This window comes from Microtus pennsylvanicus, chromosome 3 (genome assembly GCF_037038515.1).
Source record: "Microtus pennsylvanicus isolate mMicPen1 chromosome 3, mMicPen1.hap1, whole genome shotgun sequence".
NCBI lineage: Eukaryota > Metazoa > Chordata > Mammalia > Rodentia > Cricetidae > Microtus > Microtus pennsylvanicus.
In genome coordinates this window covers 89,570,585-89,642,673 of record NC_134581.1, presented here as the reverse complement: position 1 = coordinate 89,642,673, position 72,089 = coordinate 89,570,585, and the positions used below count along the sequence as shown (strand labels likewise).

The 72,089-nt window shown below is 43.2% G+C and overlaps 1 pseudogene; it reads left to right on the top strand.

The window, feature by feature from the left end:
- The first annotated feature begins 16,342 nt into the window (after window positions 1-16,342).
- LOC142846811 (sorcin-like) lies at window positions 16,343-40,040 on the top strand (annotated as a pseudogene).
- The last annotated feature ends 32,049 nt before the right edge of the window (window positions 40,041-72,089 follow it).

Sequence of the window (72,089 nt, the reverse complement as noted above, 5' to 3'; positions counted from 1 at the left end):
TTGCCTCTCCACATTCACACAGAACACACTGCGAGACTGTGGTGTCTAGAACATGGGGCATGAAGCATTTACTATTTTCTTGCCTTTGCTGTCTCCAAACACCACGAATATAGATGATTACTGTGTGCCATTTCAGTTATAACTTCAACTTGTAATTTTGTTAAAACTGTAAATCTACCAAATAAAGCCCTATTTTTAAAAGCAATTTTCACACCTGGGCACATTTCAGAAACACCGGAGGAGTCTCTAAAAGCTGCCAACTTTTAGATTCTACTGTATGCAGACCACAAAAGAATTTCTCTAGGTGGGGGGTGTGTTAATTAGATGTCTCAATGCTGCTGCAAAATATCTGACAGAAGCAACTTAAGGGAGCAGGGGTCTATCTACTGCAGCAGATTCTGCCATCCACTACAGCGGGAAGGTCGGGGCTCACTCATCCACAATCAAGAGGCAGAGAGCCATGACTGACTGTGGTGATCACTTTCTCCCTCTTACGCATCGTGAGAACTCAGGCCATAAAGCAGATTCCTTTAAAGTAGGACTTCATTCCTCACAAACACACTCAGGGATTTGTTCCCAGGGTGACTCTCCACCCCAGCAAGCTGACAGTCCAGCTTAATCATCATGACATGAATTTCACCTGGTGAGCCCAGTGTATAGCCAGGACTGAGGTCATGTACTCTTACGAAGGCCTTAGAGTCTCTTTTTTTCTTGTTACTCTCAACAGTTCAGCTTTAAGTTTTTAAAATAACAGGAAACAGAAAGCACTATCCATAAAAGGAAACCAATTAGATCTTTTCACAGAAAACAAAATTCCTGCCTTTTGAAAACCAGCGCTAACAAAATAAAAACTCAGGCGACAGAATTTTGCAAGGCCAGGTATGCACTTATATTTATCAAAAATATATATAACAAAGGATATGAACTTAGAATATATAAAGAATACTTCATTCAATAATAAAAGGGAAAGTAATTCAGTTTTAAAATGAAGAATGTGTTTGGAAAAAAAACCAAACTCCACCATCATAGTATATACAGAGCAAATAAATACACAAAAATTTACTTGACACCATTAGGCATCAGAAAAAGGCAAATTAACACCTCTTTGAGGTAGCATACACACTTAGTAGATTGGCAAATCTGTGGAGAAACTAGTATATCTACAGAAAGAAGTTAAGGTATATCTAGACAAAGTAAAATAACTCAATGAACTGTTGGCACGTATAATTATATAGATGAATCTGAAACACTCTGTGCCAAGTAAAAGTAAGTTAGACACAAAGGCTTACATAGTGGGTAATTCTAATTACATGAAAGTGTAAAACAGACAAAACTACCTATAGTTGAATAAATTCAGAGGTTATGGGGCCATGAGGAGTGAAGGGTAATTGACAAAAAAACATAAAGGAACTTTCTTGGAAGAAAGGATTGAAAACGTTCTACATGGTGATTATAATAGTGCTCTCAGAGGCCTATACTTCTGTCAAAACATATTGAAATACATATACATATATATATATATACACATACACACACACATATATATATTCCTCACAAACACACACATATATATACGTGTGTGTGTGTGTGTGTGTGTGTGTGTGTGTGTAGTATAGAGCCTAACTCTCATACCTGCTAGGTAGGTGCTTTCCCACTGAGCTATATCCCCAATCCCCCTTTTGAAAATTTATTATTATTTTGAGGCAAGCTCTCACTAATGGATCCATGCTAGCCTTGAACACACTGTTGCAATCCTGCTAAGTGGGATTACAGTCCTGTGCCAACAGGCGGACGTCACTGAACTGTCCTCCACAGATGCAGCCTTGCTTGCTTGAAAAACCCTCAAGCTGTCTGAGACTCACTGTCTTCCCTGCCTAGAGGTCTGGAGAGCAAGGTCTGCCATTTTCGTTCATTCCCTTACTGTCAAGGGCCTGAAGGCAGGAGACAGGAGACAGAATCAGGCATCACCGGGACACTGCTCTAAGAAATAGACAGGTGGGTTATCTAGCATTTATTGTTGCTGCTCCTTTTTAAAAGATTGGCTTTGTTCTTGTTCTGTTTTGTTGTTGTCTTCAGTTCTGTTTGTTTGCCAAATGAATGAGTTTTCTTGTTACCTCAAGAAAAGAGATACTATAGTTAGTGAAGTTTAGATACTTGGGTTGTATTCTGGTTCTGGAATCCTGCCCAAGAGTTAACTGTTTGAACTCCACATTTTTTTAAAAAAAATAAATAATAATAATAATTTTTTGTGTGATGGCGTCCAAGATCCTAATTGAAAACTTATGACATTCTGTTTGAACACTTGGTGCAAATAATATCTCTGAAAGTAATTCTGTTTCCACATCTCTACATCCTTTCTTTTAATACGCTGAGATGCTAAACGCCCCCTGCCGTCTCCCATCACCTGCAATGCAAACTTCCTTATCTTATGCCTCCTTTTCTCAGCTAAGCAAGAGGAAAGAATCCAGCCACTGACTAGGGGCTACCTAACAAACCACCCAAAACGTGATGGCCTAATCATAGCAATACTTGCTTTCCTCAGGACTTAGCAGGGCAGCCATCTCTGCCCCGCTTCTGCTGAAAATCCATGAGACTGAAGTAACTTGAAGACTGGAACCATCTCAAAGCCCCTCCCTCACCTGCTTGTGGGTGGGCCAGAGGCTCCAGGAGCTGAGAGCTCCAAGAGCAGACCCCTCAAGCCTCCTTTTCCTTGTTTCCTATAAGACCTTTCCTGGATGGCCCCAGAGTAACTGACTTCCTTCCATTTTCCTCATGGCTCCAGCATTTTGCATGATTGAGAGTGAGAGAGAGCTCTCGGAGCGGAAGTCTTGTTGTGTTTCCCACCCTAGTCTGAAAAGTCACACGCGGCCAAGCCTAATTATGTTTGTGAAAAGGGACACACGGTAAAGAAAAACGCAATGCTCCTGTTGGATAGGAAAAGTGTTAGAGTTTAAGGTCATATTTTAAATCACGGCTGAGTAACCTGGTAGGTATTTACGAAGGGCTTATAAGGGGGGTTCACCCTGGTCTCTCACAGTACTGGCCCTCAAGATCCACTGCTCTTCTTTCCCAACAGACTGCGCTTTAAACACCGCGCCAGCGTATGGTGGGCAAACCCCTAAATCGCAATGCAAATTCTTCTCAGTGCAGCCCTCAGAAGCCAGCAGGAAAGAGCAGGCTCTGCTGGAGGCAGGCGCATCCAGGCTGCTGACTGTGTTTGGCCTTGGTTGAGTTCAGGGGAACACATCTTTCATGCAAACCCATCCACCGAAGGTGTACAATGAACAGATCAGCATTTCTGAGGGCAGTACCTCATGCAGAGTGAAAAAAAACTTCTCTCACAGACTAAAGCTAAACAAATAGAGCAGCTGTCTGGGCAAACACAGCACTCTGGTGGCACTGACCCAGTGGTGGCTGCAGACCTGACACAATGCCCACAGTCTCAGATGTCCACTTGCCAGACTTCTGTCTGAATACTGGAGGAATGGAAGACATCTTCCCTCTGCATCTTAGTTGTCTCTTGTCTCAGGACAGGCTGCCTTTATTCTCATCTATAATATTAAACATTCACGTGGCACTTGTATTCTGTCTATGCCATAACGTCTCCAAGCTTAGTAGAAAGCGACTGTTATTACACTAAAGTCGCTTAGGTTAAACGTTGCACGGGAAAACATTGGACCATGTCTATGCTGGTTGCTTCCTAGCCCGTGTTGAGCTCCTTCTTGAGCTTTGTAACCCCCGCTTAAGTGGGGAACATAAATTCTTCCTGAAAATAGAACTTTAGACTTTGACAATGTCCTGTTTATATTTACCAATTTCACGCTCATTATATAAATTGTCAGCTCTTACCATTTCCTTTGTATTTCCCCAAGATAAACATCAAATGGTACATCCAAGTTTAAGGGTATTAGAAGTTACCTCAAGACCCAAAGGAACTATCCAGTGTGACTCATGTGAATACTTTCTGTTTTCACTTGATGGTCATGCTTTACAAAACTCTATTTAGGTTATATTTACTTTAACGCATGTATGTATGTATGCATGTATGTGTTATCAGCCCCTGACAGAGACAGAACTGATATTAACACAGACCAATTTTTCCCGCTGGCTTCTGAAGAATACACTAAGGAGAATTTTCATATTATATATACATACATACATACATATGTTACAACCATATGTAACATATATATGCATCTACGTCCACATACACACACACACAATATGTCTGGGAGAAAGGGGTTTTGAGTAAGAGTTTCATGTCGCCCAGCCTGGCTTTGAACTTGAAGAAATAATGGTTCATACCACGAGAAGGCCATAACTAGAAACAAAACCAGACATGACAAGATTTAAAGAAATTCTTCAAAAGAAGAACTTTAAAACAACTACCCAAATCTGCTTAATGTGGGAAAACAGAAACACGAAGAAAAGGAAGGCAGATTGGACAGAGAGAGGCTGAAATGCAACTCTAAAGATGTAACAACAGAAAGGAATTATAATTAAATGGGGTGAAAAAAGACCGACAAAAACAAAAGTAATATCCAATCCTGTGGAATAACACACCTTAAGACAGTTTTGAAAAGGAGAATAGAGATGCTTGAAGAAGCAATAGCTACAATATTCAAATTTAATGAGACTGCTAAACCCAGATGTTAAAAAAGTTCAATGAGACCCAAGCAGAACAAATATCAAGCAACATATTCACATTGCTGAGAAGCAGAAATAAAAGTAAAAGTCTTAAAAGTAGGGAGCCACAGGCAAGGCTGGAGAGATGGCTCGGCGGGGGGGTAAAGCATTTGCTGTGCCAGCATGGACACCTGAGTTTGTCTTCCCATCACCCACATGAAAGCCAAGTATGGCAGCACGCGCCAGTAATCCCAGCACGAGGGATCCCTGGGGTTCTGGCCAGCTAAACTAACTAAACTGTGAGTTCAAGGTTCAGCAAGAGACCTTGTCTCAAAAACCTAGTAACAGAGGAAGATATCTGACACTAACATCTGGCTTCCACATGCATGAATACACATGTACACACACACACACAGATGACAGACACATAGACGTAGACTCAGAGATCTTACCTACAAAGTAAGAAATATAAGCAAAATAGCAGACTTCTGGGGGAAAAATATGGGCAAATCAAAAGAAAAACTAGACAAATACTTTAAAATACTGACAGTGGCCATTGTCATCATATAATCATATAACTGTGTTCCCAGAAAAACTGTCTTTCAAAAATGGAGGGCAATAGAAAATAGATTCATAAATTCAAGATAAAAATAAATAGTTCCCATCAAGTGCAGACCTGAACTATTTAAGGAGATTCTTTACATGTTAATTAAAAACTACATTGCCATGTGGGATCTTAGCTGAAAGTAAAATTGTTTTGTCTACAAGGAAGATAATGGATTTTTTAAAATTAATGAAAAAGAATTAATACCTGCAATTAATTAAATGATACATTTTTTTAAAAAAGCTGCAATCAATACCAAGGAAGACTTCAGAACAAATAATATTTTCCAGAATAAAGAAAGAAATTTTATAATGATAAGAAATCAACTCTTTGGAGACAAAATGTCCTTAACTATAACCGCATCTGCTGCCGGAAGTATACTTAATGTAACTACAGCCCGACATGAAAGCAAACACAAAATGCTAGAGCCTCCCGAAGGACATAGATTCAATTTCAATCTCTCTTCCTCAGTAATTGATATACAAGTGACCAGAAAAGTATGGAACATTGCTACAAACCTATCAATTAACTATTACAGAATACTTTCCCATAAGAATTGAATATAAGTTCTTCTTAATATACACAACAGCACTCACCAAGATCATAAATCATACAAAGTATGTTTCTTTGATCACAAAAATAATTAAAATGGACAACAATAGAAAGATTTCTGAAAAAAAATTTCAGAAGTGACCATAACACATGAGCCCAAACCCAATCCAAGAGAAATGAAAAAAAAAAATAAATTGAACCAATGGAAGGGAAAAATGTAACTCAACAAAGAAAATATTCTGCCACTCATATAGCGCTTAGAGGGAAATTCATAACTTTACATTGTTTTGTTAGAAGAATATGTCCTCAAATCAATGATTTATTTCCTCTTTAAGGAACTGGAAGAGAAATGACAAAGGTGATGGGTAAAATATACCTGAACAAGTCTGATGCAAGTTTTGTATAGGCCAGAGAGCTGGCTCAGTGGCCAAGTGCATGCATTGCTCTTAAAGAGAACCCCAGTTCAGCTCCCAGCACTTGCACCAGGCTGTCACAGCTGCCCGTAACTCCAGCTCCAGGGGTCCCGACAGCCTCTTCTGACCTGTGTGGGCACCTACCCTCACATGCATGTGCCAATACATAGCTATAGACATGTGTGTAATTTAAAAAATAATAATAATTTTTGCTCATTTTGAACTGATAGTCTTAAATTGTTCTTGGTGCTGTTTTCCTGCCTTCATACCCTCAGTTCTGGAACACACGCTGTTTCACATGCTGCCAGCCTGCGCTCATATGTTATTTCACTTAATACCAACACTGCAGAGAAACTTTAGGGGATTTTGATGGTGTAATTTATGACTACAAGAAGCTGCCTTTAAACATCCACCTCCTAGAGAATTGCTGGATTTGGTTTATTTTCTCTGTGATGTGTGAATATTTATCATGCGAGAAAACGTCATGAAAAGGCTTCTTGGGCCATATGAGATCAACTTGCCTTAATGAGTTATGAGATCAAGCAGAACAGGGTTGGAAAACCTCAAACAAACACATCCAGACATACAGCAGGGATGGAACTTGGGGCTGTCTGGTCCTCTCCACAAAGCTCAAACCAGCCACCAAAGACCATCCCTCGTAGGAGGAGGAAGGGGACAGTGAGAACAGCTAAAGAAAGAGACTACTGGCCCCCTGTAGTGAGGAACTCCTCTTCCCTCAGTCCTAACAAAAGCATCTCCTTGCTTCATGCTCATTTCGTTTCTCCTGTGATAAAGACTTCCTTACTGAGAAACCCAGCATTCTTTGCTTTCATTCTGTTTGGGGCCTTGTAGCTTGGCCCCTTTACAGAGCAGACTGGGGGCCCATGCACACAGCAATACATCAGATTAACACAGAGATGCCTTTTGCACTGATGGACTGATCAAAAGATGTTACAGTTTGCCCCTGTCACTCAATTAAAGCTAGCTTGAAAGTTGATTTTTTTAAACGGTCTACTCTGAATTATGGGGTTTTAATTCCATCTTGAAGGCTATTTGTGGGTCACGCTTCACTTCCCATAGTTTATGGCTTCAACCCAGGCCCTCGGTGGAACTATAACCCCGAAGTCACGGAGATATTGTTTAGCATCTGTTTATTTTACAACCAAGAATCAAGTATATTTTGACTTCGGGCTCACAAAGAACACAAGAAAGAAAAGAAGATGAAGGAGGAGGAGATGGGGTACCTTGTGTCCATCCAGCTCTAAAAACTGAATGGAGGACAACAGACCAGACATACTGTCTCCATGACAGAAAGCGTCTGGAAGCATATTCCATTTGCAATAAAGTCTCAGAGGTATGTTTTGTATCTTTCTGGAGCTGGTGCCACTGCAGCAGAACCTGGATTGAGGGGATGGAAGAGACACCATCCCAGCCGTCCTTCCGTTCTTCTATCCTTCTGTCTGCTCAGTGCTGATAAGAGGCTCTTTGGTGGGAGGTTCCTACAGCTGGCCTAGAGATCAGGCCAGGTCACCACATGCTCAGTCAGGACACACGGTTTCATTCCGCTGGCCCCTGCAGTAACTGGGTGGGACACCCCTTGATCTCTCCATGTTGTCACTGGGCTCTGCTGTACAGTTGGCGCTTTGCCTTTGCAAACATTCTAATTTGATGCATAATTAATATAACAACGACTAGAGGCATAGAGGCTTCTGGGACTAATTAGTGACCTGAATCTCCATGGTAGCCTGCGTTCCATTCTTATCAGCGCTGGGAAGAGCTGCAGTCTTCGAAATCATCGGTCTCCCACTTATTACTGTGACCCAGCCAAGAGGCAAAGATCATCTTTCTATCCCATGTGCAAAAATTCCATGAGTGTGTAATCACTTCCCTCGGGGTCTGCACTTCCCCTGGACGGGTCTCATTGAATTAGTCCCTTATGAACATTTACATTTCCATATGGGCCCACGGAGATCTTAATGCAGGTGAAGAAATAAAGACAGCCAGCAAGAGCTCACAGGGCACCCGCAGGATAGACAACATTGTTCCAAGGGTTTAGAGCTGATCTGAGGGAAAATACAAGCCCCAACTTTCTTTTCAAATAACTTGCACTGTGATGATGAAATGTATGGAAATAAGCATGAATGGCTGGTATACGGCCACTCCTTATGTGGCTTCTCTATGTCTCTGCTGATACAAAACTTCTCGTGGCCTTGCCACCTAACAGAGAACTTGTTCGAAGTTCAGATGAGTTTACCCCAGTAACACACAACGTGACATTTTAGCAGGACTATCTCATTGTCTTCTTTTCAGCTTCCTTTTGCTCTTAAGGTCTCTCAACAACCACCTAATTTCCAGGCTTCTTGCTCAGACCCAACATAATCCAGACAAAGATCAGTGAGCTATGGAGTATGGTCCCAGTCCTGCCTAGACAGCTCATTCAATTCAGATCCCGTCCTGTCTGTTGATGTTTCCAATAGCCGAGCTGAATAATTCTCACTGAGGATGGCCCATAAGTTCTAAAGTACCATTTATCTCTTTGCAGAAAGACTTTCTCAGCCCTAGCCTAGACCACTAAAGCCAACGCCACCTGAGCATTCTCTGGAGGAGCGGCCCATTGCCCACCCCATGAGTAATCCTTTCAGCCACTCCCAGTCACTGCTCCTCGGTCCCCGGGGCTGAGTGTCTTATTATCAGTTTTCATGAAGGCACCTTCATAGTTCTCAACTTTTGTTTATTTGATAAACACATGGTACCTTCTATATACCAGGTACTACTTTAAATAGTATATGCTCAGTCATAACACTGCAAATTGAAAATGCTATAAGCCAAAAAGTCCAAAATGCACTTAAAGAGGTGGGATATAACTCAGTAGCAAAATGTTTGCCTAGGATTTGCCTACTATTTCAATCCTCATTAATGCAAAGAAAATGATATTTGTAGTGGCATTTCATTCTTATTTTAATAAATAAGGCTTGCCTGAGGATCAGAAAAGTAAAACAGTCACACTGGCTGCCTTGCAGACCGGACAACAATGACACACACCTTTAATCCCAGTAGCCATACTACCTTGTCATAGAAACCAGGCGGTAGTGGTGCATGCCCTTAATCCCAGAACTAAAGAGGATTACAAAACAGGAGGAGACAGCTCTCAGTCTTGGTCTCATTCTGAGATTCCTGGAGGCAGGATCGCCATTTCTGATTAAGGTCGAGGTTAGAGCCAGTGGCCAGCTGCTTTGCTTTTCTGGTCTTCAGCAGCAACCACTACTTCTCGGGCTCTGCCATCCACAACGCACACAGCTTGTCTCACAGGCTCTGGCCAGCTCCATTCTCTGTCTGTAGCTGTTTATGGCAGTCATCCCACAGTACTGACAATGCCAAAATTTTGGGGTCTCCTGCTTCAACTGGGCTACACTTTCGCCAGTAGCTTCTCCTGGGCTCTCTTCAGGAACTCTGATCATGCCATATTGTACCAAGCTTTAACTTCTGTCCACGGCCTCTCCAGTCCTGGGGTTTTTACTGAAACTGAGGCTGCACATTCACCAGTGGTCTTGCTCAGTGTCAAGACTCAGCTGCTTCCCATGACCCCTTGATGTCAGCATCACCCAGAAAACCCTCACAATTTACCGAGTCTAGATGCCTGCCTGAGAGACAGCCTCGGTCCCTCTGGACCACAGCTTCTGTGTGCTGACCCTGACTAAATCCTCCCAGATTTAGTCCTCAATAAGGCTTGTCTTTTCTTAATCACCACTAATGTCTCAACTCCATCTAACCAGTATCAATTATCCCAGTGATGCAAAGGTCTCTCTCCAGCAGAGCTGGTCTCTTGTTAACCACAATTGACCAGAACCACAGATTTTTAATTCAAAATATCACATAAATCACTCTGTTGGAGTTTTTAAGAGGCTCTGATCTTCACAAACCAGGTCCCCACTGCCTTCTCTGCTCCCAGGTTTATCTTCTTAGTTCCTCCAAGAACTCTGAGCTCTTTAAGCTCTGAGAACTCAGCAATTTTTCCAGACCTGTGTTTAAAGGTCACCCAAATCCTCCCCAAAACATAGTCATGTCTAGTACAACAATACTCTAGGAACTGGTACCAATTTCTGTCTTAATTAGGCTTTCTACTGCTATGATAAATTACCATGACTAAAGGAAACCTGGAGGGTAAAAGGTTTATTTCATCTTGTTATCCATCATCCAGGGAAGTCAAGTTAGGAACTCAAGTCAGGAACCTGAAAGCAGGAACTGAAGCAGAGGCCATGAAAGCATGCTTCTTATTGGCTTGCTCTTCCTGGCTTGCACAGCCTTGTTTTCTTGTACAACCCAGGACCATCTGCCCAGGGATGGCACTGCCTACAGTGAGCTGGACTCTACCACATCGGTCATCAGTCAAGAAACTGCCCACAGGCCAATATGCTCAGGCTATTTTCTCACTTGAGTTCCTGTCTTCCCAAGGACTCTAGTTTGTGTCATGTTGACATGAAACTAGCCAATGTAACCACTGAATCCTCTCCCCAGACTTATTATTAAATACATCTAACTATGATCCTCACAACTTAGCCTAGATTCCATTAAAAGTGCTCAGAATATGCAAATTAGCCTACAGTTGGGTAAAATCACCTAATACAACCATACTTTGTGATAAAGTACTAGAAATATCACTCGCATACAAAGAGGGACATTCCATAGCCATGATGGCATGTAAAAACACAAAACGTAGTATCTGAAAAGGTTAGTGACACCACACACTCTACTGTCTTTGCAATTTTACCTCATAATTCTCTCACTGACTTGGTTCTACATAGCTGACTTCAGCACTGCAAATGAGCGCCGCACTCCAAATTGCTATGCTGGGAAAAAAAAATCAAAATTCAAAATTGTGCTCTTCATTGGCAACATGCCTTCTGTACAAATACAAGGGCCCGAATTTGCATTCCCCGGTAGCCATATGAAGGCTGAATGAGGTGATGTGTATGTAATATCAGTTCTAGGGGTGTAGCATGGGGACAGAAAGATCTAGAGCTTGCTGGACAGTTGGTCTAGATGAAATGCCAAGCCTGAGGTTTGATAAGAGAGACCTTATTTCAAAAATAATGTGAAGAGTGCTATCCACCTCTGCCCTTCACACGAATGTTTACATGCACAAGGTATAAACATGACTCTCCCTCTCTCTCTCTGTCTCTCTCTCTCACACACACTCATATATACATACACACTCACACACATACACACCCACACACATACACTTTTTTAACTCAAAAATTTGGAGTGTTTTCTATTGCTTTCACACCATTATAAAGTTTAAAAAAAATTTAAGTCATGCCACTGTAAATTGGGGAGTGTTTAATTACACATTTTTGTCTTACTGTCACTCTGTGGGATATTGTTATTCTTATCTTTGTTGTAAAGAAGAGAAAACCATGATACAGGAGGTTAAATAAGTGACCAGGATTCCATAACCAGTAAGTGGTGGAGTATGATTGGAGCTCAGGCACCATGGCTCTTCGTCTTTGTTCTTTCTTCAATGTGTCAACCTAAACTTCTCTGTACCATATCCCTCAGTTGTATAGTGGTATCAGCTATCATCATCTGGAAATTCTATCAGAGATTCTGAGTTCAAACACATGCAAATGGAACTGGAGAGATGGTTGAGCAGTTAAAACATTTTCTCTGTATGCTAGATGACCAGAGTTCCTATCCTAGAACCCACACAACTTCTGGGTGGTCATGGCAGCCCACATATATAATTCCAGCCTCAGGACATAGAAGCAGAGGATCCCCGGGGCAAGCTAGCTAGGGAGAGAAGCCCTATAGATGAGCTCGAGGTTTAAGACCTTGTCTCAAAGAATAAGGTGGAAAAGCAATAAGGAAGATTCCCAATCTCAACTTCAGACCTGCACACACGTATACACACATGTGGAGACACAAACTCAATGCACACCATACGCATACAAATGAAAAGAAAAATGTGAATATTATATCCAGCTGCCTAAAATATACTATTTTGTTGCAAACATTACAAATTTGTTATTGTTAACAATGTACTATATACCTTACATCTTCTAGTAACCCTAGGGACACTCCTACTTAAAGAAGCATAAGTCTAGTTTATTTTTGCAATTGAAAAAAATGTTACTTCATTCAAATTTGACACATTCATTTATCTGAATAAGCATAATGGTATGTTTCAAAGATGGTAAGCAGTGGATTTGTGTGTATCCGCATGAATATACATGCATATGTGTCTATGTTCAAATATGTGTATAAATGGTAATTTGGAGGCCAAGTGACAACTTCGGCCGTCATTCCTCAGGCATCGTTCATATTTTTTGAAACAGAATCCCTTACCGGTCTGGGGCTAAACCTCATTAAATAGAATAGACTGGATGGTCAGCAATCTCTAGGGGTCTGCCTGTCTCTGCCTTCTAGACATAAGGATTACAAATGAATGGACTTCTCCATGCCTGGTATTTTAAAAAATAAATATTTCTTTTACTTTTTGAACTGATAATATAACTCTACAATTTCCCCCTTCTCTCTCCTCCGTCTGAACTCTAGAGTAGAACCCTCCTGTGCTCTTTCAAATTAATAGCCTCTTTTTTTATTAATTGTTGTACATATACAATAAAATATATAATATATTCCTAAATATATAACTACAAACTTCTCAGTATTTATAATGTTTGTCTGTGTATATTTTCAGGGCTGACTGATGTGGGATTCCCTGCTGCATGCTATGAATATGTTTATTAGCATGGGTTATTATAGAAGCTGTTTCAGCCAATGGCTTAATAGAGTAAACCCAGGCAGGAAATGCAAACCGAGATATAGAGAAAAAGTAGGCGAAGTCAAAGAGATGCCACTAGCTGACCATTTGGCATTGGCGTGTTCTTCCCTGGGTAAGACTATTTCTCCTGCTCTCAGCATTCTTTAGTTGCCTCTAGTTCTTTGCGTAAGCTTGAGGCCACTTGGGCTCTTCCTACCCTCTATACGTTATAATGTCTATTGTTGGTGTGTCTTTGTTCAGTTCATGTTTAAGCAGTCATGTTGATGAGATTTCATGAGCGTAGCTTTTGACGTCATTAGGAGACTCAATTTCACAGCAAACTCCTCAATTCTCTGGCTCTCACAATCTTCCCATCACCACTTCCACAATGATCCCTGAGCCTTAGGTATAGGAGTTGCGTTGTGGATGTAGCAGTTGGGACTGAGCCCCAGAACTCTGCAGTTTGATTGGCTGTGGTTTTCTGTTAAAAGTCTCCCTTCATTGCAAAGAGAAATTTCCTTGGTGAGGGATGAGGACTCATTTTTTTGTGGGGACAAGGACAAATATCTAGAACGTAGTTAGGGATTATACGGGTTTAGTAAAATGACAGCTGTAGTTTCTCCTCCGAGACCCATGGCTTCGCTAGCCCTGGGCAGTTGCCTAGGTTTCCAGCACCAGGCATGGTTTCCCTCTTGTTAAGTAGGTCTTCAGTCCAATTAGATAGTTGTTGGTTACCAATATGCAGAGCCTAGAAACCAGAGACATATAAGAATGGGATCTTCTTTTCAAAAGGGCACCTGTGGTTAGTAATTGGTGAAATACTATACATTTGGAAATTTGCTAAAAGATTGAGTGTCAAGTATTTTCATCTCTCTCTCTCTCTCTCTCTCTCTCTCTCTCTCTCTCTCTCTCTCTCTCACACACACACACACACACACACACACACACTGAGTAAGAATTACAATAATTAGCTAGAATGTAGCTAACATTGTATAATTCATACATATATCAAACTACCCCCAAGAGTACCATGAATATAAAAGATTCATTTGTTGTTTATTTTCCAATAACAATGAAAGGCAGGGGCAAAGTTGTCTGCCAAGGAAGCTGAGTTTCAGGTTGAAACACTTGACGCCCTTGAAACCTCTGTGGAACAGCTAAGGACAAAACATTTTTTCCTACATGATAGCCCTTCAAATGTGCTGGGACAGCAACCAAGCCTTCTCTTACATCTCTTCTCCAGGAAAAATGAAGCAAGCTTCTATGATCCATGCCCTTGGATGAACTTTCACATCCTCCTACATAACTCGACTTCCAGAGGTGCCCAGACTGTACTGCATCTCAGGTTTGGGGCTGTCTACAGGGACTTTAGTGGGCAGCATTCCCTTCTTGATATGGGTCCTCAAAGAGGGGAAGTGTAGCAGATTGTGTCTTCCAAAGACACATGAAATGATATCATCCATCTGCCCTTTGAGGTTCTTGCTGTGCTCCCATGAAATGACCGAGTTCAATTCTCCCTCCCTTGGGACTAGCAGGGCTTGTGCCTCTCTTGTAGTTGACAGAATATAAGGAGTACATATTATTTTAGAAGGCTAGGTACTAGGAGGGATGTGCTTGATTGCAGGAGTGCTAAGCCATCAAACAAAGTGTCTGCTGCCTTGGGGCCACCGTGCAGAAAGTAAGAAGCTCTGAGGCCACGTGCAAAGACAAAGATGTGTTTGGCCAGTTCCACTCAGTTCTGCCAGTCCTCTGTTCCATTATTAACCACTGTCCAGTTAGATGAAGATCTCAAGCCCAAATCACCTAGCCAGCCACTCCTCAACCTCCAAGTCCCAGAAACCATGACAGGTAATATTCTGATTGTTGCTAATGAAGTGATTGTTGTTTGCAGCCACTAATGATTGGCAGTTTGTGAGTCATCCGTCAACCAAGTGGGTCTTAGCATTAATACTTAGTCTAAGGGGGATAAGGCTGCTAGATCTCTGAAAGAGAATTCTAGCATTGCTTATCTCTTTCTACTTGGAGAGTACAGTTAGCATCCATCTTTTTCAGAGTTATTGATAGAAACAGGACTAGTGGTCAGAGAGAGACAAATCAAAGCAAGAAACTGAAAACCAACCCAATGTTTTAAACTTAAATCTTTCGGTGTTATTCCGTATGCTTTCCATAAAGCAGCATAGCAGAAAGAGAGATTTGCATGGGTTGAACCGCGTTTCCCTCACAATTCATGGTGAAGCCTTGATTAAGAATGAGACTATAGTGATGAGACCTTTAGGAGGTAATTGGGGTTAATGGGGTCGTAAGGATGAAGTAGCGTCTAGCAGTATTGTAGCCTTGTGAAAAGAGAAAGACTCTTTCCCCATCCGCTCTCTGTGTGTTTCGTTATGACACAGTGGAGTCACCATGTCAGGACACGAGAGAGCAGAGCCTTCCCCAACCAGGGGTGACACCCTGATAATGGATGACCAGCCTCCAAAATATACAAAATGCATTTATGTAGTTAAAGTGTACAAAATGCACTTATGTAGTTAAATTTAAGTGGTTTATATATATAAATATATATATTTATATGTGTAGAAATAAAATATATACATGTATAATAATGTGCATCTTAAGATGAATGAACTTTAAGCAGGACCATGTTAGAGTCTAAAATCCTTAACGACAAAAGATTAAATTAGCATCTCTCATGTGAACTTATCCATACTTTTCCTATGCATTTACAATACTGTTTGTAAGAAGTAATTGTTTTATCATACAATCAATCAGGATAGAACTGGCTGTATAATTAAAATTAATTATAAATATAATCACAGAATCTTAGGCAAGGCTTTAAAGTTCATCCAGCTAAGATTAACAGATCGAGGCCTGTTTTATAACCTTGTCCAAGTTGGTATGGCAACATGGCCAGCCTGCCTCCCCACAGATGACCCCAATTTGAAACGCTCGATATATTGTGTCACTGGAGACTGGTAAGGGTGCAGTGAAGTAGACGGGGGGTGCACTTTTTCACAGGCTTGTAAACTGATACAACCTTTGTGGAAGGAGATTTTATTTCATTGCTCAGGGTACCACCAAGGTTTATGTCCCTCAATCGACGCACAACAACTCAACATAATAACAACTGTGCTCTGATGCTGCTTGCAACAATATTCACCATATGGGAAAATGTGCAACGGTGGGTAAGAGTAATGGGATATGTGTTATTCACACACTGCTAGTCTATAAGGCATCACTGTGTAGATTATAACATAGGGATAGAAAGAAAATATATACGTCTCTTCAAAGATCCAAACAGCAATAACAGACTGTGGCATGTTCTTTTATCCACGGGTACCATACTTCTACTTGACAAAAGAATAACCCAAAATCAGTTGGGAAAATATGGCCACTGGAGGAGAGTCAGATGGTCGTGAAGTCATGAAACTCCATTACACAGCCCCAGTTGCTACAGAAACCTGCCTGCTGGTAACCTCCATCTACTCTGCACCAGGTCTGGAAAGTGAGGTAATCAGAACAAAAACTCCTGAAACTATGTTACATGTGCAAAATATTATGATCTTAGTAGTTCTCAAATAATAAAGTGCAGCCATCATGGCCCCTCACCGTCATGCTTAATATCCCACATATATCAAATGATTCTGAAAACGGTCCCCACTCCAGCCCTCTGGGTGAAAGGTTCTCATTTGCTCTTCTTCATCTGGAATACAGCTTTGTGGTTTAGCCCTGGAAACACTGTCCAGTGCTTCTCACTACTTGAGTCTAAAATTGCCCCATAATTGAAGGCAAATGACTCTTTTCTCTCTTTTCTTGCCGTTTTTTTTTTCTTTCTGGATTTTGTTTTTCACTGTGGACTGATATTTTTTCCTTGAGTTATAACAGGTGGAAGCCAAATGCACATATTGCCAAGTCAAATGCGGTCAGAACCAGCCAGGGTGGGAGGTGGGAAAAGCTTGATCTTTGGGATGACAACTATGTCATAGGATATTATCAGAATGATTCACATATATTTTGTATGGAAGCTGGAGCTGGAGGCAGTCAGCAGGGGAGCAGAGCGAGGCTGCTTGTTCAGCCCTCCGCTTCCTGGGGACTGCGGGCTTAGTTCATGTTTGAAGGTCCTGATGCTTTGGACCATGACTCAACATGGGTGTAAACTTTGGGTCCTGGAGCTTTCAGTTCTGGCCCTGCATCTATTTCAAAGCTATCTGTTAATAGATTTCTGATCATTCATTACGGTGAGTCTAAACTGTTAGCGTAACAGCACACATTTGAGGTAGCATATGCCATCAAATATGAGCCTTGTCAGTGGGACCAGGGTTTATCCCTAGTGCTTGAACTAGCTTTTTGGAGCCTATTCCCTATGGAGGGATACCCTGTTTAGCCTAAATATAGTGGGGGAGGACTTTGGTCCTGCCTCAAAATGATGTGCCAGACTTTTTTGGCTCCCCATGGGATGGTAGGGGGAGCAGGAGCAGGGTAAGTAAAATGAAAAAAGATTGTTTTGAAAAATAAATAAAAAGGGAAAAAACGTATGAGCCTTGTTTTAGCAATTGCTTGTATCTAGAAACCCTAAAGGTGTTCATTAGCTAAACCTTAAGAGAGATTTCTGTGGTCTATTCTTTCACATCTCATTAAATTACACAAATATAAAAGAAATTACACAAATGTATGGATTTGTCAAAATTTAGCACATATACAATTGACTGAAATTTCATTTTTACAACAAAAAATATACTCCAAACAGTGAATTCTAGTCAACATGCACGCTGGATCTCTCAAAGAGAATTGTGCATACACTTTAAATTTATATTGAAATATATCAAAAAATAAGATGAACTAGTCACAGGTAGAATACTGAATAAACACGTGACCCAACATTTACAGTAAAGTAGTCCGGTAGAATCTAAGTCGTAGTTGAATGAGGTGTGTGTCTGAGCCTGCTCACATAGGCTCCCAGGAGCTGATTTGGCATGGATCTTTCCTAAGTCATGTTGGAAGTTTGTAATTATTGACGGTGGGAACACGCATACCAAAGGAATCAGTGAACACAAGTGAGAGAGTTATGTTTTTGTCCACGCTGCTGAGCACAGCTGGGTGGGTGGGCAATTTGCCATAAACCTCTTTTCACTTTCCTGTATGTTTGCAAATTTTTATAATAAAATATTAGCAAAAATATTATTCTGGGTTTTTCCTTGCTGATGATTAAAAAAAATAGAGTTCCCTTCAGATTTTAGAGTTTGACTCTAACTGAGATTTAGTATGCCCTCCCCCCCCACACAGCAGCAGCAGCTGGAGGGAAAATATTTGTCACAATATCATGTTTTCAAAGAATCATAGAGGCAAAGAGGCTAGCAGAATGGGCGGTCCACTGGGGCAAAAACAGGCAGTGGGTGAGGTACCAGAAGTCCCCCTCCAAGGGGGAACTGAGGCTGTGTCTGAGAAGTAGCCTACAGTGTGTGGAAGACAAGGAAACACCAAGGAGCATGGCCCAACTCTGCAGGCTAGCTTCAGAATGACGTCTAGATGGGTCCCTGGTGTGTTGCTGGTTTTCTCCTGAGGATGGTTTTGGCTTGGCATCCTGAAAGCGTAAAGCATTGACGACTTACACCTTCTGTAGCCTCAAGGTTCACAGGAGCCAATCCCAGTAGAAGACGGGACTTAAAAATCACAGCAGCAGAATGATAGGATTGGCTTCTCCCCTAGGACTAGATAGCCTATCTAGTCACAAGTTCTTGGACTCTATAATAGAGCCAAGTATGGTCTCTATCTCATAGGAACCCATGTTAACTGCAGTCAGCCAAAGACTCAGTGCAGGGGAGAAGGTGCACACAAAATCCTACCACTAACCTAGGAGCTACTGGCATTCAATTGCTGCTGCCGAGGAAGAGTAAATTTTCTTCGGTTGTTGTGGGAGGTCCTCCCACTCCTCCAGCCTATCACCGCTGAGATACCAGCCCACTGGGGCGTGGTCTCTCTCCCTTTAAAAAAGCGGCCACTTCCCTCTCCTCTCTCTTCACTTCCTGCTCCGCTGGCGACTAGACTCCTGGTTGCGTTGCATAGAGGGCTGTTGCCTGGGACACTGATCTGTAAGTTTTTTCCCCTTTAAATAAATATCACCCTATTAATCATAATCCCAAATTGGTGTGGCATTGTTTGTGACTTACGCCTTCATTCGGTGATATTTATTGGTTAAGCATGACCCGGGAAAGTCTTTTATCTTCTCTAGTATTCATTTATCCTGTTCTGTAAAAGAAAAGTAGTAAGGTTCATACTTTGGAATTTTCATAAACATCTATATATGATAAAATCATATAGAATGCACCTTGAAATTATTATAATTATCCTCATCACTATTGTTTGACTGGTTGCTCTAGTCTACTACAGTAAGGCAGTATGAAATCTCCATATCTAGGATGCACCAGAATAAATTATTAATTTGCAAAAATAAAAATTAGATTTCACTTGGGTTGCATGTTTGCTTCTTTCTCAAAGTTTTCTATTTGTATTGTGTGGTTCTTCCAGTTTCTGCAATGCACCATATCTATTCCAGAAATCACCGAAAGAACTGAACTAAAAGCACGAATGTTTTCCCTTCTGAGATGATTTCCTGGGACTTGATTTTCCACTCTTGATACAAGAGACAAGAGTGGGAAATGATCCCCTAAATTGAGTGAGGGAAAGCTGAATGCATTTAAACTCTTTCATCCTTTGACTAGGTGAAAGTCCAGAACTAGATAGGGAAGGGTGATTGTGAGCACATTTGTATATTTAGAGGTGTTGACCGAAGTTTCTGTCCCGCCCAGTCTCTCAATCATTCAGTCCCAAAGAAATACACAGAGGTCTACATTAATAATAAACTGGTTAGCCTAGGAGCTCAGGCTTCTTATTAATTAATTCTTACATCTTATATTAACACATTATTCTTGTCTATGTTAGCCACATGGCTTGGTACCTTCTTCACTGAGGCAGTCAGATCTTGCTTGCTCTGGTCTGGGTGATGGCTGCAGACTGAAACTTCCCTCTTCCCTGAATTCTCATTGCCCTGCACTAAAAACATTCGTGCTTTTAGTTCAGTTCTTTCTCATTGCCCTGCTACTGGCCAATCAGTGTTTATTTAAAATACAAGTGACAGGGTACAGACCGTTGTCCCACAGCATAGAGGCTGGTGTATTTTAGAACCTTTAATGGAACACAAGTAAGGGAACCATGATTTCCAAAGGAAGACCTGTTTCCATGGAAATCAAATATGCCAGGTTGCTGCTTCTGTACTATCCAATAAGATATTACACCTCTGTGTTTACGCTGTTGTTATTTTTATTTTTTCCAGTTAGTGGAAAATGAAGATTGTATAAATGGGAATGAGGATGGGAGGACGGGTAAAGTGACCTGTCTTTCCTTGCTTCGGAAGTTTGGGGTACCAGTCTCCGCTTTGTCAGTTTCAGCAGATGGAGCAAGAAAGTTGTTGAGTTTTTCTTCTCATTGCTTTTCTGATGATATGTTTTCTGTTCTTCCTTAACATTCTACCTTAAAAAGAAGTTGAGAGTTCTTGTTACTCTGAGTTTGTCTCCAAAGTCAAGCTCTCTGATGTTGTATGACCCAGTTGCTGAGGGGATGTATATACAGTCCACCTGCAATAGGACATCTGACCCCCTCTAAAACATACCCCTCCATTTTCTGTTAATTCATCGAAAATAACCCTTCATTCAAGTCAGTTCAGCAAATGATTTTTCTGTGTGAAGCCATGGATTTGGGAATGAAAACTCTGAGTCCCAGGGAACTAAGTCTGGTGGTAAAGACACAAAAATGCTCAACAAGACAGACAGAAGAAACACAAGGATGTTTGCTAGGGAAAGCTTAAAGGTGAGATCTAGTCTTTCTGGTTGGAAGAATTGTAGTTGCCATGGAGAACTGATGTGGGATTCCCCTCTGTATGCTGTGGATATGTTTTATTGTCATTGGTTAATAAAGAAGCTGCTTTGGCATGTGGCAGGGCAGAATATAGCAAGGTGGGAAATCCAAGCAGAGATAGAGGAGGAAAGAAGGTAGACTCAGAGAGACACCATGTAGCTGCTAAAGGAGAAAGATGCAGAAAGGTGTAAATTTAAGATATACGAGCTAGGTAGGAATATGCCTAAGCTGTTGGCCAAGCAATTCTGTGTGATTATTCCAGTCTAGAGGCGGGAAACCAAAGTGCATTCTCCATTTACAGAGACCTAATTTTTGGGTAGGACCCTGAGTAAAGAATAAAAACTTGGGGAGTGAAGTGTGGAAAGGAGGAGACAGAAAATGGAAGCAAGTGGTTCCCCTAAGATGAAAAGCATGAGCCCAGTCTTTGAAGCATAGATATATTATACTTTTCAGATGCATCTGCCATCACTGGCCCTGGGAATTCTCAGGCTCTTAGCTAGAGCATGTCACCTGGTGAGCTATTAGCATAGAGACAGCTGGCCCCATACCGCAGATCCTGATTCAGGAAGTCAAGATTAAGACCCAAGAATCTGTATTTCTTACATATTCTATGGACCATGTTTTCAAGACAAATGAGCTGAAAATGGTATATAGAACTCAAACAATGGAGGCTGCTATTTCATATGCTTAGAAATCTGAAGAGTAAATTGTAACTTGGAGGGGCAAGTGGTGTGGCAGGAGGGGGGTTTTTCTGAATTTGTTTCAACTATGGAACTGAGAATTGCACATCTCTCTGGGATCTTCTCCTTGGTCTACAGAGGAAATTAAAGACAGAGGTGACCTCACAGAAGCACAATTAATTTCCATTTGTGACAAGTTGAGAATAAAAGGATACTTTAGTTTCTTCTTAAGAAACTGTGGAATTTGAGCAAGAAAAGTCAGAGGGGTGCAGTAACACATACCTACAATCCTAGTACTAGTAAGCATGAGGCAAAAAGACCACAACCTAGGCTAGTGAGATCCTAGGAGGGAGAGTGGGAGAAGGAGAGAATGAGAGACCCACTGATGTCACATGACACAGTGACGGGTTCTATGCTGTGTATTAGGAAATGGACTTAGAGACTATACTCATTGCTGTATGAGAGATAGATAGATAGATAGATAGATAGATAGATAGATAGATAGATGATAGATGAGAACATGCCATATAATATCCAAAATAAATTTTAAGTTTTTTATTACCCACGATGTATTTATTATATCAACAGTCTTAAAAAAGAAACTGTGGTATTTGAGACTCTCTAGGAAAAAAAAATGTTTAAAAAGAATGGAGGGAAGCATGACTCTGGCCATTGAGACAAACTTCAGGTACCCAGGGAACAAATGTATAGAAATAACCAATTGGTCCCTGGACACACTGGCTCAAACTCTGTGCAGGGGCTGAAGGTAAAATTTGGTGTACAAAGAAAGTACGGCTAAGAACAGAACCTAAGGAGAAGCAAGAAGGTAAAGTAGACTGTTGACGTGGACTACAGGAAGGCAGAGGTGAGGTAGGGTTCCGTCCGAGTGAAGTCTGGGAAGCCAGAACGGACTTCAGAGAGGAGTGTGATCCTCCAGAGGATGCAGACCAATAACTTAGACAAATGGAGCACCTACTATCTTTGGCAAATCACTGTCGCTACAATAAAGCACCCGAGAAGAAATAGTTCATCATGTTTATTTTACTCACAGTTCTATAAGTGCAAGGGCATAGTACGGACCTCAGGCGATGACCTTTGACCTTCATCATGTCATAAGTAGGGTGCCATACGATGAGACGTCCAGTGTCCCAGCTCAGTGCTCTCTTCCTCTTCTTACGAAGCCACAAAGGCCATGTGGAAGCCCTAGTCTCACAACCTGATTTCATCCTAATTATCATCCAAAGACCCCAACTCTAAATACCATTAACATGTGAATTTATGGAATGAGTTTCTAACACAGGGCTTTTGGGGGAACGTATTCACACTGTAGTTTCCATTTTTCTCTATGTTGAAGGAAGAGCCGTAATTAAAAGAGAAATGGAACCATGGAGCTGGCAGGTGGCCTAGAGTTTGGTGTGGCTTAGGAAAATGCCTAGTATATGTTATTACGTCTATAAAGAAAAAGACAAGGGTATTATGGAGGGAATGCTAGGCAAGATGCCCAGTCTCTATGGAAGTAACACTTGACTGGGACCTGAATGACAAGGTAGACCGAAGAAAGCAGAGACAGGTATTTGCGCCATGGTTCCACCAGGAGACATGATTGGGCGAGAGCTTGGGAAGCGTGATTAAGACTGGAAAGGCTGGCCAGGGCTCTTACTCAAAACCTTGTTAAAAATCCCTCTAGCTAGGCCTAGTGGCACAGATGTGTAATCCTAGCTACTCAGGAAATTGAGACAAAAATATTACAAGTTCAAGGCCAACTTGGGTAACTTAGCAAGACCCTGTCCTCAAATAAAAAGTTGAAAAAAGATGAGGAGAAGGTGCTGGGAATATATATCTGAGCAGCAGAGAATTTGCGCAACTGCTTAAGGCCCTAGGTTCACTTCCTATTATAGAAAAAACATAAAAAAATAAAATCCTCATAGAATGGTCTGCTTTGTGGAGTCACAAACTATGCAAATCCCTCAGCCGTTTTTCTCCTCATCAGTGCCAACTTGTTGTTGAAGAAAACCAAAGAGTTAGAGTTGGCAATTTACCTCCTCTACCAAATGCTATGGTTGGAATTCGATGTCATTCCAGCATACCCTGAAAGGACTGAGGCCTGCCATGATCAAGGATAGACATTGTATGTATATGCTTCTGTGCCTGGAGTTCAGAAAGCAATTTTCAGGGAGGATTTCGAAAGCTGTTTTGAGCATTATGTAGCCCCTTGAGATGATGGATTCATTCCAAACACATAACAGAATTTCCTAAGGGAAGCTCACAGCCGCAATACCTTCATTGTCCCCCATATCTGTCACTTCTGGGGTCTTCGGGGCACATAAAGGTGTGTAAGGTCTGAGATTCTGCTCTCATTTAGTCTACTGCAAAATTGATCCTGCTGGAGGGAAACACTTGGCAGTTTCTCTTTTGTGTTATTAAAGCATTTCCATACACCCAGGCTCACAGCTTTACCTGGCCGCAAGTGTTTGGGAGTCAAACAGACCAGAATCCAAGTCCTACCCCTTTCCCTTGCCATCTATGTGACCTTAGGCTAATAGTTTAACCTCCCTGGGGCTCTTTTCTGTGGTGACAATGGTAACATCTACGTAGCTATGGAGACGACACGAGTTATACATACAAAGCACTTTTATCGCCATCCCAACTGTTCAAACTGGGGTCCCTGCAAAACACAACAGAAGGTCAGCAAATCTTGAGGAACTAGTTAAACCCTCCTGGTTCGGCTCCTGAATGCGGCTGCTACACCTTCCAAACTGCCAGTCACCTCTACTGCTTACAGAACCCTCTCGTGTGTGGGGTTACTCCCATCTCCCCTGTGATCACCCACCTTGCAGACGCTGACATGCAGTGCTATTTTACAAGCAGTCTGTGCAGCTGCAGGCTGCCCAAGGCCAGAAAATCGCCCTAGGCTCGCCCCTTTCCTGAGTGGCAGATTGCTACACCTTCACCTCAGCTCAGCTATCCCTTCAGACCTTTTCACACTCCAGGCGTGTCAGGGTTTAAGGTCAGATCTCAGTGCCTCAAGAACCACCTTTGTTTGCCTTCCATTCCATCTGGCAGCTCCGCAAGGCTCCAAGGGCTAATGTTTCAGGAAAGCCCTGAGGATACAGCTCTAGATTCCCAGGACTGCATTAAAGACTTGAACAAAGGTGCCAAGCTGGTTGGACAACTGCAGCCCAGTCAGGGGTGGAAAGAAGCGGAGTTGCGCTCGCTGTACAAGTATTTCCATTCAGCCTGGGTCTCTGGCTCAGAAGCTGACAACTCTGGCCTCTGGAACAACCTGGCAAATGGAAAACTGAAGGGATTTTTTAGGTCCCATGCTTGTATCCATACTTTAAATACCACCTGCTTGCCCATGAACAGAGGGGACTCCCAGTTGTCCCAGAATCTGACTGCAGGGCAAGAGGAAACCCTTTCTCTGCCGAGCTGGGAAGCCGGCTGGGGCTGACTTACTGAGTCCCGGGAAAGAGGCGCCTGGTAAGGGAAAGAGACGGTACAGTCTCAGAGAGAGGGAGGCCCAAGGTCATTTTCAAAGAGGTCAAATCTTGTACGCGCCATACAGCTAGGAGTCTGGGAACAGTGGGGCCGTTTGCTCTGAGCCTCATCTGTGACTTCATTATTGTACAAACATTAGAGAGTATAGCGGATCTAAATGGTAGCGCCTGGTACATACCTCGGCTTTCTAGTATGTTCCACCATATAGTTAATCCATTATTGATTGAAAAGCCACTACGCAAAACATAACTTTTAGAGGAGAACCCACGTCATCGATTTTATCTGATGCATAAACGAGAGAAACATTAAAATGTTAGAGTTGCTTCTGAAGAAAATTCGAAAGTTTGATTATCATCAGTAGCTCAATCAAAAGAAGGTAGGACAAGATCACAGATCAAAATCTAAACTGACTAATGTCGTCCAGGGTCATATACCATTAACTTTGAGGCTTCTTTTCCCACAAGACAAAAATTATTTATATCTCTACAGGACAAGGAAATCTACAAGCTGTCCCCTACCCCTCACATAACTGTAAACTAGGCAAGGCAGCAGAAAACCCACCAAAGGAGCAAGCAGGCACCAACTTAAAGAACACCCAGGTCTCACATGCCCAGGGCCAACGCTGAGTAATTTTTCTCCAGCCTGCTCCAACCCCTGGCTGGCTGGTTCGGGTCCTTCTTTGTCTCTTTGGCCTGCTGAGACAATTCAAGGACCTCTTTAGCCTGTTTCTCTCTCGTAATCTGTAGTCCAGATCACATTAATAGCTAACTTGGGAACCCTTCATGGCCACCTTGCCTTCATCCCATGGGATGCAGGTATGGAAATCTAAGAATGCTCTGTTGGCTTGTGAATCACAATGTTGCACTGATGCTAAGCAGCAGAAACTTCAAAGGCTGTACCATGGGCTGGTCCTCTTCTGCAGATTGTGTAGTCTGGGATTTGGGCAAAGCGGGGAAACAGTTTGAAAACTGTAAAGCCAGAGCAGGACAAAACTGGCCACTGAAAGTCACAGCGAAACGCACGCCACAGAACACTTATGTGTCTTTGCTTTTGAAAACTTGGTCTTAATATGGAAACAGCAGCACTGACTGGCAGTCTCATTAACTTGTGTGTCACGGTTCCCTGTGCATCTCTTCTGAACCTCTGCTCCCAAATGGCATACAGGCACATACAATGTGCGCAAGGGCACATACAATGTGTGTAACTCCCATCCTTCTGAAGCTTGTCTAGAAAATGGCTGACCCTCCCTTCCATATTTCATACTTTTCAAACTTCTCATGGAAGGCACTCTCAGTTCTTAAAACTTTAGGTGCTCTCCAAGAGCCCATGCAGCCTTGGGGCTCTAGCACCTGCCATTCCAGCCTGCGTGACTCTGTAGCCTCCTAAGTGCTATCCACCCCCTCCCCATGTCTATTCTCTTCTATACACCAGAGGCATTTTAAAATCATAAATCAGATCATCTCCCCACGGTTTAAGCAACCCCCCCCCCCACTGCACTTTCCTTGGATTCCTGAGCCTGAACCAAATTTCTTCCTGACTTAGGGCCTTACATGTGCTATTTCATGCCCCATTTCTCTCAAGATGTTCCTTTATCCCTCAATTGTCACTTCAAATGTGTCATCTACCACTTCCAAATCACAATGTTTCTCTCACGGCCCCAATCAGGAAATTAAACACACAGAATCATTTTGTGGGACTCCTAATAGTGGAAGTGGAGGTATCTCTGGGTTTTTTGTCTGCTCTTGGGTTCCTTTTCCTCCTACTGGGTTGTCTTGTTCAGCCTTGATTGACTCAAGGTTTTATGCCGAGTCTTGTTGCATCTTGTTATGCTGTGTTTGGTGGATATCCCTGGGAGGCCTGCTCTTTTCTTAAAGGAAATGGAGGAGGAGTAGATCTGGTGTGTGACTAGGAGGAGTGGAGGGAAGGAGGCTGTGGTCAGGATATAGTGTATGGGAGAACAATTTTTTTTAATTTTTTTTTATTGAGAGAAGGAAAAAAAGTTTCCGCCTCCTCCCAGCCTCCCATTTCCCTCCCCCTCTTTCTACCCTTCTCCCCTCCCCCCACTCCTCTCCTGCTCCCTCTCCAGTCCAAAGAGCAGTCAGGGTTCCCTGCCCTGTGGAAAGTCCAAGGTCCTCCCCCCTCCGTCCATGTCTAGGAAGGTGAACATCCAAACTGGTTAGGCTCCCACAAAGCCAGAACATAAAGTAGGATCAAAACCCCATGCCATTGTCCTTGGCTTCTCATCAGCCCTCATTGTTCGCCATGTTCAGAGAGTCTGGTTTTATCCCATGCTTTTTCAGTCATAGTCCAGCTGGCCTTGATGAGCTCCCAATAGATCAGCCCCACTGTCTCAGTGGGTGGGTGCACCCCTCATGGTCCTGACTTCCTTGCTCATCTTCTCCCTCCTTCCGCTCCTCACTGGGACCTTGGGAGCTCAGTCCAGTGCTCCAGTGTGGGTCTCTGTCTCTATCTCCATCCATCACCAGATGAAGGTTCTATGGTGATATGCAAGATATTCGTCAGTATTGCTATAGGATAGGGTCATTTCAGTTTCCCTATCCTCAGCTGCCCAAGGGACTAACTGGGGACATTGCCTTGGGATCCTGGGAGCCACTCTAGGTTCAAGTCTCTTGCCAACCCTAAGGTGGCTCCCTTATTTAAGAATTGTGCTTCCGTGCTCCCCTATCCAACCTTCCTTTATCCCAATCATCCTGTTTCCCCAAGTTCCCCCCATCCTCCCCTTCTCACTTTTCTCTCCCCATCTCCACTTACTCCCATCCCACCCCACCCCCAAGATCCCAATTTTCTCCCCGGCAATTTTGTCTACTTCCCATAGGCAAGAGGATTAACTATATGTTTATCCTTGGGTTCACTTTCTTATTTAGCTTCTTTAGGTTCACCAATTATAGACTCCGTGACCTTTATTTATGGCTAGAAACCAATTATGAGTGAGTACATCCCACGTTTATCTTTTTGGGTCTGGGTTACCTCACTCAGGATAGTGTTTTCTATTTTCATCCATTTGCATGCAAAATTCAAGAAGTCATTGTTTTTTACCGCAGCATAGTACTCTAATGTGTATATATTCCACACTTTCTTCATCCATTCTTCCATTGAAGGACATCTAGGTTGTTTCCAGGTTCTGGCTATTACAAATAATACTGCTATGAACATAGTTGAACAAATGTTCTTGTCATATGATAGGGCATCTCTTGGGTATATTCCCAAGAGTTGTATTGCTGGGTCCAGGGGTACGTTGATCCCGAATTTCCTGAGAAACCGCCACACTGATTTCCAAAGTGGTTGCACAAGATTGCATTCCCACCAGCAATGGATGAGGGTACCCTTTCCTCTACAGCCTCTCCAGCAAAGGCTATCATTGGTGTTTTTGATTTTAGCCATTCTGACAGGTGTAAGATGATATCTTAAAGTTGTTTGATTTGCATTTCCCTGATCGCTAAGGAGGTTGAGCATGACCTTAAGTGTCTTTTGGCCATTTGAACTTCTTCTGTTGAGAATTCTCTGTTCAGTTCAGTGCCCCATCATTTTTTAATTGGGTTAGTTAGCATTTTAAAGTCTAGTTTCTTGAGTTCTTTTTTTTTTTTTTTTTTTGAGATCAGACCTTTGTCTGTAGCGGGGTTGGTGAAGATCTTCTCCCAGTCAGTAGGTTGCCTTTTTGTCTTAGTGACAGTGTTCTTTGCTTTACAGAAGCTATGAGAGAACAATTTTAAAAAGTGCAGAAGTAAACTTACTAAGTTTAGAAGTTTCGAGTAATCTTTGGGGCAGCCACTCCCATCTCTCTTGCTAGTGATATCTCCCAGAGTCTAGAATGGTACTGGCCCTAAAGGCTTATGGGCTAAATCCCACTACATGCAAATTAGGGGCCAGGATGTTTCTGGGTGGAGAGGCTAGAAGCATCCTGCTGAGATGTGGCAGCTGAGATGAGGCAAACTCTCCTTGAAGGTGGTTGGGGTGGTGGTGGTGGTGGTGATGGGGTAGGGCAGACATGCAAATCTTGCCTGGCAGATTCCCTGTCTCTGGAAAGATACTCAGGAAACCTGAGCTTACTTCTGCCTGCTCTACCCCGGTTTAGGAGAAAGTGACTTTGCTCCTGCTCCACGAAGATCCTTCCAGGTGAACTCAGGAATTTATCATCCTTGCATTTTTCTGTCTGTTTCTACCCTTTAATTCCATATATATAATGAGAGTTCTGGAATAGATCTCTGAATTCCCTTCAGGGCCCGTATTTGATGGTTTTAAGTGGAAATGGGTTCCACCTGGAATCAAGGCATGCTCGGGTCAAGCCTTTAAAAACAACCTACTCAAGCTTAGCTGGGCCATCACCAGGAGGCTACAGGGGCTCCTTCCCAGTGGGCGGCCCAGGTAATGAGGCTCTCGCTCACCTGCCTGATGAGTAAGAAACAGCAAGAGGATTATGAAGCCCATATCCAGTCTCCTCCAGGCCAAGCCCTGGAGGGTCCCTGGTGTGGAGTTCTCTCTCTGGAATGTCTCCGCTATGATCAATGAGACTATTAAAGGGCGTTTTAAAACTGGGCAAAGAGAAATGTTCTCCGCACGAGTTTTTAAAGCGCATGCTTGAGACGATGGGTTGTTAAGCACACTCACCTGGGGAGCCTGTTCAAAGTGTCACCTCTGGCTCTCTTCCAGACCTCTGCCTTGGGAATCTGGGCAGCCCCTGAGAATCCATCTTGACAGGCTTCCAGTGATCCTGGTGCAGATCGGAGGTGAGAAGCAACACGTGCTGGCGTGAAGGAGCCTGCACTCTGCAGGGACAGGGCTTAGCCGGACGCCAGAGCCTTCCCTTCACCAGCTTCTTGAGGCCGTGAGAGACATTGGAGAATCTGCACAGGCTCTTCACCTGTTGGCCTCCAGCCTCTGAGATCAACATGCAGCCAGTCATTGGAAGGGCCCGACGACAACATGCCAAACAGCTGTGTACAACTCAGACGGGATGCATAGACACAACTTCCAGGAGAAGGAAACCTTGGACTTTAAATCAGTGAGCATGTGAATGCATTGGCTCAGGCTGTCCATCTTCCAGAAAGTGAAAGGTAAGTTTGACTGTTCCCTGCTCCCCTATTGGGTTGTGCAAAGAATTTAAGGAACAGCAAGTTTAATTCCGCGTAGAAGCGTGCGTTCTTCTGATCTGCTGAGAATTCCCTGCCGTGCCTCTCCCAAGGCCTAGGGGGCATGGCAGGAATCTCAAAGTTTTTTAAGTCACAAACCATCAAAACCAAAACTTTGCGGTGCATTTCTCTTTGATGTTGGCCAGTTTGACACACACATAGAGATTCTTCGAAGTCACGTGTTCCGAGAGCATCCCACTTCTTCTCACTGTCCACAGGACCACCAACCTCCTGAGAAACTTACCCTAGAGGAAGAGGGTAGAGGAATGGGACAGAATTCACACACAGCAATATGGATCCAGGAGATTGATCTACCTGCAGTGCAACTCTCTTACCACACAGGGATCCCATGCTCTAGGGCTCACTCACCTGTGGAGACCCATCTATGGCAGATAGGGAGTGTCCACACAACACCTGTAAGGTCACGTTTCCACCGAGGACCTGTGAAGCAGAGAATGGGGTCTTTGAGATTCTGTCCTCGTGCTATGCCTCCTCTCTGTATTGCAGTTGTGAGTAAAGTGAACTAAGCGTGAAAGGTGGAGATGAAAGAGAGTAACGAGAGGAAGGGAAGGAAGCCGCTCATCCTTCCCATCGTGGCCCTTATACACAGCAGGACCTTGGGAAGCAGCCAGCAGCATGTGTCCAGCATCTTTATTAACTCACAAAGCACAGTTCCTGGGCACTAGGCCCAGGCAGCTCTGGAGACTGAAAACTGCAAGAGTCCAATAGAAAGGTACCAATAGTATTAAATCACGTGGATGTCAGCACCCCGGGGCATGGGATGCACCTATCCAAGCTTCAAGGACAAGGTCGTGAGAATCTATCTTACACTTCAGGGGGGGAGCAAGAAAGACAGCTACTGAGATGACTCGTGGTCGTTGAGAAGGAAGGACTCTTCTAGAGTCAGCACGTTCTGGTCCCCAGGGAAACTGTTGAGAGCAATAAAGACAATGACTCTGTTGAAGTCAAGAAGAGGTGAGCAGATTCTCTTCACTTGGGCTGTAGACATGTTGTTGAAAAGGCAATCCTGGAAGCCACTCACTGAGTCCCAGAAGCCCTTGCTACACATACGTGAGCCAAAATAACTAGAATTCTAGAGTCAGAAGAAACCTAAGTGTGGAAACCCAAGAGTATGGTGCAAAGGAAAGAGGACTTGGTTATGCTAGACTGGGGAGGCAGAGCCCATAAATGCCACCAGCTCTGGTTAGTCCCATCGCTGTTAACCATGCTTGGACTCCAGGCCAAGTTTGCCCAAGATAATGACTTTTCAATATAAGTCTGAAATTGGGAGTTTTATGAGAAATTTAACTATTCTTAGAGATTGGTAACTATCTCAGTATTATTTAAACACTGTTTAGGCAGACAAAACCCTTCTAGGGGAGAGAAAGATCACACCTATGAGCATGCACCTCGTGGATTCTGATATCTCAGTTTTTTCATAACCAATCACACCTTAATTAATATTAACTAATTGCTGCCCTTATTTGCCTGCATAGCTGATGAAGCCATGTTTATAGGTAATTCTTCCAATCCTGCATAGCTCTACAACTGAGCAAGCAAAGATCCAAATACAGGTCTCCCTGCTGCCAGATGCTTTGAGACCTTCAGTTGCAGAAGCACACGACTGATGACCTCAAGCATGTCCTTTGCAGGGGGTGACCCGATGGCAGTGACAACAGTGTTTCAACTGCTTAGTGTTTGTAGGAAGATGAGCTCTGGAGCAAGAGCCTTACAAAGCAGAAATTACTGTCTTGCCCAAGGACAATAGCAGGAGATTAATAATAGAAATATTCTTCCATTCTACACAGTGTAAAGAAAAATCCCTTAGCACTCAAAGGTGGTTTGTGGATCCATAGCATTAGCAACATCTAGGGGCACACTAGAAAGGCAGGGGCTTGGAGCTGGGAAAGTCGCTTATGGGGTAAGAGTTCTTGCACAAGCATGAGGACCCGAGTTCAATACCCGGTACCTACATAAAAAGCTAAGAATGCCCACAAATAACCCACGGTGGGGCAGAGGCATGAGAATGACTAGGATTTGCCAGTCACCCTTGTAATTGAAACAGCATGATCAATCTCCTGGCAGGGCCTCTTCCCCTTTACTCTTTAATCCCTTACTGGGCATGGCATACAGTTATCTGAGCCCTGTCAACCCAATTTATAAGAACAAATAGGACCCTCTCCTAAAACGTTTATGTTATATAGTAGCCTGGGGCCTCCAGGCCTGTGGCACACCCTTGGGACTGTGTGAAAAGTCAGAACAGCCACAGCAAGCTTCCCAGACATGCTTATGATGTGCGGATAAAAGTGATGCTTCCACTTGCAAAGTATATTCATAAGACAGGCAGAAAACAGTGGGTGTGGGTGCGTTGATTCTAAACCTTATTTGCCTGCAATGAGAGGGCAGGGTTCTCAGTCGGGAGGACCTCAGGACAGAAACCTTCAGCCAACACTGTGACATCGACCTGAGCCCAGGTGCTGGCCTTGTTCTCCTGCTCTGACTGTGGCTGGACTATCAGGCAGGATTTCTAGACTTCCGCATTGCAGCTCTTCCACCCGCAACTCTCACGCTTATTAATTTCTTGTCACTTTGTCTTTGGTTTTGCATCTGTCAGGATATATCTTTTTTGTTGCCTTTTGACTCTTCTTCGTTGTAGAAGCACAGGAAAGATCATCACTATTTCCGCCATTTTACCCCAGAAGCCCTTCCTGAGACTGTTTCATGGCACATAAGTCTTACAGAAAATGGGACAAACTCATCTTTCATTCTTCTGCCATCTTTGGGTACCAGGAGGAGAAAGACCACAGTATTGCCCCATCAATATATGCACATGATTGCCACCCAACATCCCTTCCCATCTATCTTGCTTATGGGGTAGCTCTGCCTGCCCCAAAGATAGCCACATTCCTTAAGCACATAGGTCACCTTCGAGTCCCTCCCCCAGCGTCACCTGCTTCTTGGAGACCCCAATCAGTCAAGGAAAAATTAAGTCAAACTTCCCAGTGCCTTCTCCTCCCAAAGCCCCTCACCGCACACACGTGCAGCCAGAAAGCCCATTCTGGCTCTAACCCATCACAGACCTTTCCATTCCAGGGAAACTGTGATGTTGCCATGGAAACAACCGGTGAGGTGTTTCTCTGGCTCAGTCCCAGACTGAGGACCCACAGCCCACACTGCAAAATATTCACTGCTTGGTATGCAAGGAGCCCCCTAATATCCCTCTCCAACCCAGGGCTGCCTCCCTGCCTCAGTGGGACTGTTAGAGACAGAGTGTATGTTTGTGTATGCATACATATATGCGTGTTTGTGTGTGAGAGACAGGTCTGAATTTTTTCTCTTTAGCCCAACCCCTCCCGGCACACAAAAGACACATTCTTGAAAAGGAAAAAAAAAATGTATTTTCCCCCCTGCATTCCAGCTGCCTGAGCTAAGCGGAGGAATGAATGGTTTGGGGAAAGTCTCACACAGGAATAAATTTACAAGGGACAGCTGAGTGGATAAATTCGGTCTCCTGAGAGTGGCATTACGAGGCCTTTGGCAGGAGGCTGGTCCCTTATGCGGAACAGTCTAAAAAGGAAAGCAGAGTAAGGGGGAGCTCTCAAAAGCATCCAAAATACCACTTTTGGGGTTCCTTGGAGTTCTCTTTGGCTGCTAGCGTGTAAAGACAGGAGGAGGCCCATTAACAAAAACAAATAAACCTTTTCTAGATGGCTGCCCACACCCCACCCGGGGTTTGCCTAGGTGCCTTGGTCATTACGATGGGTGCTCTAAGATTACCCTTGTTTCCTAACGTCACCTGATGCCCACATACTCCAGAACAAAAGCGGTCTCGACCCAGTGGCGATTTGGCAAACAGATGGTGCTGTCTTTGTCGGTGTCTCCTTCAGATGAAGAGTAAAGTGGCCAAGACACATCGGACAGCGTAAGGTTGGGCACAGAACCAAGCGCCACTGCTTGGGGACACACTGCAGAAAGAGGAGACAGCGCTGCCCAGGAAGTGCTACCAGGGCTGGAAGATTCTGGCTCAGGGCATGCGGGATCGGTTTCTCTTGGTTCCCATGGATTTTTCTTGCAGTGGTTGAGAGCACGGTTAAGACAGTGCACTTTGGGGCCACTGTCCCCCCCTCCACTCCAGTATTCCACTCTCGTTCCTCCCTCCTGCCTCTTCCTCACTCATGGCAGAGCCACCAGTAGCTGGAATTAGAAGAATCCTTTTGCTTATTTGAAGTTCTGAAACTCATTGACCCGTATCCTCGTTATTTCTCTAGAAACCAAATTTTAGTACTTCTGCAGCTGGTTAAGACCCTGTTGGTCCTCATGACAGCTTTTCCCAGGCTCTTTAACCCCAGCCTGGGACTTGAAGTCCAGCCAGACAGGCTCCTCTGGGAGAAGTGAGCTGTCATTTGTGGGCCACCAAACATGTCCACATCTCAGGCTATGTGCTGTGCTGAGTTAGTTACACTGACCCTTTGCTACCCATGTTCATACTTCTGAAGTCATCATGGATAACTGAGTAGCAAGGCTTTTCAATTCCATCCCATGTGGAGACGAAGACACCGGTGAGGAGACCGCTTCCTGCTGCCGAGAGGTTCAAGATTTCTAGTTACCAGGTACTCACTGCATTCCCGGCTTTACTATTTTTACCAAGTAATTCCCTGTGCTGGGCACGTACTCGCATTTTATATGGTAATCAAGCACAGGGGAAGAACCAAATGATTTGCCCAAAGGAAAATATTCGATCTACTAATACTCAGCCATGCTTTGGGGACATTGGCCTCTCAGAGCCTCGGTTTCCTCATTTTGAAAGCAGATAATATGTGGCCTTCAAATTGCTGTGAAGATTCAGTGAAATGGGATTTGCGAAGTTCTCAACTCAAAACCCAGCCTAACCTGCCAATCACGAGCTGTGGGACTGTTCTACTTGAAGGGGCAGAAGAGAGCCTCTCTCTGTAGCCCATCCTCATCAGCAAGCCACAAGAGCAGCTTCCCACCCTTCGGCCTTGCTCAGAACAGGGCTTGCAAGAAAGCAAGTGACTGAGACAGTTGTTCGTGTCCTCCAGACCCACCCCTAGGCTGTCCCTCCAGGAGCCATTCAGCCCTCTAGACACTGAGACTGTCCCTTCAGGAACCACTCAGCTGTAATCCTGACACATTTTCTTCCAGGTGGCAGGGTGTTCCAGATCTGTTCCTCATCTCTCATCTACTTAGCATCCTTAAAAGCCAAAAAGTTACAATGGATTCAAGAAAGAAAGGAAAAAAAGGACATGAAATCCAAGTTTGCCTGTTTAAAATTTACCTCCTTGAGCTTCTGTCCTTGAAAGGCCACTTTCTCGGCCTCCGTTTATTCTCCTATAAAACAGACAGATCATAGTTCCAGCAATGCTGGGTGAGAAACGAAGGAAAAACTAGGACGTATGTAATTCCTAAAATACTCACTGTTGTTGATATTATCTCCCTATGGATACAAGCAAGTGTGTCATGATTACCGAACTGCATAAGTGTAAAAGCGTGACAAGGTGGCCTCCCATTTTATCAGACATCACACGCACTACTTCTGCCACTGTGCAGAAACGCACAGAGTTTGGCCCAACTTAAACTTGGCAATATTTACAACCCATGACCAGAGTCCACAACCTGCAGGAGAATGTGATCCCAATTGCCTGCAATGCTTCGGTTTTAAAGTCACAGGCTGGGGTACCTGATAGACAGACTAGCGTTAGGCATCCTCCCTCCCTCAGGCAAATAGCAGTTCTGACAATCCTTTTGGAGTGGTACCAGCATGAGTCATTAGGTGGAAGAGAAAGTGATTAAGGGCTAGCTGCTCTTGGCACTCCCTGGCTGTACCATGCCCTACCAACATGCGTTTCATAAGTACTTACTAGTGAATGGACAATAACTATTTCAGCGAGCCTAAATTAAATGTGTATTCGAGAGAATTAAGCAATCCTGCAAAGAGAATGCAGTAATATTTTCTATTGTGTGTGTTATTTCTTTAGAAACATCAGGGCTCCTTTCCATCCAGGAAATTTTGGCTTTCAGAAGTACTCAAAATTGAAGGAAGAGATTAATCCAAGGAGAAAATGATGACCTTTCTGAAGGGCGTGGGTAATGCCCACAGAATAATGATGGCTAGAAATCCCATTTCAAAGTGAGCCAAAGGAAAAGGACGTCATTGGGAGGCTCTGATCCAGCCAGCAGAGTGATCACTGGCATGTCTAGGAGCCCACAACTGCGCAAGGGGACCTCTCTTTTGCTTCTATGGACAATTGTCTGAGGCAGTTATTGTTTTTATTACTTACAGAAGGGGAAACTGGTGTGCGTTCAGAGAGACTAAACAATGTGCCCAGCGTTGCACAGCTAGCCTCTGGCGAGATTAAGATGCCAAGCAGGTTGGAGTGGCTCGCTCAAGCCTCAAGATAAAGCTGCCCCGAGCTACTTTAATAACATAAGTCTATAGTGTCTATCCTTGTTTTCCGGGTGTGGTAGGAAGTGGTGTGTGCCCTCCCATACTTCTCCCAAGCACCATTTCTCCTTTCATTACACACAAAAGTTAGCTGGTCATGTTTCACTCGGAATAAGGACACACTTTCCAGTTCCTCTGTGGCTGCCTGTAGCCAGATACCCAAATATTGGTTCATGGGATATGCACTGAAGCAAAGTGTTCAATTTCTAGGAAATGTTCTAAAAGAGAAAACTTGTTTCTTTCTTCCTTCCTCTCTTTTTCTAGTTGGCTGGAATGTATATTTGACCACACACGCACACACACACACACACACACACACACACACACACGAGTCACCTTTATGAACTACAAGAAGGAGATATTGAGGATGACAGAGGTGTCCTATAGAAATGTACTCACTGATGGGTTGTGATGCCATCATCACAACCTTGGTCTCCTTCTCCAACACTTTACATGACAGACAAATAAACCTTTACTTAAACACTGTTATCTGAGGGCTTCTGTTGCTCCTCTGGATAGAATTCTACTGCCCAAGGCACCCCTACTCTTTGTCCTCATTTCTCCTACTTTCGTGCATTTTCAACTTTCTCTCACATCCAAATGGATTCAGTTTGCACATGTATCAGATTAATGACAGATCTCCAAACATCAGGAGGACCATCCACAACCTCAGAGAAGGCAAGTGCGGGCTGAAGTTGGAACCATCATTCGAGAGTCAATGTTCTCAGACCCAACTTCCAGAGAGGGTGCAGCTCAACCCCAGTTCCCCCTGCCCAGTCCTCCTCCCTGTCCATCTATGAAGCAAGACCTAAGTCTTGCCAACAATATCGCCTTTCCAAGAAAGAAAGTCCAAGCCACCCTGCTCCCCTGGCTCCTCTCCTGCCATCCTTCTCATAAGGTCTGATGTACGTGATGTGGCGCTCAGGGAACATCCAGTCCCACCCAAAAGTGCGAGATTCCAGGAAGGGCCAAGCCAGACTGCACTGGACTCTCCCCTCCTGTGTGTCATCGTTGCTTATCTTCCAGGACAAGTCCGATTGAGCCTGGCTGCAAAGAGAAGTGACTCTTGTTCTTCCCATGGAAATGTTTTAGTGAATCCCACAGTAGATGGAACCTAAGAGTCCCTTGATCATTGCATCCTGGAGCTGGAGAAAGCAGAGGTCAGAGTGTCAAAAAAGAAAAAAGAAAAAGAAAAAAATAATGGTGATGATCTTAAAACTGAAGGAAGCCAGCCAACCAAGGCCAAGCAGATTACTATTAAATGACAAAGACAACTGGAAACCACAACAGCACAGTTAGGCAGCTCTTCTGACATGCCCAGCACTGGCAAAGTCACGTGCATTAGGTTATTGCATTCCCCATCACTTGTGAGATAGTCTCAAAGACACAGTTCTGCTTGCTTCGCAAGCTGCTGTGTGCTGATTCAGGGTTCAAGTCCAAGGTTATTTGTTGCTTGAACCCGGACTGTGCTCATTTATAGGACTGTGTTACCAACTCACTACTTGCCAAAGCAAGACAGTGTCAGGTTTCTCTCTCACACAACTAAGACAATCTTGGCCCTTTGGAACCCCAGACAGGTCATCGGTCTCATTCACATGGCACTGTCCTAGAAGCTCCCGGGGGGCCTTGATACTTGCAGGATGGGAATCTAACATCTGAATCTAGAAGAAAACTGAGCATCACTTTTATCCACAGGAACCAAACTGAGCAACCACTTCCAAGGCTCCCACTAAGGCTCAGTGTGTAGTCCCTCTCTGGTTTACTCAGTCACTCAAGTGTTTATTGAATCAAATAAAAGTATACCTAGTTCAGAGATAAAATATTAAGAAGAATTTCAAACTGGGCTTCATGGAGGACATGTGTAATGCCAACTAAGCCCGAAGAACTTGTTATTGAGAGGTTGAGACAGGAGAATTACCATAAATATAAAGCCAGTCTGGGCTAAACAATAAGCATCTGTTTCTTAAAAGAGCGAGAGAAGAAATGGAAAGGGAGAATAGGAGGATGATTTTAATAGGAGAGAAATAATATGCAAATTATTTCACAAATATTTTTTGGTAAAAAGTATGTTAGGTGCCACAAAGGTAAAGTACCCAGTACCATAGTAGGGGATCAAGGAGGCTTGTCCAGAGAGGACATGAAATGAGAGGGGTTTCCAAGATGCTAGGAAGCTTTGGAAATTCAAGAAATTAAAGAAAGAAATCAGAAGACTGATGAAATGAGTACGGATTGGATTGTTCAGACCTGGTAGACTGGACTCGATCCTAAGAATAAGGAGACATCACTGAGAAATTTTACATGATGTGATTTGTGATGATAAGTAGACACTTTCGATGCTAAAGGCAGATGCCATCACAGTGCAGGCAGAGGCCCCAAGGAGACTTTCCCTGTTGCCCCATGAAGAGCCACTAGAAGGCTGAGAAGAAAGAAACGTGAGTAGAATTCAGGGGATGGGGAGAAGAGACATGAACTGCATGTGTGAACACAGAGCTCAAACGTGCTCTTTTGTGGAAAATTACCAAAAGTTTGGCTTATCTAGACTCATCTGGAGACATGAGTTTGACCACTGGCACGCCCTTTGCTCAGCTTCCTAATTAGCTACAGATGTCAACAAGAACCCATCACCACAGTGGTGAGTATTGTGTTGCCATGGATCCCCAGCCAGGACACTGTGAACAACAACAAACCCTTGCTCCCCAAGCTTGCTTCTTGTTAGGTGTTTAGTCACAAGAAAAGAAACTAGTGCAAGTTTCGTGATCAAAGACTATGTCAAGGGGTGCAAGGCGGAGGCGCAGTCTGCACCGTGGCATAGCTCGGGCATCCCCGTTCTGGCAGCAGGTACTACCCGGGCAGGCATGGTGGACGGCCTGTGTTCCGTGGACAAACCAGGATTCACTGTGAAGTTACGTAGCTGCTGTGACTGAACAGAATGGACCAATTGATGCTGACAGGTTGCAGAAGTCTAGCGCACTCTGGCATTGTGGGAAGATATAAACTTTTTCATCTGGAGACTCGTTACCTTACGATTTCAATGTTGAACAAAGAGATGTCTGTCACAATGGGAGTCAGCGAACGTAAAGAGCTCTGGGCTCTGCTGAGCAGCTGGTGACAACACTTCATCAGTTTCCATGGCGATAGGAGGGAAACAGTGGGCCCCCAGAAACTGCAGAAGAGCTTCTGACAATAGGATTCAGGTTGAGCCCCTAAACTGTGAATTTCATTACAAAGCAACACAGCGCCAGTGGTAAGATCACCTTTGAGGACTGCCTGGCCTTCTGTTCAAACCGAGGACTCTCACAGAGAGCATTCAAAGTTAGGATCCTGGTTATCAAGGAAGGGTGCATTTCTCATATGATGATTTCATTCAGTGTTTTATAACCATCTAAGTCAAAGCGAGCTGTCTGAATAAACTCAACATTCCAACTGGAGCTGGCCCTTGCTTCCTCCCTGCCTTCAGTGCTGTGTGTGGAGTTCCACCAACACTCCACAACAACTATTGAACAGGAGCATGACTTTATATACAACTGAAGCTTCATTTTTAATTTTGACAACAAATTCTTAAAGCTTAATAATGTAAGAAGAAATCTGTTGTACCACTCAGAATCTCCTTGAGCCATTGTCAACCAGGCCTTATTTTCCTGCCAACTCTCTTATATATAAACTTAAGTATGCATAATTTTTAAAGCATATTAGATATTTTCTCATGACATATGGAATCTTTTCATCAGACTTAGCTGTAATCCTTTCTTTCCTTGAGGAATGTGCCTAAAAGTTTTGTGTGGGGTGTTCTTATGTAAGTGACGTCAATCCACAAGGGTGCAAAACAAACCAATGCCCACGGTAATCCACTTACTAGAAAGAAAGTATAAGCTTTAGAACTGGGAACAGACATTTTGAATGGCTGTTGTCTGACTCTTTAAAAACTTATGGATAATTTGAGTGGCAAAAATACTATCACCACATCCGTCTTTGTCACCTATCCAAACTTTTGTTAATTATGCTTTAAAGTCTTGTATATTATAATCTTTAAATTATCAGAAAAAGACTGGAGGTAGATAAAAATAAATAAACTTTATTTTGACTAGTGGGGTTCTAGATGTCTTCACTTTTATATATCCCCATATCTCACAAATTTTTGTAATATGCATGCTTCCATTTTAAAACCAGATGCCAGGGGTGGAGAGACAGCCTAGCAATAAGAGCACATACTACTCTTTACAGAGGATCCAAGTTCCCAGGAGGGTGGCTTAACTGCTACCTCTGACATCCACAGTCACACGCACTCAGATGCACATATCCCAACACAAATGTTTATGCACACATACAACTAAAAACTAATAAAAAGAAGTAAAACAATAAAAAAGAGGATGTCAAGTATAATGTGGCTACATTTAGCCAAAGTGGGAAGTACTGCTCAAAGAACTTCACCTGTCAGTGTGGAAGACAAGCTCTAGGTGTGTGGTACAACATTGGTTTATGGTTGCCAATACTGCATGGCACAAGTAAAACTTTGTCAGGAGAGTAAATCTCATGTCAAGTGGTTATCTTCAATAAGTATGTTAATCATAGTATCACAAGTCTATGATCCCAACTTAGCAGGCAATGGCAGGAAGCCTGGGGTTCCAGGCCAACTTGAGATAATAGGGATGCCTTGTTTCAAAAATTAAATTGTATCTAACTTTTTTTCATTTTAATGCCTTCTAGAGATTCTAGTCTTCCTGAAGATGAGCTAATGGGTAAGACCACTTCCTTTTTGATTTCAGTCTATTTTTCCCTCTGGGCATTGACTGCAGAAGATTAGAAGAATTTGATGTTCTCTGCTGCGTCTAGATAGATATGTTTGCATTATAATAATGTCTTAGTTAAGGTTTCTATTGCTGTGCTGAAACATTATCACCAAGAAATAACTTGCGAGAGAAATGGTCTTTTTCACTCACACTTGCAGGTAGCAGTTCATCACCCAGAGAAGTCAGGGCAGGAACTCATGCAGGGCTGGAACCTGGAGGCCGGAACTGGCGCAAAGGCCGTGGAGGAGAGCTGTTTCCTGCCTTAGGCTCCTGGCTTACTCAGCATGCTTTGTTATCGCAGCTAGAACTGCCTGCCCAGGATTAAGACCACCCCCAGTGAGCTGAGCCCTCCATATCATTCATCAATCGAGAAAATGTACCACAGGATTGCCCACTGGCCAATCTGGTGAGGGTGTTTTCTCAACTGAGGTGCCAGCTTCCCAAATGACTCCAGCTTGTGTCATCTTGACACGAAATTACTCAGAACAAATACAGTGACTCAGGCTGTGCAGTGTCCATGGATAGAACAACGTACGATGGGCTTCGGTAAAAGCCACTTCAGTAAGTTAGTGAGAATGGGAGTCAGACGAGAGGGAAACGGCACACACCGGGTCTAGAGTCAGCATCTCTACTTCCCCTTTCATTTTTATACTTATCTATCTCGATATACATTTATCTCACAATCCACTCACCTTAATTCCCATCTCAGTTCCACCAGAGGAAGTGTCGGAAACATGAAACCAAAATGCCTTGCTTCAATCTAGTCCCAAGACTAAAATAATGCGCAAAGACGTAGCTCCACGAGGATGAAGCTACTAGGAATCGGGTCAATATTTAAGAAAAAACCGTTGTGGTATTATTTTATTTTTTTTGTATGTAACCTTGGAGAATGATACTCTTCCAATAATCTACAACTTGACTTCAGGGTCATAAAAATAGATATTTTGATGCCAAGAGAGCCGGGCAAGGCAAGGGGAAGCAAGATAGCCAATTTAAAAAGTGGTGGAACAAAAATTAAACAGTCAAGACAAGAGACCGATGAGCAGGAGGGCCAGTGACATGTGACTCAAGGCAAGCTTGTTTGCAGTCCGGAGCATGAGAAACCCACAGGAATTCTCGTGCTGCATAAGAGAAGTCGCTGTGGCTCCAGAGCCTGGGTTTTAACAGTTTGGATATCAGCCTTGGTATTTTTTACATTCCATCGATGAAACATCATTCTTTATCATAGTTTATCCTAGATTAGAGTGTGACTCTGTAATATATGTGCCCAACCAACTTCACACCTGATGAGGTATGACAAGTTATCACTTTGGGATAGAGATATGTGTTCTTCAGGAGAGAAGGCACATTCTGCCTCATCCGATCGCCTATATCAGTGAGGTTGGGCAATCCACATCCAGTCATTGAGTCACTCAGCTTTGCCCAGCCCCTAATCTAACAGAAAATGCTCCTTCTGAGCTCCCTAGCTGCAAATGTTCTTCTTGTTTCTTTGATTCCATCCTTCACAGGAGTCCAGAGCCACAGCCACTCCCAGAAGCAGTTCTTTAATGCCTAATTCTTCCTAACTGTTTGGTCTGACTGATGTCCCATTTAAACCTTCCCATTTATGACAAAGTGTGTCAATGCAGAAGGACCAAGAATGAGGGCAGGCATTCTTTGTATTAGCTGCATAACATCTCTGAACCAAGCTCTGTCCTCATTCACTGATCTAATCACCAAGAATGGCTAATGGGCTCTGACATGCCGCCTCCAACCCTGATTTAACATAGAATAGGACATCAAACCAAACTGCCTCTGCATCTGGATCCAGTCCACATATCAGTGTGCATTCATGTGGATCTTTGTGCAGTAAAAAAAAAAAGGAATTATAGATTTTATGACTAATTATTTTTATCCCATCATATCTGACCATTCTAGGTACATGTTGGCGCTTGAGAAAGCGGCTAGGCGGGATACAAACAAAACAATCCCCTAGAGTGTCAGGCAACAAGAAACGTGATGTTTGGGGACCAGTTCAGTCTGTTTGTGTCTTCATCTCAACTAAAGTTCTTCCGTTCCCACATGCCCCGAGGATGAGGCTGTCCAGCCCCCTGTGGGGCCGGCTTAGCTATTTTCATGGTTGCTAAGCAACGTCAATCGTGCTTCACGCCTGGTGAGCTCATGGTTGTGCTGTGGGTGATCTGGATTAGGTTTATAATAACCAGAACGGAGAGAGGAGGGGGAAAGGTGTGTGCGCAAATAGTGCACATGAGACGTGACAGTGTGATGAAGGATGACGCTAACGGGGGACCTGGAGCCACGAGAAGCGGCAATCATGCCATTTTCAGCATCCTGCCTATGCCAGGTAATAAGGCAGACGCTCTGGCATCTGTGTGCTCATTTAACTCGGAACGACATGCGCTAAGGAGAGGCAGCCACGTGACAGCGGGTGCCTGTCGTCTTGCTCACCGTTGAGTTCACCTCACGCAGGGCCTAGTGCAAAGTGAGGTCTGAGGAACTGTTACTGAAGGCATGAGTCACCATGTTGAAGAGCAAGAAAGAACCACAGTTCTCTCATCTGCACACAAGGCCCACTGGAGGAATTCTTACAGAAAAACCCTCCCACCGATCCCTCATACACATCACTTGTGTTTTAGAAGGGACAGGCTCACCAGGCCCATGCAGAAGAGCTGAACATGGAGGATGGTGGGACTGTTTCAACTCTCCTCTCCCCACTGTGCAGGACACCAATCAAAAAAGAGGTGAGAATCATGTCGGACCGTAGAGATTCACCATTCAAATGTTTCCAAACTTCTATGTGCTAAGACCTCAACAGTGGTCTCAGTAGGATGCTAGGGTTTGCCCTGCATATTTCTCCTCTGGTTTTCATCCCAGATGACTCTGAGAACACAGCAGCACTCCTCTCCATAGCATGATGTTCCTTCTCAGGAAGGAACATCCTTCCCAGCTGTCTCCCAGCTACTAGCTCCTCCCACGGGCTCACCACCACCACCACCACACAAGTTCACCCAGTCTTGGTCTCCAAGTCTTTTCTTTGCCTACTGCTCCTACCAGGCCTTTGCACATTCCTCACACAGTCAAGCAGACTCAACCTTGTCAGGAAAGCATAGAATCTAGAGCCAGGAATGGCAGCACTCACCTATAATCTCAGCACTCAGGAGGATGAGAAAGAAAAACGTTCAATTCTAGGTCATGCTAGGGTACATGAGTTCCAGATTATCTTGGGCTATCCACCAAGGCCCTGTCTCAAACAAACAAAACAAACCTAGAAATCACAGTGGGAAATGCACTAGTCAACTGTGCCCACTCAAGGAACTCTCTGACCCTATGGATTTTAAGAAAAGTGTCTTCTTGAAAGAACTATACTCAACTTCATATGGAAAAACAAAAATCCCAGGATAGCCAAAACAATCCTGTACAATAAAGGAACTTCCAGAGACATCACCATCCCTGACTTCAAGCTCTATTATAGAGCTACAGTAACGAAAACAGCTTGGTATTGGCATAAAAACAGACAGGTTGACTAATAGAATTGAATTGAAGACCCGGATATTAATACACATACCTATAAATACCTGATTTTTGACAAAGAATCTAAAATTATACAATGTAAATAAGAAAGCTTCTTCAACAAATACTGCTGGCATAACTGGATGTCAACCTGTAGAAGAATGCAAATAGATCCATATCTAATCCCAAGCACAAAACTCAAGTTCAAATGGATTAAAGATCTCAATATAAATCCGACCCCATTGAACCTGATAGAAGAGAAAGTGGGAAGTAGCCTCAATGCATGGGCACAGGAGACCACTTCCTAAATGTAACACCAGTAGCACAGATACTGAGAGCAACAATAAATAAATGGGATCTCCTGAAACTGAGAAGCTCTGTAAGCAAAGGACACAGTCAATAAGACAAAAAGGCAGCCTACTGAATGGGAAAAGATCTTCACCAACCCCACATCAGACAGAGGACTGATCTCCAAAATATATAAAGAACTCAAGAAATTTGACATCAAAATTCCAAATAATTCAATTAAGAAAATGAGGTACAGATCTAAACAAAGAATTCTCAACAGAAGAATCTCAAATGGGCAAAAGACACTTAAGGAAATATTCAATATCCTTAGTCATCGGAGAAATGCAAATCCAAACACATCTGAGATTCCATCTTACACTAGTCAGATGACTAAGATCAAAAACACCAATGATAGCTTATGCTGGAGAGGATGCAGAGTAAGGGGAACACTCTCGCATTGTTGATGCGAATGCAGACTTGTTCAATCACTCTGGAAATCAGTATGGCAGTTTCTCAGAAAATTGGGAATCAACCTACCTCAGGATCCAGCAATATCACTCTTGGACATATACCCAAAGGATGCTCAATCATACTATAAGGACATTTGTTCAGCTATGTTCATAGCAGCATTGTTTGTAATAGTCAGAACCTGGAAACAACCGAGATGCCCCTCAACTGAAGAATGGATAAAGAAAATGTGGTAATTTCCACAATGGAATACTACCCAGTGGTAAAAAAAAAAAAAATGATGTCTTGAAATTTTCATGCAAATGGATAGAACTAAAAAAAAAAAAAAACTATCCTGAGTGAGGTAACCCAGACCCAGAAAGACTAACATGGTATGTGCTCACTCATAAGTGGATACTAACTGTAAAACAAAAAATAATAAGCCTATAGTCTGTAACCCTAGAGAAGCTAAGTAACAAGGTGAACCCTAAGAGAAACATATATAGATTCCCCCTGGGTAGGGGAAATAGACAAGATCTCCTGAAAAAATTGGGAGCATAGGGCTGGGGGGAGAAGGGGAGGCAAAGGGGAAAAAAGGAGAGGGTGAAGGAGAACTTGAGGGAATGTGATAGTCTAGATGGGGGAAAGACAGAGACGGAGAGCAAGGAAAGAGATATCTTGATTGAGGGAGCCATTATTGGCCTAGCAAGAAACCTAGCACTAGAGAAATTCCCAGGAATTCACAGGAATCACCCCAGGTAAGACTTTAAGAAATAGTGGAGAGGGTGCCCTAACTGGTCTTGCCCCATAGTCAGATTGATGACTATCTTAAATTTTACCATAGAACCTTTATCCAGCAATGGATGGAAACAGAGGCAGAGACCCACAGTAAAGCACTGGGTTCAGTTGAAGAGTAGGAGGAGTGAGAATATGGTCAAAGAGGTCAAGATCATGATGGAACACCCACTGAAACAGCTTACCTGAGCTAATGGGAGCTCATCAACTCCGGCCAGAAAGGGAAGGAACCATCATAGGACCAAACCAGACCCTATGAATATGGGTGACAGTTGTATGGCTGGGGCAGACTGTGGGCCACTGGCAGTGGCACCAGGATTTATCCCTACTGCTTGTACTGGCTTTTTGGAACCCATACTTTCTGGATGGATACCTTGCTCAGCCTAGATGTAGTAGGGAGGGCCTTGGTCTTTCCTCAAAGCAATGTGCCTTACCCTCTCTGAGGAGTGGATTGGGAGTGGAATGGGGAAAAGGTGGAGGGAATGGGAGGAGGGGAGGGAGTGGGAACTGGGATTGATATGTAAAATAAAAAAGATAGTTTCTTTTTTAAAAAGAATAAAATGAAAAAGAAAGAAAACTGTCTTAACCAAGTCTAATCCAAGAAAACTGACCACTCATGAAGAGGAGCCATGCTGAGAAGTTGCCACTGATTGCCAACCATGCAGAGAAGGGCCATCATACACTTTCTCTAAAAAGAGCATCGTCTTCCTCTCTGCAGACCTTGCAACTCCTCTTTGTACTTTAGAAATACCAGGATGGTGGTCCTGGTCTCACGGTGTGCCCCCCATCACCATCTTAAGTTTTGTTTATCTCCCACCTGAGACCTTTTGGCTTAGAGAGGTATCTCCACCTTTACTGACTGAGACAGTAATGGCGACCTTCATGAAAACTGCTCCAGGAAGTTGAGTTACGAGAGAACTTGTTGACCATGTACATACTATTTATATTCTTCATACGTGCTGAGTTTGCCTCCATTTTCAGATATATGACTTGCTGGGATTCTCTCTCACTGCAAGGCATGGATTTTCTGTGTTGATGACACCCTTGGATGGACAAATATTTTGTTTGGTTGGTTGCAAGTGCTATAACTTTTATCTACAACACCATACCCATGGACAAATGCCTTAAATCTTGATTACATTCTATTTATTTGTTTTCTTGTTGCCTATGCTTTTGGTATCATACTCCCAAGCATCAGTGCCAAGTGTGAAGTCATGAAGTTTTGACTCCTATGTCCTTCTAAGAGTTTATAGTTTTAGCTGGCACATGGAAGTCTTCAATGCATTTTAAGTTATACTTTGTATGTAGTGTGAGGTAAGGGTCTAGTTGCATTCTTTTTATATACGTATCTAGTCTTCCCAGACACACTTGTTGACATGACTGTCCTTTTCCCATTGAGTGGTCTTGGCATCCTTGCTCAAAGTCATTGACCACATCAAATAGTTTCTCTCTGGGCTCTCTCTTCTGCTTCCCTATAGGTGGTGCCTATGCCAGTTGCACACTGTTTTCATTAATGGAGCTTTGTAGTGAGTTTTGGACTAAAGAAGCATGAGCCTTCCAACTCATTCCTTTCCAAGATTATTTTAGTTATTCCAGAATGCTTTACAATTCCATATAAATTTTAAGATGGCTTCTTCAATTTTGCCTAAATAATCATTGGCCTTTTTCTAGCAATTGTATTGGATAAGTAGGTCATTTTAAGTAATTCCTGGAAGTGTTGAGAGCTTTCCCCTAAAACTGTATTGCTATTCAGCTTCCTATAGCTGTGACTAAAATGTGCATGTAAAAGGATGGAAGACTGACTGACCGGCTTATAGCTTCAGCTGTTTTGGTCCATGGCTACGTGGCCCCACCACTGTGGTTCTATGTCAACTCTGCACATACCAGCAAGAAGGGTGTGGCAAAGCAAAGCTGCTCATCTGTGGCAGTCAAGAAGCAGAGAGGGTGAAACAGAGAGTGGTTAGGGAAAAGATATGGTTCCCAAAGTCACGCTGCTAAAGATCTACTCTCTTAAACTGGGACTTCCTGTGTGTCTATCACCTCCCAATAATCCACTGATGAAGGCAGAGCCTTTATGATCCAAACACTCCCAAAAGCCCACCCAGTAGCAACCAAGCCTCTAGCACACAACCTTTGATGACCAGTTTAGATGCAAGCTTCTTTATTTAACTAAATTACACAGTTCTGACCATGAGAACTATGCCTCCCATCTTTTCTATCTCATTAAAGCATTGGAAGGCACTAAAGCAAAAACAAAAAGTGGAATACTTATTTTTCTGACTGTATACATTAATGGGGGGAAATGAGGAATAATCAATCACTATCTAAAAACCTCCCTCCCAGCACTAAAAGTTTCTAGTGCATTGCTGAGAATTGACAGGGAAAACAGAAGAGGTCACTGATCCCTGTCGTGTTGGGAAGGCACAGATACTCTTTTTGGAGAACAGTTTTATCCTGACCATATCCTGACTGCTGGCCTCATCAGAGCAGGCAATACATTTCCTTTCCTGACAACTCCAGCCAGTGCTGTGCTTTATACATGAGTGCTCAGAAGAAGTCAACATAAGGTAGATTGACAGTCCTTGCATGCTTTTTGTTTTGTTTTTTGGTTATGCTTGGTTTTGTTTGTTTTTAATTTTTGTTTATTTGTTGTCTTTTGTGAGATAGCATCTCTCACAATCTTGGATGGCCTGGAACTCACTCTGTAGACTAGGCTGGCCTGGAACTTAGAGAGATCCACCTGCCTCTCCCTCCCAAGTGCAGGGATTAAAAGTGTGCGCCACTATGCCCAGCTCGTTACTTGACATATAAGAGAGAGATTATAATTATTTGTATCTACCATTTACCAAGTGCTTTCTACATGTCCAGTGCCAAGTTGTACACTCGTTTTTTCAATGTTGGGGACAGGTCAGGGCATTCCAGAAAAGAAATGGGTATCTTCTTCAGTTCTGAAGTGAATAGAAGACCTTAGAGAAGCAGCCCCGGTGGGAACCAATGTCCTTCAAATTACAGTGAATAGCACTCTAAGTGCACACAATATGAACACACTTCTGTATTAGAAGGGTGTTACCAATTTACATTTGCTTTGAGTTTAGCTTCTCCATAGTAACAATCTCCAAACCATAACAATGGAGCCTTTCTCATCTGAAGTTGGCAGAACTAAAATCACCCAGGCAGAGGACATGGGTATCTCAGCAAACTCCCCCACCAGAAAAGTCACTGCTGGATCCTGGAGTCAGGACTAGAAACCTTTCTTTGCAGTGGCTCAGACCTTGAGCTAAGCCATCCAAGAAGAGTGGAAATTGCTGGGGGTGGGGGTGCTGACGAGTTAATTATCATCCTACATAGTCTGTGGTGACGGTGGGGTTGCGCACATGAGTTGTGTGATGCCAGGTGTTGCTGTTGCACTGAGTGACCGGGACTGTGCTGAGTTGCTGCCACAGCAACCAACCACTAAGGTTAAACAGTGGTTTCCTTTGAAATGAGTTGGCATCGCACAGGCCGAGTAATTGACTGGCTGACTAAATTTTTACTTCTCCATGAAGTTTTGGTTCCCGTGTGACCTTCCTACTAGGAAGAGGATGAGCACTCTGGACAGTGTGCTCTGGCAAGCCATGAAACCCGAGCTTCTTGAGATTGCTATTAGCCTTTTTTTTTTTTTTTTTTTTAATCAGGTCTCTATTCCATGGGCCACCTGCTCCTGTCTGACTTCCCTATTCCTAGCCAGCACTTTGGGACACAGTCTGCCAGGCCTCTGTTGTGTATCCCTTCAGTCCTGAGAACACTGTGTGTTCCATTCATTTGGTCTGATCCCCGTATAAATCAGATCGCTTGGCTCACATCTGATCATAGACTATCCACAGCCAAGGCCAAGAGGCCAAATATGTGCAAAGAGCACCAGAGTGGCTATCCAGTTCACCACCGCAAAAGACGTTAAAGTGGGTGTGCCAGTCACACGGGTCCCCAGTGTCGTTCTCAATAGCTGAACAAATATTTACATACTACAGGTCTAATTCGAACTGCTTATTTCTCCCAGTGGTGTGCGTCATAATTCTTCAGTGGCTTCTTCCTGCCAAGAGTATGAAGTGTAAACTCCTTCCTTCAGCCATAAAGGACCTCCAGTGTGTTCTCTGCCTGTCCTCACAAGTCCAGCTGGCTGTGTTCCTCACTATCCTTCACGTGTCTCTGTATCTCTGCTTGTTCCACTGACTGATGACCTTACCCCAGCCACATGCCTTACTCCTACCACTTCCCACTATTGTCGTGTTCTAGGCTAGTTCTCTATGGAATCGAAGAAGATTTTTGCCAACCATGCCAACCACTCCAAGTATGAGTAACCAATGCCATATTTTGTATTGTTTCTAAGATTCTTTTTTTCTAAATGATAATTACAGACAGCATGCCCCAAATCTATATGTATACACTTCAATCCTTAATATCCCTAAATATAACTTTATTTGGAAATATATCATTGATGACTTAGTTAAGATGAAGTCACACTGAGTTGCGTGGGTCCCTAATCCAACAAGCTGGAATAACACCATGGCCCCAGTGGCAAGCAAGCCACCTACCTCAGCAGGCTCCTCTCTGCCTTTACCTCTTCAGGTCTGCCTCTCTGCACAGGACATGAACCATTCTCTATGTCTCTGTCTCTGTCTCTCTCTATCTCTCTCTCTCTCTCTCTCTGTCTCTCTCTCCCTCTCTCTCTCTCTCTCTCTCTCTCTCTCTCTCTCTCTCTCTCTCTCTCTGTCTCTCTCTCCCTCTCTCTCTCTCTCTCTCTCTCTCTCTCTCTCCTGTACCCCACCATATGGATGCTCACCATAATCGTGCCCAACTGCCAGTGTTTTCTCTTCAAGGCCCAGGGCAGGCGGTCCAGGGAGACATTTGGGTCTCCTTCTCTCGCTCAATCTTAATGGTGCTGAGCAGGGTCACAGTTTTGGGTTTTTTTTTGGGGGGGGGGTGTTTTTGTTTTGTTTGTTTGTTTGTTTGTTGTCCTTGCCACCTGGGACAAGTTACGATCTTTTGAAGGAGTCATGTCATCCTGTTTTCTCATATTTCTTATGATTCTGTGATATGATTTGCATATCTATTGGTTTGTTTATCTCTTATTTATTTATGGATCTTCCTATTGAGCCTACTCTTCTTTTATTGGCTTCTTTTAAATAGGTTTTCATGCAATATGTTTTGATCATATTCTTTCCCTTCCTCCAATTCCTCCAAGATCTTCTCTACTTTTCTACTTGCCCAACTTCATGCTCTTTATCTCTTTCCATTAAATCCACAAAATCAAAAAGAATAGAGGGAAGAGGAGGAGGAGGAGAAAGAAAGAAAAATAACAGCCTCTCCCACAGAATAATCATAAAGCACACAGAAAGCATGGGATCTTATGTGAGTCATCTGTTTCTCAGCTGGCCCTGCTGCTATTTGCACTGTGGGGCTACCGGGCACAACTGCTTCCCAAGGCTGTCTCTTACTCCAGGGCTGTGGCAGATTAAATTCAGGGTCTCTGTCATGTGTTTATTGAACATCCCTAGTTTCTCAGAGTACCTCGGCTTCAAATAACAGGTTGTCTTTCAAGATGTCCTGTCCCTTCTCTCTAAGCCATAAAGAGTGACACAATTGGATTCCTGTCCACTGATGATCAATCCCTCCACCAAACCAATTCACAAAAACCCACAACTTGTTTTTAGGGTTACTGGGGCTGTGGGCGTCTCATGCAGGTAAGACTCCCAGTGGCTTCCCCCAGGACCACCAGGCTGACTTTTGGGGGGAGTCTTCTACCCTGCCTTCTGTTTTAAGGAGCCATGACTTCCAAGAGTGGTTTGACTTTTTCTCCTTAGTTTTCACTTATCCTTTTATTGTCTTTCTGAATTTCTAACACTCTTCTCCTCTTCTGCTCTTTGGAGTAGAGTCTATATTTTCTTAAGATTCTTTTCTTTTACTGGGTCAAATAGAGGCAGTTTCCCAACTGGCATTTTACTCTTGCATCCATTTTTATGTTTCTGATGTGGGACCATGGTCTATATTCTGTCAATTATATTTTAAATAAGTGCTGATTGGTCAGTAGTCAGGCAGGAAGTATAGGCAGGACAACTAGACAGGAAGTAGAGGTGGGTCAATGAGAATAGGAGAATTCTGGGAAGAAGGAAGCTCTTTCTGCAGTTGTGAGCCCGCCACAAAAGAAGCAAGATGTAACTGCCCCACTGAAAAAGATACCAAGCCATGTGACTAACATATACTAGAATAATGGGCTAATATAAGTTATAAGAGTTAATAAGAAGCCTGGGATAATGGGCCAATCAGTTTATAGTTAATGTAGACCTCTGTGTGATTTCTTTGGGATTTAACAATTGTGGGAACCGGGCAGGACAGAAGCATCAGTCAACATGCTTCCCTTTTCTTTATCTGTATCGTAGAGTATAGAAGAAGGTTGCTAGACAATTGAATTGAACGGTTGGCAGTCATCTCCACTCCAGTGGCTCCACTCTGCCTTGCTACCAGCTTTTTATCCTGAACTATGTCCACCTAGACTTTTGATACTTTTCCTACTTCTCCATTCCCTGGGATTTGAAGAGTTTAGAAACTCAGAGACAATCCTTCCAAGAGGCTCCAAAGACCAGCAGTACCCATAGATAGGAGACTTTCTGCTCTTGGGAATGGGCCAGCATGAAGACACTGAGACACCCCAGCTGTTTTCTTGGGCCCTTTCTATCTCTAGAAACATCTGCTTCTTAAAAATAAGTGTTGAGTTTCACAACCATCTGTTTTTCTCAGCACTCTAAAAGTTGAGCAAACTCTGGTGCCCGCACACGTGGCATGATCTTGCATCTCTCTGAAGAGGGTGAGGGGAGGCAGGAGAGGAACGGTCAAGCAGCTATTATCCATTCACACCAGTTCTGAAACTAAGAAAGTGTCTAAGAAGAGACCTCTGTTGCTGTTGACATTCCCTTAAAGAGAACTTTATGAGAGAAGTTTCGAATAAAGTACACTAACCAGTACTGAATAGGCCGAATAATGATAGTGAGGATGGTGTGCTATCATTTCTTCTACATGCTCACACACATAGCCAAAAATATCAAAGGTACTTCATGCCAACAGCCTCCTTTGGGCTAATATTTCTAGTGTAACGTGGCACAAAGTGTTTATAGTATTTAGCTGAGTGATTCACCTTTCTCTCCCTTCTAAAAGATTTAACCAAATAGTTCAAGGTTTACACCATAAGCCCAGTCATTACACACCCGGGCTCTGAAGCCATCCAGTCTGAGTTTGGACCCTGAGTGGTCTTGACTAAGTTACCTAGATTTTGTGTCTTCTTTTCATCTTGATATATGGGTTAAATTTACATAAACAAAATTTATGTGTCATGTTCTTGTTAGTGCATGCTAATATAATGTATAAAACTAAGGCAGCCACCTGTTCCCAATATAAAGCTTATATTTATTAATTGGTTTCTGATCCAGAGGGAGGAAAACATAGAGGCTAAGTGGTGTCCCAGGCAACATAATGTGACTTTTCAGACACCAAAACCATAAAGAACAAAGATTCCAATTTGGACCCCCAAATGCAGCTCGTGAGAACAGGCATAGAGATTATTTGCCACTGGGGTATTTCTTTTCAGACAGCTCTGAGCAGCATACTCCAGGGTGAACAGTAGCAAGGGTCTTTCCATTTGAATGCTCTTAGTAAGCATGCTAAGAAAGAGAGTCACAAAGAGTATGTGAGAAAACGCTCTGTAAGCTAAAAACTCAAATGTAAAGAAGAATAATGTTGGTCAACCTTGGAGGATAAATGACTTCCTAAGAGAGCTATGCAGGATGTTGTGTAGGAAATGGTGCTGGTCACACAGACAGCAATAGCTGTCCTGGGCATCCAGCTTCTGTTCACAATATAGAAAGCTCCAAAGCTCACACCTTACACTCTACCAGCAAGAAAAAAACCTGGAAAATCAACACAACTCTTTTGGGCACATCTGGAAGGTAAGACAATAAAATAGACCAAGTCCCTAGGGCCCCTCCGCATTGTCGCAGTTGTCACTGCAGCAGAAAGAAAGAGAAGAGCTGGAATACCAGTGACTTCCCCAGCAGCACATCTGGGCTGCTGTAACAATTTAGAAATCACCTTCAATGTGATGAAAATCCCAAAACAATTCTTCACAGAGAGGAAAAGCACAATACCGAAAAAGGCCTCATATGGAAACAAAAAACCAAAGCAATCCTAAAAAATAAAAAACTGTGAAAGATATCAACATTCCCTAAATCAAATTGTACTGAGAGCTATAGTAATAAGAATGGCATACACTGGTGCAAAACCAGACAACTTGATCAATGGAATAGAGTTAAAGATCCATACATAAACCTACATACCTATGGGCACCTGATTTTTGATAAATAAATAAAAAATACACACTAGAAAAAAGATAGCACATTCGGTAAATGCTCACACTCGATGTTGGCATACAGAAGAATGCAAATAAATCCACATTTATCACCCTGCATGAAACTCAACTCTGAAGAGATCACAGTCCTCAATGTGAAACCGGACACACTGAACCTGATGACAGAGAAGAAAGTGGTGAGTAGCATTGAATGCATTAACACAGGAAAGGGCTTTCTGAACACAGCACAGGCACCAAGATCAACAACTAATAAACGGGACCTCATGAAACTGAAAGGCTTGGGATAGCAAAGGACACCATCATTCTGACAAAGTGGCAGCCTAGAGAGTGGGGAAAGTTTGTTTTGTTTGTTTGTTTGTTTGTTTAACAACTCCACATCTAATGAAGGGATAATATTCAAAATCTATGAAGAATTCCAAAAGATAAATATCAAGAAAATATTCTGTTCCAGGGGATACAATATCATCTTCTGGCTTCCCAGTTCACCAAGTACACATGAAGTATACTAACATACATGCAAAAAAAAAAAAATCCATACTCAAGAAATAAAATAAATCTTAATGTGAAAAAAGAAAATAAATAACCCAGTTCGAAATGGGATACAGACCTAAAGAGAGAATTTTCAAAATAGGAAATTTAAATAGCTGAGAAATTAAAAATATTTAACATCCTTACCCATCAGGAAAAGGAAATTAAAATACTTTGAGATTTCATTTTACAACTATCAGAATGGTTAAGTGGTGAGGACCAGACTCAATAAAAGTACTTTTTACCAGGTTAGGGGCATGTTAACTGAAGAAATATAAGTAAAGAATATGAAGATGCATAAAAGTAATAAGACAGAAAACATAGAAAGAATCAGGAGGGCATTCCAGTGACTGAAATCCTGAAATTCACCCGCGTTTGTTTATTTTTCCATAGCTTTTATATTCAGTATAAAGAGGGTGGGGAGAAAGTAACAAAAGACTTTATTAACATGATACAAAAGGATAATTCACACAGTCAATGGCTTTATCACTCTGAGACATCAAATCATTTGCATTCTGACCTCTAGGTAGCAAGGGGCTCTAAGTCACTTACACTTCCCTAGACAATAGAAGAAGCAGAAGTACATTCGCACATCCTGACCACCCTTCAGAATGGCACTGAGCTCTCTTAATTTTTAAAAAAGAGCCAGGCAACCACCTCCCGAGTTAGGAGGAGCGGTTCTGCCTGTCAGTCTCCAAACTCTCTGACTGTCAGACAAGGTGGAAATGGACCTGCAGTTTTCAGCCTCCACAGTGAAGATCAATAACACATCCACATTCAGAAGGCCTACCTCAGCCCTATGCAGGTTCCGCAGCTGTCAGTCCAGAGTCAGTGAACTCCCACTAGCTCAGGTCAGCTATTTTTGTGGGTTTCCCCATCATAGTCTTGACTCCTATGCTCATATTTTCGCTTCTCCCTGTCTTCTACTTGGCTCCAGGAGTTTGGCCCAGTGCTTAGCTGTATGTCTGTGCATCTACTTCCATCAGTTACTGGATGAAGGTTCTATTATGACAATTAAGGTAGACATCAATCTGATTACAGAGAAAGGTTAGTTCAGGCACCCTCTCCACCACCACTTCGAGTCTTAGCTGGGCTCATCCTCTTGGATTCTTGGAGATTTCCCTAGTGTTAGGTTTCTTGCTAATCCCATAATGGTTCCCTCTATCAAGATAATCTCTTGTTCTCCCTCTCTGTCCTTCCTCCACGTTGACCATCCTGTTTTCTCATGCTCTCCTTCTCTCTCCCCTTCCACTCTCACCCCCACCACGTTCCCAATTTACTCAGAATTTTTTTTTCTCTTTCCCCTTCCCAGGGGGGATCCATGTATGTCTCTCTTAGGATACTCCCTGTTACCTAGCTTCTCTGGAATTATGGACTGTAGGCTGATTATCCTTTGCTTTATGTCTAATATCCACTTATAAATGAGTACACACCATGTTTGTCTTTCTGGATCTGGGTTACCTCACTCAGAGCAGGTTTCTCTAGTTCCATCCATTTGCCTGCAAATTTGTGAGGCTTGGGAAGTTTGTGGGGTACTGGCAGTGGGATCAAGATTTATCCCTAGTGCATAAACTGGCTTTTTGGAGCCATTTCCCTATGGAGGAATACAGGGGGCAGGGCCTTGGTCCTGTCTCAGTGTGATGTGCCAGACTTTGTTGACTCCTCATGGGAGACCTTACTGCCTCTGAGGAGTTGATGGGGGGAATGTGGGAAGTGGGAAGAGAGGAGGGAGGCAAAACTGGGATTAGTATGAAAAAGACAAAAACGATTGTTTTAGAAAAAGGAGAAATGGATTTGAAAGGACAATCCAATACACAAAAATTGCCATAATAAAACAAAACAAAAGATCAATAACACCAATGATAGCTCATGCTGGTGAGGATGTAGAGCAAGGGAAACACTCATCCATTGCTAGTTGGAGTGCAAACTTGTACAACCACTGTGGTAATCAGTGTGGTAGTTCCTCAGGAAGAATTGATCTACCCCAAGATCCAGTTACACTACTCTTGGGCATTTACCTAAAGAACCCTTGAGGTAGGGCCATGTTCATTGTTGCTCTATTCATAATAGCCATAATTGGAAACAATCTAGATGCCCCTGAACAAATGAATAAATAAATAAAATGTGGTACATTTACACAATGGGGTATTTTTTCTCAGTTGTTTTTTTAAAAAAAAAATAAAATCATGAAATTTACAGGTAAATGGATAGAACTAGAGAAAATCCTCCTGAGTGAGGTAACCCAGACTTAGAAAAGCAAATGCTGGGTGTTTTCACTTGTATGTGAATAGTAGCCATGTATTCACTTGTATGTGAATAGTAGCCGTGTATTCACTTGTATGTGGATAGTAGCCGTGCATTCACTTGTATGTGGATAGTAGCCGTGCATTCACTTGTATGTGGATAGTAGCCGTGCATTCACTTGTATGTGGATAGTAGCCGTGTATTCACTTCTATGTGGATAGTAGCCGTGTATTCACTTGTATGTGGATAGTAGCCGTGCATTCACTTGTATGTGGATAGTAGCCGTGCATTCACTTGTATGTGGATAGTAGCCGTGCATTCACTTGTATGTGGATAGTAGCCGTGCATTCACTTGTATGTGGATAGTAGCCGTGTATTCAAGTCAACTCTGCTGTACTAAATGACTGTGCCTTCCTCACTCATCATCAGAGCAATTTTCTTCTGCAGCAGATGAGAACGAATAAGGAGGCCGAAAGCCAGACGATACCCGGAGAATGAGAGAACTTGGGCCACTCAGCCCTAAACAGGATGTCTCAGTCAGATCTCTCCCTCGAGGCTCAGGGAACCCTGCAGAGGAAGAGGCAGCTATAGTGTGAGAAACAGGGGGACTGGAGGCCACCAAGGAAGCAAGGCCATCTAAGCACAACAGGACCGAAGTGGCAGAGAAAGGAGGCAGCGTGCACAGGGCCTGCACAAGTCTGCACCGGGTGAGGCCTAGAGCTGAATGGAGAAGTGGACCAAGCCCCCATCCCTAACCCAGAAGTTACTTCCAGTTGATAACCACTTACAAATGAAAATTTTGTTTTTTTCAAAGGAGTCTCACCAGGGAAACAAGCTATTATTAAGGGAAGGCTGTAAGCCCAGCAGTGGACGGCCAACAAAAAACATACTTAATGGCATCTTTGCCAATTCCAACTCAGGGCTTTTTTTTTTTAACATTTTTTTTAATATTTATTTATTTATTTAGTATACAATGTTCTGTCTGTATGCCTACAGGCCAGAAGAGGGCGCCAGACCTAATTACAGATGGTTGTGAGCCACCATGCGGTTGCCGGGAATTGAACTCAGGACCTTTGGAAGAGCAGGCAATGCTCTTAACCACTGAGCCATCTCTCCAGCCCCAGGGCTTTTTTAAAAATAAATTTTCTCTCTCCTTTCTCTCTCACTCTCTCTTTTATCCTACAGATTCATATATTATGGCTCCTGGGTTTTGTGTTTTTATGGGATTCCAAAGAAGTACATGAACAAATGGATCTCTCTATGTATCTGTTTCTTGTGCGTGTTCTTGGGCTCTTTTCCTTTGCTTGTTTGTTTGTTTTGTCCTATTACTGGGTGTGTGCTTTGCTTTATTTTATTAGATTTTATTTTATCCCTCAATAGACTGTTTGTTTTCTAGTAAGATACAGAAAGGGCACAGATCCCAATGAGAAGGAAAGTGGGGAGGAACTGGAAAGAATAGAAGGAGGGAACCATACTCAGAATATAAAATATGAAAAAAGCTATTTTTGATAAAAGAACAAAATAATTTATAAAAAGGAAAAATATTACTCAATCATGTTTTAAAAGAATTCTTGAGAGTTCTCATCCCAGGGAATGTCACAAGTGCTTTGCCACAGCCTCCTCTGGATGATTACAAGGAAGAAGGACTAGGCAAGAAGGCAAGAAACCTAAGCGCCCCATTTGTAGTGCCCAGGCACCATACTGCTGGAGCAGTTTGCCTCGTGTTCTTCTGGGAAGAGGCCAGAAGCCCTCCCCATCCATAAATTCTAGCAAAGAGAAGCTGCTGCAGAGAAAGGAAGAGAAGTAAAGGGGGCAAGTGCCCCCCCTGCATCTGCCATGAGCTTGGTATCCAGTAACAAGCAGCAGCATCTGTCACAGAAGCAGACAGGTCCCCTTCCATCTCTGGCCATAACCCAAGCTACCTGTCACTGAAGGAGCGATGGGAGCAAATACTGTATGCCCTGGAAGGTTCTAAACTGGTCACCAGCAGAGGTCAGCTCCCACTGAGAGTGAGAGAGAGAGAGGTGGGAAACTTAATATCCCAGATTCCTGTCTCCATGTCAGTCTGCTGTGACGGAAGGAAAGGTAGAAGGAAAGCCCATGTCCAAATCCTGGGTGCATTGGTGACCCAAAACTGAGACGAGAGCAGAAGGTCTAAGAACCAACAGTCCCACCACTCCACAGAGAACACAAGCCTGATAAAAGGTGAGGAGCATGCTGCAGGTGTGTAGAGAGGAGCAGCGGGCTGAGTTCCTGCCACCTGGCTCCTGGCCTCCTGGCTAGCTTATGCTCTGAAATAACAACACACAAACTGTATTCTCATAACACTGCCTGGCCCATTAGTTCCAGCCTCTTATTGGCTAATTCTCACATCTTGACTAACCCATATCTAATAATCTGTGTAGCACCACAAAATTGTAGCTTACCAGGAAGGATTCTAGCCTACGTCCATCTTGGGCCGGAGCTTCATCGCATCTGCCCCAGAGAGGAGAGGCGTGGCGATTGCTTCACTTCCTCCCAGCATTCTGTTCTTTCTACTCCACTCACCTAAGGGCTGGCCTATCAAATGGGCCAAGGCAGTTTCTTTATCAACCAATAAAAGTAACTCCTCCATCACAGGTAGAAGACAAATAGAAGCAGGGAGGCTTCCAACAGCACCGGCGTGCAGGACCTGCTGAAAGAACTTCCAAGGGAACTGCAGCTACTGCTGAAGACTGAAGGCTGTGACACACATGTCTTAGAGTTTCTATTGCTATGAAGAGATTCTTCACCTTTCCTGCTCTCCACACCTCTTCGTTCATCCTGATTGCACTGGGAGCTGCGGTATGTCACATAATATACCCTTCCTTCTAGTCAGCTTTACTAGTAAGTGTTCATTGCAAGGAGTCATTGGTCTGGTCCAAGGCCTCTAGTTTCTGGTACTCCATCATCACTGGAGCCTCAGTGAGACTCCTCTTGGTCATCCCAAGGCCACTCCCAGTCATGGAGATCCTTCAGGTATCATTCTACAGGACCAGTCCCTTCACAAGCTCCAGTAGGTCCCAGATGGGGTAGATGTTAGGACAGGCAAACTCCATTCCCAGCTGTGGCTCTGGGTGGTAGCTGAGCTCCATCACAGCAATTCTTATAAAGGAAAGCATTTCATTGGAACTGGGTTATAGTTTCAGAGGTTTAGTCCATTATTGGAATCACAAGAAACATGGTGGCATGCAGGCAGACATGGTTATAGAGAAGGAGCTGAGAGTTCTACATCTTGATCCTCAGACAGCAGGAAGTGAACTGTCCTATACTGGGTGTAGCTTGAGTATAAATGAGACCTCAAAGCCCACCTTCATGGTGACACACTTCCTCCAACAAGGCCACACCTCCTAATAGTGCCCCTCCCTATAGGCCAAGCATTCAAATATGAGTCTGCGGGGGCCACACCTATTCAAACCACCACAACACTGAAGACAAATATAGCAGCAATAAAATGCAAAACACAGTTTAGTGTTGTTACAGTGGCAGGCTGGGTAGCACTCTGAATCCAGTGATCTGAATTTAAATCTCAGTGGTACTTGCTTCTCTCCATTTGGGCTGGAGAGATAGCTCAGCCATTGGCTAAGATGGCACATCTCACAAACACAAACAAACAAACAGCTTAGCCCATCTTTTGGCTCAGCTGACTCTACCTTTCAACATGGGTAACCTGGAAGAAGTTGGACCCACAATCTATTTACCTCAGTCTCTCCTGTTCTTCTGATATAATCTCCATTATTTGATTTTTTAAAAAAACTATGAAATGCACAAACCAAAAGAAAATAATTCATCATCGCAAGATTAAAAAAAGCTACTTGGTCTGGATCCACATATTACCCAAATATTAGACTGTGATTTTAATAAAAATGGCTAACTGTTGACAGTTCTCAGAAAAAGTGGGTAATGTGTATGAACAGATAGAGAATTTTTGCAGAGAAACGTAAAGCATCCATAGTCAGTTTGAAATGCTAGAAATGAAAACCACCATATTAGAAAAGGGAGCTGGTGAAACAGCTCAGAAAAAGTGGCTGTGGTACCAAGTGAATACTCAATAGAAAGAAGATGAGAAAGCTTCAGGTATTGGTGTTAAAGCAGAAGTTCCCAAGGCCAATTATGTCATGCAAGGTTTATTTGAACAAAAATAAATAAAATGAAGCTCAAGGAGAATCAAGCAGCTTCCAGAGCAGAGGATGTTCTGAGAATTCCACCAAGTGTTACTGATGGCATGCACAGGAAGACAGGTGAAGCATGGAAAGAGACATTGAGTACAGTTTGATGGGCTAATTGGCCACAGGGAATTCTGAAATCACCTTCATCAGTCATTGTCAATCTCTGTATTGGTTCGGTCCCTAGAGCCCTGTGTAGATCCCCGAGTCCAAATCCATGTATTTTACTTTACAGACACACCCTTTTACCTAGTCTCTAAGTATGAATTTAACCTAAACTTAGGATATTGGCATCACTCTAGGTCACCATTGTCCTGGGTTACGATTCTGACCACCACCCACTGATTCATGTCTTCACAATCATAAATTTCATTAACTTTCGATCTTCCTAGCCAAAGGCAGCTTATTTAGCACTGAGCAGATGCCTGCATGTGGATATTTAAAACCCCGAGAGGGGATAGCACACCAGACTATTAGGACTATCAAGAAGGCAATGCAAAGACCTTTTAAAAATAGTCCTTGGCCAGGTCCTCCCTGAACTTTAGCCAGGTCCCCCATACCTAAACCAAATGAAACCAAGTGATCAAAGATTGAGCAAGATAATTAATTTATCCATTTAGATCCAAAGCCTATATATCAGTTTTCTTATACTTAACTCTCTGCATTTATTATTAATTATTAACAACTGCACAAGCCTCTCCCTGATCAGCCAGTACATAATCTAGTTCCCCACACAGGGATCTTAGAACAGGGAGTTAAAACAAGTATTTAAAAGGGTCCAGGAGCCTGCCTACAGCATTATTCTACAAAGGAGGCAGGCACAAGCAAAGGAAAAGTGAAAGAAACAATCTCATCATGTTGGAGAATCTTATTGATGAGAAAAACTGCACACCGAGGATACTGTCTATTTTGAACAAAATGTTTCCCTAGCCAGCTTTGCTTTCAAGTCTCCAGAAGGTGTACAGCTGTAGGAACCCAGCAGGAGTCCCTAAGTTGCTTATATATGGACCCCAGGTCCAAGGCCCTGGGGCTTTACTGCAGGATGGGGTTACAAAGAACTCACTCAGTGTTAGCCCATAACACTGAGCATCCAGTTGCCTCTGATCTCATTCCCAGAAGGCTGGTCTTGTAGAAGGTTATACAAGGTCTGGTTGTCACCACTTGATAGGCCATAAATTGCTTCCTTTGCCAGGTGAATACATGTCTTGGGCACAGGCCATCAAATCCCTGGAGTTTAGAGGAACGGGGCATATGTAAAGTTCTATTACAAAGGGCAGGAGCTCTCTAGTGATTCTTTTATCCACAGAAATGAGCAACAGAGCCTTTGGTTAAGGCAATCCAGTTTTGCCAGCGCTGACTCTTAGTACACACGAGAATCAGAGTGACAGGAGCAAGAGCAGCTCTGTGCAGCCTAATATCCCGTGTCATCCTTCCTCTAGTGAAAGAGTTTCACTGTTGCTGGACATCTCTCTAGAGGCCTCTTACAAGGAAAACACATTTTCCAGGAACCTTCTAACTACTGTTACAACACTGACGTTCCTGCTTTGGAAGCGTCTAGACAACCAGGGAGCAGCCTAGTATGCAGGGGCAATCCTAGCTCAGTGAGGACAGCAACTGAATGAAATCCCCTGCAAATATTTGAACAATCCATCAGGAAGAAAGAACATCCCACTTTAACTTCTGATCACCTTCCCGGAATTTTGAGCTTGAGAGATCAAATATTGGCCATAACTCCTTGAGGAATTTGAAGACAGTCACCACATTAGTGTTTCCCATAGTGTGAAACATTTTGTCTATTAATTAAACTGTCAATAATGGAAGACAAAAAGAGTCAGAAGAGACAGCAGGTGGCTGTCCCAGCTTACCACCGAGTGTATAGGTGTATCATGCTCTCCTAACACAGGACAGCAGAGACAACTGAATTTGGGTGTTTTTTTAAGGGATTCATTTAAAGTGCATATCTCAGGAAGGTGATTGTAAAAGCCACATAGCCACAGGGAAAGTGCTTTTTAATAGAGAGAATTCAGTTTTCTGAAATAATCAAAAAATTTTTTTTATAAAGTCAGCATGGTGGCACACACCCCAAATCCCTGTGTTCAAGAGACTGGAGGAGGAAGATTGTGAGTCCAGGTCAGACTGGGCTACAAGGCAAAATGGTGTCTCAACAACGAAGGGTAGAGTGTTTACCTAGAATATGTCAATCCCTGCCACTGGGAAGAAACAAAGCCCAGTAATCTATTTAAGAGATCATCAATTCTCCAACAAAGACAAACTCTAAATTTATAGTTATAATTTATAGTTTTGCTTACCAAAAAATATTTTATACTCTTCATATAAGGGAGTTGCTTCTGTCTTGAATTGTGACATATTACTTAGCTATCTGAAATGCCTAAAAACCTTAACTTTTAGTGATAATCTAGCAAAAAGCAACTTTTACCTGTCTTATATCAGCATTTGATAGATGTGTACAATTTCATACTTTTAGAGTCCTACATTCTTTAATACGACCTTTTCAAGTCTTCTAATGGACCTTGAACTGCATAAAAGCAGGAAAGCCCACTAGAAATATATCATCAAATATTAAACTGTAAGAGCAGAATTATGTTTGGTACTGAGTGAATAGCAAAGATAAAAGAGCTGCTACAAGGAGTTCAGTCAGCCATTGGTCCTGCAGAGAGTGACCCAGTGAGAGCAGTCAGTCCTTCCTTCACTGCACTTAGCACTGCCCCTAATGTCCTCAGCTCCCCTACTGGACTGTATGTTCAGGTGATCCACATCATGCCGTCACTTATGATATCTGCATTGTTTTAGCTGTGGTGTCCCGTAAAAGAAGAAACACCGTCTACCCTGGTTGCCATTCTATCTGGAGCCTAGTAAGATGTAGTATACAGATAGTCCGACGTCTGCTCCACAAATCTACTTTTGGACTTTTGGAGAAGTTGGATCTTTACAGCCCATCTTCAGGGTATTGCCAAGTGTTTTAGAACAATTAGGGCAAGGGGCGAGAGATAAAATAACTAAGCAGGTTGGGTCAAAGTGTGGTCTGGTTTATTTTCTCGGTCCTGGTTCTGTAAAGAGGCTGTACGAGTCGATATTGGTTGAGAACAGAATGTATTCTCATCATTGGGCTGTCTGCAAGGCTCTGCTATCCAGGGTGGCTCCAGAGCTAGTGCAATTACTGGAGACCTTGAGGAACTTTTTGTGGGTCTGGAGAACATCAGTACAGAAGCTGACCGTGGACGTCCTGCTGCTCTTCTCTGCCGTCCGTCAGCCTTGCAGGGGAGTGCAGTAAGTTATGCACCACTCGAGTGTAAACAACACCTCCTGAGGGATGAGCACATACACATGTAGGTAGATGTTAGGATCAGGCTGTGCCCTGCTCTAAGTTACAACGTCATATATAAAACAATGCCTTGCCCAGAGAGACTCCATTTTTACAAAGGCACTTTTGTCTCTATTTTGGATATAGAGGATAACTGTGCACTCAAATGGATACACACATGGGACCATCTGCACAGCATTACTCACTCACGCGGCATCGACTGAGAAATAAATTATTCTTGGGAGTAGAAAAGTGCTACTCTACAAATGTGTTGGGGTTACTTAAGACTGCAGGGGCATAGGCACATACTAAAATTATATCAGAACTGGCCCAAGAAGTTATAAGGTGTAGCAGAAAAATAAAAGGATATAACACCCTTGCCTGGGTCTCCTATCGAGATGGACACTTAGCACTGCCATGGTAGTGAGCCCCACTGACCTGTCATCTGACCACTTGGTATGTGCATCAAGTACACCAACAGGCAGAGAACTCCCAGCTCTCCCAGATCCCCTAGCTGCCCCTTGGTTTTGGGCTTTGCTCAGACCCAGCTATTGATTTGGCTTACTTAATTACCTCCTGCCCATCTTCTTATTCACCTGTCTGGACAATACATTAGTCTTTCCGATTCTTTCTCAAGAATCCAGCCTTGCCCCTTTACCTCTCCAGCAATTTTAATTTCAGTTCTGTACATATGTATGGGATTTAATTATGTGTGTGTATACTGGTGCCCAAGATTGTCCTAGAGCTGGGGTTACAGATTCGGAGCCACCTGATGTGGCTGCTAGGAACTGAACTGGGATCCTCGGTAAAAGCAGCAAGTGCCCTTAACCACTGAACGCATCTCTCCAACCCCTACAGCTTTTATTTTAAACCTGCAGTCCACAGTGGCCTGACTTGCGGCCATCAAGGCTTTTCCAGCTTCTTCACCAGCCCTCTCCCTGGGTTCATTTTCTTAACAATACAGAGTTTCTTCCACACCATCAGTTCCCCAATTGTAGCTTCTCAGTCCTCCTTGAAACCCTTTGCCTCTTTAACACTGCACAGCCAATTCTCTAGCCTACATATGCAGAGATAAATGCACTGTCTTATCTGTAATGCAGGATCTCTGAGAGCTAGGCGAGTAATTACGATTAGAGTCAAAAAGCAAGTGCTTGCCTCGGCCAAGACTGTCAGGGAAAGCAGGCTTAGCTGGTGAGCTGCCGTGAGTAAAACCGTTGTACCTTGTAAATTTGCTGCCATTCAATGAAACTTGACATCCCGGAAAGACAAAGATTGCTGGTCTAAGTTTCTGACACAGAGTGCTCACAATGGCAGAGGTAAATTATAGTAAGGCCAAACTGGAGGCAACAGATAAAATATGGAGACAGAGATGTCAGGCTTTTGTCCTGTTTCCAGTAATCCTGTTGTCCAATTGAAGAGTCTATACAAAGGCAGTTTCCAGACAGAACTATTGTGATTAACTGTTCTAAAGGCTCATGCATTCTTCTGAAAGTGATTCACCTTTTCAACTTCTAGCCATTTTAATCAATTCAGAAAGTTAATTGAGTCGAGGGGCTCTTCCCCTTGTTCGGTTGAACTACCGAATTATTGCTCTAAATCTGATTTTCAGCCTAACCATCACCACCTGCCAAACAACAGCAAGCACACAAATGAAGCCTAGCTGAGACCAATCAATGGGAGCTGGGCTCAAAGCCTAAGTCTTTTCCTTCTTTTCTGTAAGAAGCTTCTAGTGGTAGGGCAGACATTTGTACAAACAGTTTAGGGGATTTTTGTTGTTGTTGTTTTGTTTTGTTTTTAATCAAAACACAAAGTTCAGGATGTGGCCCACTAATTGTTCTAAGTGTAAGATTTTGACTGGGGTATAAAGGCGATTAAAGGAGCAGAACCCCCCCCCCCCCGCCCCCAATCTCATAGTCCACCCTCCATAAGCAGCTGCTCTGCTTCTCGGTTTAGTCTTTGAAAGCCCTTTGTGTGCTGATGGTGAAAATGCATCCTATTGTTTGTGTGGGGTATGTGAGGACTTTGTTTTCGTAGACTCTACAAACAAAAATATTTATGCAAACCATATTCCCTTCAGTGTGGTCACTAATTCTAGATTTCCTGTTACGGGGGTCACTCTCATCTCAAAGAAAGGGGTTGAGGAAGGGGAATTCTCATATATGAATGACATTAGCTGCGGTTCCAAGTGGAAGACTGTTCAAATTGGCCCCAGTTTTACTTCCCATCTGACCAGACTACTTTCAGGTCCCAGAAGGTTGTAAGCCCTCTCACAGTTTAAGCTGACTTTTGGAACCATCCCATGGCTATGCAAGTTCTCATATTAGTGATCCTTGTCAGGTCCCTGGGACTCAAAGTCCTCCCCGTTACAACACCAGGGCCTTGCTCTGGAGGCCACTTGTACCTTAAGGTCTCTGCCAAAAGAATTCAGGTGGGAGGCATCTAACAGAGCTTAGAGGAGAAGTGCTTTTGTGACAGATTAGTCTAAGGATGAAAGTGGACAATATCCAGAGGGGCCATTTTCCTCATCTACATTGTAGGAAGGTTTATTCTATTTTAAGGTCTTTGGGTCAAAGAGTTTTCCTGACAGATATCTCCCTGCCCATTTGAATTCACAGGTCCTCTGTCCTTCATCAGAAGGCCTCCTGCCATCCCAGGAATCTTGGAATGTCTAGAACTCCTGGAGTCTGGTTCAGCTAAGGATGCCACAAGGAAGAGTTACTACTGGGGTCTTATCCTCTGAATGGTAATTAGAGTCACACAATTGCACTCTGGTTTTACAAGCTGATCATGAAAAAGGAACCCGGCCTCAATGTCCGCTGCTCTGCTCACACCGGACTAGATATGTAACAAAAACTTCTAAATGCTACCTGGAAAAAAAAAAGTTCAACCACTCCACTTCATCAGATAACTCCACACCCAGGGTCATTCAGATGGCCTTGATTGAGCTTGGTGGATCACAACACAAAAAGACTTGAGAAAGGGATGGGTAGGGAAGGGGAATTTGACAGAGCTGAGGAAGACACAAGAGAAAATGGGGATTGAGTAATCAGACTGTATTCTATTCGTTTTCAAGTTGTCAAAGTGCAAATTGATTGCATAAGAACATAATTGCAAAGTTGCTCAAACTCAGTTTAAAACATAAATCTATAGAGCTACAAGATCCTAGAGAGACTTTGCCCATCATCCCCAGTGACTACAAGAAAACACAGAACGCAGTGCCTAGTTACCTGATGGTCTGCAGGCAGGGCAGCTGGAGCTCTGCTTAGCATCTTGCCAACTATGCCAAAATGTAAAAGGGAAAATTCCAATTATGTCAAATAGAGTTTGTATGAGCAAAGAACAAACCACGATCTCAGATTCAGACAGCTCCCAGACCTAGAGGCTGGTTCTGAAAACTCCAGCCAACAACATGATCTTGTTACTGAAACTCCCAGCTAAAAGGCCTGGCCCTAGGTCCAGATGGATTAAGAGAAAATGACATAATATACATATATTCATATATATATATATATATATATATATATATATATATATATATATGAATTTATTTACAGTTTGGCAGAAACTAGAGAGGGGGACTTCTCAGTCTGTCTTGGCCTTGCCCATCAAGTGTTACAACTTAGAGAAGAGATGAAACAAAGCCCAGGAAGTATGTATTCAGATCATTGCTGGGGACTCCAGTTAGAGGCACTGGTAAGTGTCTTTCTCCTGGCTTCACGACTCTGGGGCTGGCCATTTTCATCCCTGCTAATGGTTTCCTGCAGGAATACTGGTCCCTACCCTATCAAACACACTCAACCTTTGACAACCTTTATAGAAACCCACGTGTAAGGCATAGAAATCACCTTCATTGAACGCTGCTTAGCTATCAAGCAATTGTTTGGTTATAGCTTAGATAGTTTGTCTAGCAATCAAAACCCAGTGATTGTGATTAAATTCTATGCTGGTCTGGGCTGTAGGGCTCAGTGTCCATGCCCAGTCCAAACCCATGGCCTTACACAAATTTTCTTTAACATTTGAAGGAAGCCTAAACAACAGCTGCTCAGAAAAGAAGCCCTGCTTGTGACTTAAAACTGATTCCATATGACCCATCCAGGTCTCTCTAAATGACAAAACCAGGCTAGAGGAAGATGGGCATCACAACATCAGGAGGACTTTAGATGTTAGACAGAGTAGCACAAGAAGACCAGACCTGTGAATATGTGTGCCATCTTCCATGTTTCCCCCAAGACCCTACTGAAGGGGGTTCCTCCAGTCTGCAGTACAATCACGTCTCAGCGTGGTCACATCAACTGTCCTTCACTCTGCAGAAAATCCTCATTAGAATAAATAGGAACTTTGATGAAGAAGGTTTCTAATTCCATATAATTTTGTCTTAAGGATTAAAAGTCATAAACTAAATTCACTTACAATGGGTTATTTCTGAAATGGGTCTCTCAATACTCCACATGGTTCATACTCTCCTTCTCTGCTCTTTTGACTGTTTTTCTCGAATGCCTGCTCCCCCATCTCCACCTTCATCCAACTGCCAGGAACCACCTTCTTAATTCTACCCAGGCCTTGTTTCTTCCCTATAAAGCCTTCCTGAACCTCTCCTCATTCTTACTCCCCAACAAAGGTGTAGCCATGATTTGCTATGTTCCTATGGTACGCGTGTGTAGACCAGTGAGGATTTAACCCACCAGAAATACAGTTACCTATCAAGCACCTGTTTCCTTAGAAAACTGTAGGTTTCTGAACTCAGAATCATTGATTATCTATGGATTCCAAGCATACCAGTAACAAACAGACTAGGTCAGAAGACAACAATAGCAGGTAAAGATGAGTGAAGGCCTGGAGAATTAGGGCAATCCTTGAATACAGAGCAAGTTACTGGAGGGGTCCTCTCTAAGGGGCAAGTGGTTTGGCACTGGTGACCCGCCTAGATTTAACTCCCCATGCCCTCCACTGGGTGTTCTTATAAGGGAGTAGAAAGTATGTGTTCTATGGTGTCTGCTTTCTGGGTACGTGACTATGACAAAATTCAATGCTCTCGGACTCAGCTGTCTCCTCACTAGAGTACAGAGAACAATAAGCCATACCTTTGCGATTACTTGGCAAACTATCATCAGTAATACATAAAAGGCATATACTAGGTGCCTGGCACTGAGGAAGGGTCCAGAACCGGTCAAAGTTATCACGACTATTTATAAATGCCTATCAGGGAGCGGCTGGAAGCTTTGAAGCCATGTAATAACATTTTTGCACTTGACAAAGGTTGCTCTGGCAGCTGTGTGGAGGATGAATTGAGCAAAGGGAGAAAGAGGAGTGAGGAGATTATTTGTTGCCGAAGGGTAGATAAGAGATGGGAGGACTCAAGCAGAAGCAACAGCCGAAAAGCAGAAAGCTGTTTCTGTGCATCCTTTGGCTTCCATCCATGCTCTGCAAGCCACACTTGTGGAGCCTCTCCACAGCAATCTCCAGGAACCTGCACGAGAGCCCTGCTCCAAGGACGGCTGCCAAAGCAATTAAGCATGCAACCACACATTAAGAAGGAAGGTGGACTGGAGGAGAAGAAAACCGCTGCACCTTCCTCGGGGGGTCCCGGAAAGCCCTGACGCGTCCACAATGCCCCCAGAAACTTCTGCAGCTCGAGTGTCCAAATGAGATGTTAAAATGAAAGTGAAACTCCATACAATGAATGTGTGTTCAAAGACCCACACTCATGCTGTCGAGACGGGTGCCAGACAGAGCTCAGGAAAGCTGGGAAATCTCTACCAGACCCACACACCAGAGCTCCCAGGTACAGGGAGGCAGGCAGGCGTGAGAGGCAGGGGAGGAGAGGAGAGCTGTTCTTCACAGATCTTTCTCTCTGTCCTGACCTCATGTGCTCATTCTGGATTGGAAACACATGCACTGGCGGGCAAGGCAGGAACCAGAAATCAGCAACACACAGAAAGATTGCCTTGCACAGACACTTTTTCTCCAGATCTCATCCTCCTCCCTTTCACTTCGTTACTGGCAGTGGGGCTTGCCAAGGAGGGACTGGCTCTTCTGTCCCATAAATAATAATACAAGTTCAGACTGCATGGTTTGTGTCTCTATTTCTGACATTCTGAACACACCTGAAGTTGTAACAGTCAAGGGAGAGATTTCCAGTAACACATAAAACCTACTTTGAGAAACGCAGGAGGACTCCCCTTTATTCTAGGACTGTCAAAATGCTTCACAATTTATGTTTTAAATTAATGCCATGTGGTAGTAGCACCACTTCAACCCCTGTATTCCTATCTTGGAAGGGCATTAGCTTTAAAAGGCATGTACCTTATAATAAGCTCTGCAAAAAACTATCTTTAGAGTGGGCCCAGGACCCTCACAGGTTATAGCAAAAGGTTCAAGAACATCCCCCAAATTTTACATGGTGATAGATCACATCTGTGTACACATGTGTATCCTTCCAGGAAGAGAGCCCATCAACAGCTGCCAATTTCTCAACAAGCTCCATCACCAAAATGTTTAGAATCACCGAACTAACTGGTAACCAGATTCATGAGCTGCACTTTCATCTGAAGTTTAAATCATTTTTAGTGTTTCATTCATACAGCAATCAATTCATACTTAAACATCTGAGAGACTAACTCAATACAGAGAACAGGAGTTGGCTATACTTGTGGGTCTGCCTCTAGCTGGGTGACTTTGGACTTTCATCTTCGGCTTCATTGTCTATATGCATTGATTGTAATAGTCCTTAATTATTTTTGAGAAGATCAAGTGAGGTCATCTATGCTCATGACTTAACACAGCAAAAGGGATGTAGAGTACAATAAAAGTCTTTTTAGTTAACAAAGTAGCTACTGTTATTACCATCTTTCTCATTATCACCATCATTAGAAGAAACTCACTGCCATACTGAAATATAAATATATATTCATATGTGTGTGTTTCTGTGTGTGTGT